The sequence below is a fragment of the Hakea prostrata genome, chromosome 7, assembly GCF_041222555.1.
Source record: "Hakea prostrata isolate BN-2017 chromosome 7, UWA_Hpros_2, whole genome shotgun sequence".
In the NCBI taxonomy this organism is placed as follows: domain Eukaryota; kingdom Viridiplantae; phylum Streptophyta; class Magnoliopsida; order Proteales; family Proteaceae; genus Hakea; species Hakea prostrata.
The window spans coordinates 41750786-41822874 of record NC_142606.1 but is presented as its reverse complement, the minus strand read 5'-3'; the positions used below and the strand labels follow the sequence as shown (position 1 = coordinate 41822874).

The following is a 72089-nucleotide window of genomic DNA, read 5'->3' as shown; positions in this document are numbered from 1 at the left end:
CGAGGAATGCCGTCCGCTTTACGTTTCTCAGCTCCCGAGGAAGGAGCTTTCTTCTTCAGACTCTTGTCGGGAGATGGCCGGTTGGAGGGGGCAATCGCCTTTGCAGCCGCAGGAACTTGTGCGGGGGCTTTTTTGAGTACTCCCGAAGGAGGTTTGCTGGAAGGCACAGGTTTCCGTCTCCTTGCCTCGTCCATGTTCCCGAGCGCCATTGCCAGAAGATCATCCTCAGAGATATTTTGGCTCACTGGAAAACAAAGAATACGTATCAGGTCAGCACAACATAGATGACACAAAAACAATAAAACAGAGACTTACTCGGGGAGAAACCCCATAGCTGAAGAACTGACTCGTACTCCATGGAGTACCCATGGACTGCGAGCTCGTCATCGTCAACCATGTTTATTATGTCAATATAGTTTTCCTCGTCGGGATGAAGGGCGACAGGAATATTCAGGCGGTCGATCTTCCCCTTGGGAACTTCTTGAAATTGAGTACGGAAGGGCTCGGGAGAAGGCGGTTTAAAGAAAAGGTAAAACTCCCGCCATTTCTTGGTGGTAGACGGGAGAGAGTCCTTTAAGATAAAGTTCCCTTGAGAAGGGGAAATTCTCTTGGATAGAAAAAACCAACCGCGTTGGCTGTGAGGATGAAGGGAGTAATAATGGTGGAATAAGCCGAAAGTCGGGAAGACCCCTAGTGACTTACAAAAGCCGACGAACCCGATCATAATCCTCCAATTGTTCGGGCTCAAATTAGAAGGGCTGAGCTTATAATGGTCAAGCACATCTAACAAAAGATCATGCAACGGGAGACGTAACCCCCCGATAAAGGCATCATAATACAAGGGATAGAATCCCTCAGGAGGACTGTTTACTCTTTGGCTATCGGTCGGGATAATAACCTGATATCCCTCGGGGAATACCAAAACTACCCAAAAATCTATCCAGATCCTCGGGAAACAGGGAGCAGAGATAGAATTCAGGTCCCGAAGAGTTCTGGACGAAATTAATGTGCCAGGGAGTTAAGGGTTCTGATCGAAGCATTTCTAAGGTTGCGGAGTCGAGTTTCTTACAATCAGGTTTACGGGGAATGGCCCCCCGGAAACCGCTAGGACGTTGAAAAGGTGGACGAGGAGGAGCTTTCGATCTAGATACCCGGGAGGTAGACGGGACATCCGTCCGAAGGAAAGCTTGGGAAGATACAGCAGGGGGATCTCGGGAAGTGGCCGTAGACTCAGGTCTTAGGGCACTCTGGGCAGAAGGAGTAGCAGAATCAGAAGCAGGGGCAGGGTTCGAATTTGAACTATGATTGGGACCCTCCCGAGAATCTACACTAGGAATGGCCTCTACTTCAGCCTCAACTTCGGCCTCTTCCTCGGCCTCCACCCCGGCCTCTACCTCCCCTTCTACTTCATCGGGTACGAGGGACGTAGTCAGGGCTTGCATCGCTTGTTTCTCTTTGTCCTTGCGGAACATCTCCTGGATCTCATTATAGAGTCGAAGATCATCGTCCTGGGTGGAGCAGCTGTTAGATTTGGATCTCTCCTCATCAGAAGATTGCTCATGAAGTTCTTTCAGACGATCCCCGGTCAGATTATACTTCTTTGTTTGATCGCTATCACCCTCACTAGTATTCCATTAGCCCGACGACGCCTATCATGGTAGACGGGAACGGGAACCTTATTCTGATACCTAAACCCTCTCAAGCTTACTTTTGGTTTCTTCGGGGCCTTATATCTCCTTGGGGCCATAAGAAAAGAAAACTTACTGATTAAAAGAAAGGCTTGAGGAACTTCAGAAGTCAGTCGGGAGCGTTGCTTAGTCGAGAGCAAAGAAAGCGGTAGGAAGAAAGCGAAGAGGAAGGCTCCTATTTATATTGCCGGAAGAGGCGTTACACTTCTTGATCAGACGGTTACGACTCTTGATGATCGACGGTTACAAAGTGGAGACGGTTCACCTCCCTCGAGGCTCTCATTATGAGCCTACGCCTAGCCACCTGACGTGTCAATCCCAGGTTGGGCAAAGTCCTGAGGATAGCCGTTACAAAAAACGGCTGATCACTTTAGTGCGCAGGCATTTAATGCGTCCATTAAAGGGTATTCCTGGAATATCCCGAGGAATGGGAACTCCAGGAATCTCCCGAAGCACAACTCACTCCAACCACCTAGCTATCCCGAACATCGCAAGCAACGATCGGGATAGGGGGCTTATGATACGGAAAGATGAGCACCAAACGGGTATAACCCGAATATTACACATTGTCATATTAGTCGAGTTACACCCGGTTCTAATAGGACGAAACATGATCGGGTCCGAACCGAATGGGGCTCCACATGCTAGTTAATCGGGAAGGATGCCGATCATCCATGACCAAAAGCGTAACGTACGCCACAGATATGGCAATCGTCCTTGTTATAGAAGGTCAACTCAATAGCTGATTGAAAGGGACTAACAACAAGGGAGCATGATCCAAGGAGAGACATCAGCCCTCGTCCAGCTGACTTAACATGTACATGAAAGGTAACACTCACACTATAAATGCACAGATCTACCCCTCTGGTAAGCAACCAATACACTTTGAGCATAATCTTGTGTAGCTTTTGCACGAGACCTCATTCGGTTCATCATCTAAGTTTGCCATCGGAGGCGGCTGCCCGGCACACAAGCCGGCCCGCATCTAACCTTTCTTGCAGGACTCATCATCCCGGATACGAGAGGAGGCTCAAGTCGGATCCGAAGCATAACTGATCCGCATCACAAAGTTTTAACAGTTTCATCAACATGCCTGAACCGAGTTCCTTCTGCCATGGCAGGTTGGACCAATGATAGAGGCTAGAGGGAAAAAAAAAAAGATTCCAGAAGATAGGGGATTTCAAATATAGAAGAACAAGCTAATCAGAGAAGAGGATTTGGATGAACTTTCTTTTCTATTCTTTATTTCTTTGTGTATAGCTATTTATAGCTAAAGTAAGTTGCTAGAAACAACTAAGACTCCAATCACTAATTGACACGTGGAACCGCATACACCCATTGACCAAACTTACAACTAACATCCCATTACACTTTATAATCCTTCAAAAGCACAAGTAGGCGAAAAACCCTAGAAGTTCATTGCACCACTTCCTCCGTTTGTGAGTCATCTTGCCCATAACATTTCTCCTCTTTCTTTTGAGCCCAATTTGGCTGCCCTCTCAGTGAATTTGAAGTTTTGGAATCGAACTTGTTTTGGTAAAATTAAGAACCTCAATTCCCAGCTATTTGCTCTTGCTTATATACTTGAGTTTTTTTGCAAACTTTTATGAAGGATGCAACCAAATTAATTGGATTTTTTTTATGCTGAAGAGTGTTTCTAGTTCCAAAAATCTTGGTCGAACTTTGTTTCGGATGGTGATCGTAATACTAAATTTTATCACTCCTCTGTTCGTCTTACATTGCAGAAAAGACAGATTGCAGATCTTTGGTACTATGAAGGTAGGCTCCTCACTATTCCTATGCTTATTGCAGCTGAATTTGCAAGTTCTTTAAATCATTATTTTCGCCCTCTTTTTTTGTGGATTCTCTTTTTAGCCATTGCATCTCTTCTGCCGATGCTAACCCTTTATTTTCTAGGCTCTCTTTGCTTGAAATACAAAATGTTGTTTCTCCATTGGAGCCTTCTTTGAGAAAGATATTTCTGCTCTTGTTTGGAGTTTCTTCGATTCTTCAACTCTTCCTCCCTTTCTTAACCACATTCTCTTGACCTTAATTCTCAAAACCCCTAATCCTAAAATTGTGGTGGACTGTCAATCTTTTAAGTATTTGTAATGTTTCATACAAGGTGGTGGTAGAAATCCTAGTTAGGACTTAGTCTCAAACCTTTTCTTTCTTCTTTTATTTCGCCTCTTCAAAGCGTGTTTGTTTCAGGCAAATTAATTCATGATAATGTGTGATTCCCCATGAAGTGTTTAACTTCCTTAGAAAGAAGAAATTTGGGGAAATTGGGTTTGTCGCCCTTAAACTTGACCTTTCAAAGGCCTATCATAGGGTTGAACGGGGGCTTTTAAACCATGTTTTTCACCTTCTTGGCTTCCCTCCCAAATGGTGTGCTTTGGTTTAAAACCTTAGCCTGTATCTTTTTTCTTCTTGCTATGAAAGTGTTATCAAGAACTTTAGGGGTGCATAGGGATCTTAATGCCTTTAAGGGAATTCGCATTGCTAGAGGAGCTTTGAAAATTCGCATTGCATTCATTTTCTGCCGTGCCTCTCTGGAGGATCTTTACTACCTAGGCTGTTCTTGAAATGTTTTCTAGTCTCTCAGTTCAAGAAATCAACTTTGAAAAAAGCGGGTTGTTCTTTAGTTCTAATGTTGCTGAGGATACTAGGAAGGCTTTAAGTGATAACATTGGAAGTGTCCTCTCCACTCAAGGTTGTAAGTACTTAGGTACATCTTTAATCTCTTCTAGATCCCTTTTAAAGATTTCAAATTCTTAGTTGATAAAGTAAATTCTAAACTTAAGTTGTGGAAAGCAAATTCTCTAAGCTATGCTGGCCGTAGAATTCTAGTATCTTCAGTTCTCTCTTCTATTCCCACTTCTATATGTCTTATCTTCGCTATTCTGAAATCATGTGCCATGAACTTGATTCCTTTTGTTCGAAATTTTGGAATGAAATATCTCCAAGCCTTTGAATTCTATTAGGATTTGTTGGGAAAAAAATCCTGCAATCCTATGCACCAAGGGGGGTTGGGATTTCGAAAGAATGAGGACCATTACAAAGACTTGTTATTGAAGCTCTCTTGGAGACTTTTAACTCAGCCTACTTCTATGTGGGCCAGAATCCTCAAATCGAAGTATTTCCCTAAGTCCTCCCTTTTTATCCAAAGATTTCTAAGAAGTCTGGCTCTCGTATTTGGAATGGAATCAGAGGCTCTATAAAACTATTAAAGGAGAAAGTAATCTATAATATTGGTTTGGGCCGGAAGCTATACTTCTTTGCCTTTGACATTTGGCTTACGTCTATACCTGGAATTTTCTCATCTAGCTATTTTCTATAACCATTTTCCCTTTACCTCTGCTGGAGAATTTCTCAATCACGATTACTGGATATTCCATCCTCAGTTATGAGTATCCTCCCCCTCCCCCCCTCATTTTGTATGTTTCTGCTATCACTGAAATTAAGGTGTCATTGACAGGAGATTCTTGGTTGTTTACTCCTTCAAAATCGGGGGCTCTTTCAACCAAAGTTGCTTATCTATCTATTTTTGCAGACTACCATCTCCAACCCCTACTAAGCTTAAAAAGTAGTGAAAGTTATTGTGGCATTTGAATATTCTGCTGGTTATATAAAAAAATTCTGGAGGTTACAAGACAATGGTCTTTATTTGAAGGATGAGATGACCTGTTGGTCTAGTTGCTCCCCCCCCCCCCCCCTTTCTCTTGTGCTTTATGTGGGTTAGAATCAGAAACTGATATGCACCTCTTCTTTTGGTGCTCTTGGACATCCCACAATTGGAAAGGAGGACATTTGGGGATAGATTTATGTTCCTATGTTGCTCCGAGCCTAATGGAGGTTTGCTTACCTTATTTTATCCCTTCAACATGATCCAAGTTTGAGATCTTGGGTTTTCTCTATCCTTATCATCTCTTGTTATTACATTTGGGACAGTTGTAACAAGCTGGCTTTTCAACATAAATCTGTTGACCCTAGGGAAGCCATTGAAATAGTAAACTACTGGCTATCTTGTTTGAAGTTATTTGAGACAGGGAATTTTAAATGGTGCTCCTTTGGAAATGCTTTCTTTCACCACATCTCCATTAATAAATCTAAGCTGGCCTTTAGATGATAACTAATGTCTTTGGATTGCAGGGTTATTCCTACTTCAAATAAAGGAATAGAAATGGACAACAAACAGGAGCAGGAGCAAAGCACCACCGCAGTGGCAGCAAGACCACACCATAAGAGGAAACCACTAACAAATTTAAAGGATTATGTTTAAAGGGGGGAAAAGGGTCAGTTAACGGTGGGAAGGGGTTTTGTAATCACGATAGAAGTGGGATGTAAGGGACTAATCGTAGGGTTAGCACTGGAAGCATTATAGGGTTTTGAAGTTAGCAGTATATAAGTTGTAAGTGCGAAATAATCAGTATGAATGAAGTATTTTCCTCTCAATTTTCTTCTTCCTTGGAAGCGCCACCCTCAAAGTTGGCTATCTTCTCTTTAAACCTTAACATTAGTACTTTCATTGAGAGAACTCCCCCTCCCCAATGGCTGAGAATACACTACACAACTCTGACAACTGGATGAAATAGTGAGGCTATTGAAAGAAGTGTCGAATGACCACAATGGACTTCTTGACTCTCTGCAAAACGTGGTCACCGAGCAACAAATGTTGTCAAGTAACAACAGAATCTCCAAAGGGTTGTGAGGGAATAGAAGAACTCCATCATAGAGCTGACACTTCGCTTCACGGCGATGGATGCGCGATTGGAACAGATGCAACACCTCCTCAATAATGTTGTGGATTCTCATCAAGTAACTGGCATTTCCAATGTGCAGCTCAGCACGCCAGTAGGCAGTATTGCGCACCTTCCCTCACCACTACAACCAAACCCCATCCAAACTCGAAAGCTTCACCTTGATTTTCCGTGATTTAACAGCGAAGACCCTATAGGGTGGCTCTTTAAGGCCAACCACAATGCCTCCTCATTTCTTCTGTCCACATGGACAGGCATACACTTCAGTGGTACCAGTGGATGCATAGGACATCAGTGTTCACTACTTGGCTAGAGTTCTCAAGGGCGTTGGCGGTGAGATTTGGCCCTACCGAGTTTCATGATCTCGAGGCAACATTGTCCGAGCTGACTCAATCCAATACGATGGCTGATTACCAAACAAGGTTCGAAAGGTTGGCAAACCAAGTCCACTTGCTACCTACCCGATTCATCATCAGTTGCTTTGTGTCAGGGTTGCGCTCGCACACCAAAAATGAGGTTGTGGCGTTTCGACCGACAACATTGATGGATGCAGTAAGTCTTGCTCGTCTCCAAGAAGGCAAAATCATTGAGAACCGATGATCCTTTAGACCATTCCTAGGTTGGAACATGCCTCTGTTAACGGCATCTCCCCGCATTTCACCACCAGTTTCATCGAGACCTTCCCTACTTTCACCACCTTCCCCCCCCCCCACCCAAAAAAATTCCGATCAAGCATCTAACACTGGCATAAATGCAACAAAGGTGTGATAAAGGGTTGAGCTGCAACTGTGACGAGAAATACAGCCCCGAGCATCTGTGTAAACAATACCAGCTCCTTTTATTGGAGTATGATGGGAACAATGAACCAGCCATTACTAAAGTTGATGTGGGAGCCAGTGAAAATGACTCAACTAAGATGCAGGCTGAGCGCAAGGAGAACAGTGCTGAAATAACCTATTTAGTGCTCATTGGGGAGCCATCTCCTACCACTCTAAAGTTTACTAGACACATTGCAAAGGTATCCATAGAGGTGTTGGTCGATGGAGGCCATACTCATAATTTCTTGCAAGGTCGTGTGGTGAAACACTTGGAGTACTGATTGAAGAGATGGCCAAAATGGCAGTCTTGGTGGGCAGCAGCAACCGCATCAGAAGTGAGGGAATGATTAGGGGGTTAATAGTATTCTTGCCGGTTGGAAAAATTACGATCGATGCATACGTCTTACCATTATTTGGGGCTGATATTGTGCTGGGGGTATAGAGGTTGGCAATCGTAGGACCTGTGGTGTTCAATGACTCCCAACCATCACTCACCTTCACAACAACCGGCGGGCAAGTTATGCTCAGAGGAGAAACAGGGCAAGATGTGGCACAACTCAACTTCAGTGAGATCTGATGAATGGCAGAAACATAATCAGGAGTTATGATGTTCCAACTAGAGTTTTTAAACGAACCAATGGGCCAAGATAAGATTGGAGATATGAATTTACAAGCACTATTAAAGGAATATGAGGATGTGCTTGAATTACCAAGTGGGTTTCTACCAAATAGGGCCTAAGATCACCATATTTGGATGCAAACCCAGGCCCAACCAATGAACGTCAGGCCATACAAATATCCTTACTATCAGAAGGCTGAGATTAAACGTGTGAAATCCCTAAAAATCCTAACCCGAACTCGGCATTTCTGGTTTGTGTACTAGGAGTTCAAGAAGAGGTCAACTCTTAACCATACGAGTTGAGCCCAAAAGTTCAAAAGTTGAACCTATGGACTTGGATGATAGAGAAAAAGACCCGGTCACTTTGCTTCACTTCACCAGGAGAGAGAAAATTACTCTTGAAGGCATTAAAGTGAGATTTTGGTATGCCCAGAAAGCTACGCAAGAGGACTTTGAATCTTAGGTAAAGTATACCATTGAGTAGGTAATTGTGTAAGGTAACTACCCTCCAAAGCCCATCGCAATCGGCCCTCGCATGAAGAAGATATGGGGGCGGTCGGATAGGGTCGGTTAGATAAGTTATTTGACCTGTCCCTACCCAGGAAAGGGCAAAATTGGTTTTTCACCTTCTAAAAGCTTTTTAACTTTCCCAATTCACCCAAATTCGGGATTTTTAGACTTGAAGGAGAGAGAACCAATGGGAGAGGAGAGAGAGGAGCAGAAGAAGCTTGGGGAAGAAGAGTTTGTGTATTTTGACGGTGTTGAATCGCGATTTGAAGGTTTAATCACGTAAAGAGGTAAGTCTGCTTCAATTCACCTAATTTTGGCCCAATTTCATGAGATATTTGATGGTTATTTTTGTTTAAACATGATATTGGGGGGGGGGGGCCTAGGTTGAGGGGAATATTTTCCGACTTTGTAGAAAGATTCGCACGGCTATTGTGCACGTCTATGTCGAACCTCGTGCGAAACCAAGCACTTTCAACCGAGTTGACTAGGTGAGCTGCCAGCCGACTTAATCGGGTCGATTGGGGATGAGTTGACCCGCCTTGTTGAACTAGAATTAATACCCAATCAACCCACATTTGATCTGTGTTCAAATTGAATCCCTATATGAATCTTATTTAGCGTATTTATTTGCTAGGTTAATTGAGTCTTGGGCATTTGTTAATTTTGTGAATTTGTGGACTTTACACATGAGTGCTCAATTAACAGTTATAACATTTCACATATTATGTAATTGCATTGTGTATCTAGACTGTGAATAATGTAGCATTGCATGATGATTGCCGCTACCTTATATAATCTCGATAATCCTGCTTGTTTTACTATATTTCCGACTAAACGATTACATGTGAATCATATGTGGTTATGTGATTGATTATTTTACTTGATTGATGCATGTGGATGAATGTGACTGTGAAATGGGGATTACCTATCTTGGTACTGCTAGCTCGGGTAATCAGGGGCTGTCGTATGGGACACTGTCCTCTGACGTCCCCAGCACTTTTCATAGTTGGTGTGCTTGTCTAGATGCATTGGTCAAGAATCCCGTGAATGCTACTACCCTTTCGGCAGGGGTATTGAAGCCGAGTGACCCATGATAAAAATGGATGGGGCTCTGTGTGCATAAAACAGACCCACGGTTATCATGTGGTGGTATAGAGACATGTGTTAGAATGGGACTCATCATGATCGCCCAACAAACAACTTGAGTGTCATGAGGGGACTTGAGCGGCAACCACCCTAGCATATTAGATGACTACAGCGCTACAGAATGGTAGACCAAAAGACAGTGGTTAGGCGGCGTGAGGAACACCATTCCTAGGTGAGAATGATACCTAACCAAAAGGGCACATAGGTATAAGGAAAGGTATCCGGATCAAATGTAGCACGAGACATAGTGACTTTGCATTGGGCTAGGATAATCCTTGACATGCACCAGCTCTCAAACCAATGGTGATGTGAGAGAGTGATGACCTAATCCCAACCATGTTTGGTGTGACAGAACCCAACTACCGCGGTGAACCTAACAGACGGGCTTAAGTGCCATGAGGAAGAGTGATGAGACTGCCCAAAGGAGGTTGGTGTGTTATCTTAAAGCATGTCTACTATAGAGACGACATACTAGAAGTTAGATTCATGTTTTCATGTTCATTCTTTTATTCATTGATCGTATATATTAATATGGGTGTGTGTGTATGATCTATACATGGTATGTGATACGTTAGGCTCACTGAGTTCTATGGAACTCATCCCCTGTGTATGTTTCCTTTTCTGTAAACTCTGTTGCAGGTTGTGACGATTCATATTACTTGGAGAGTCCACCGCCAGTAGAGTCCTATGTGGGACCGGCGAGCGAGGACACTGATGTGCATGATGGGATGTGTACTTGTGCAAATTGTGCTTATGGAGTCCAGCCATTATGAGACTTAGAGATTCTTTTACTTGGGTTGGCTTTAGTTTGTTTTCTCTTTTTCCGTTGTTAGAGTGTCGTTTGACTTTTAAACTTTTGTTGTAATAACTCATGTCAATCTTTTTCTTTTAACTCTGATTTTGGCTTTGACTTATCTTAAGGGTGACTGTAATAACCTCAAATTCACTTTCTTTTATATTCTTGCTCTTGGATTATGCTATATAATATTCTTGTTCTAGATTGGCTGCAAATCGAGATCCTGTGCAAAGTATCGCCCCCACGGTTATTCGGGAGTGTCCGGAACCGGCTGGGTGGGGTGTGACAAAACGTCTAGTGAAAGGCATGCTAGAATTTGGGGTGATACAGCCAAGTCCTAGTGCATCTCATCTCCCGTGTTACTAATTAAGAAGAAAGATGGAACATGGCGATTCTGTGTTGATTACCATGCATTGAATGCAGTGACAATCTAGGATACATTCCCAATCCCAAAGGTAGACAAGCTGCTCGATGAACTCCATGGGGACCAGATCTTTTCTAAACTGGATTTACGGTCCGATTACCACCAAATTTGGTTTAAGGAAGAGGACACACACAAGACCATTTTTTGGATGCACGATGAACATTATGAGTTTCTCATAATGCCCTTTGGGCTAACAAATGCCCTTCCACGTTTCAAGCAACAATGAATGATATTTCAGGCCTGAATTGAGGTATGTGCTGGTATATTTTTGATGATGTTAAGGGGCTTCCTCAGATTAACGGGTAATCACTTTTGATTTGTTCACTGGTATGCTCATGTTGCAGCACCTTTGATGGCACTATTAAAAAAGGGGAAGTTATATGTGGACGCCAGCAACTCAAAAAGCCTTTGAAAGCCTTCAGCAAACACTTAGTTTGGCACCGGTATTGGCATTTCCAGACTTCAACTGTCCTTTCACAGTGGAGATTGACGCGTCAGGAGAAGGAATAGGGGCAGTGTTATCTCAAGATCATCGTCACATCTCATTCTTCAACAAGAAGTTGCCACCGAAGATGATGCTAGCCTCAACATATGTTCATGAGATGTATGCGGTAACTCAAGCTATAAATCGGTGGTGACAATACCTCCTTGGGCAGCAATTCACCATTGTTACAAATCAGTGAAGCTTGTGTGAGCTCACCACACAAGTCATCCAGACCCCAAAGCAACAACACTGGCTCTCAAAACTCCTTGGTTTCACGTTCGACATCTTCTATAAACCCGAAAAGGAGAACTCTGCAGCTGATGCTCTATCCTGCCAACCACACCTAGTGGCATCCCTTTTTACATTCTCCATGCCGATGCTGAACATTTTTGGATGATCTAAAAGCAGAAATTGAAGTTGATACTGAACTCCACCAACTACGGGATGACTTGCTAGAGAAACCTATAGGGGTGGAGGGATATTTGAAAAAAATAGGGGTTGCTATTTTTCCACCATCGTCTGGTGATTCTTGAAACATCTCCCAGAGGTTGCAATTCTTGCAGGAGTGCCACACCTCTTCAATCTGTGGGCATGCAGGCTTTCTCAGAACCTACCGTCAGGTACAGTGAACCCATATTGGAAGGGGGTCTGTTCAGATGTGCGCAATTTCATGAGGGAATGCGCTATTTGCCAATAGATGAAATCCATCGTAGCTGTTCCTAGGGAGTCCTCCAGCCCCTGCCCATCCCAGAGAAAGTTTAGGAGGATGCTTCTGTAGATTTCATCACCTCCCTTCCCAACTCACAAGGGAAAACCACCATCTTAATGGTAGTTGACAGATTGACAAAGTATGCACATTTTTGTGCAATGGGCAGTAAAATATCACAAGAAAAAAAGTTTTTGAGATTTTTCTCCATGAAATTATTAGATTGCATGGCATACCCCATTCACTGGTGTCTGATCATGATCCACTGTTCATCAAGAATTTCTAGCAGGAATTATTTCATCTTCAGGAAAAAAATTTAGCCATGGGGAGCACCTACCACCAACAAACAGATGGCTAGACGGAAGCTTTAAACAAATGCGTGGAGCAATATCTCAGAAGTTATGTGGCGGATGAACCCAGCATATACTCTAAGTACCTTCCTCTTGATGAATTATGGTACAATACATACTTCCATAACACCATCGGAATGACACCATTTGAGGCATTGTGTGGGTGTGCACGACCCACCTTTGCACAGTAAATTCCCGTCTCTACAAAGAATGAAGTGGTAGATATAGAAGTGCAAACCAGAGCTTCCATGCTCCATACACTTCGCTCTAACTTTCTCAGTGCTCAAGAGAGGATGAAATACTTAGCAGACAAACATCAACTAGGTGTGAAATTTGCAAACGGGGACTTAGTATGGGTAGAGCTCTGACCTTATTGGCAAACCTTTGTGGCATTACTCGTTCATCAAAAACTAGGACGCAAATTCTTTGGGCCACTTTGAATTATAGCTCGCATCAGCAAGGTTGCCTACAAGCTAGACCTCCCAACCGAAGCTAGAATTCACCCAGTTTCCATGATTCATTGCTCAAGAAATTCGTGGGTGATACAACTAGTATTCTGTCGTTTCCCCCACCAATTTTGGCAGATACCACCTAGCTGGTCCCTTTGGATATTCTAAATCATTGTCACGTGCATCAAGGGAACCAGTCAGTGGACCAAGTTCTGGTGCAGTGGTCTGATTTGCCACTTGAAGACACCACTTGGGAGGACGTCTTTAAATCCGATAACTTGCTTGTGATCTGAGCCTTGAGGACAAGGTTTCGCCGGAATGGGGGGCAATGTTACGAAGAACGTACCTTCAGTTGTGTAGAGGATATGTGAGTGAGTGAGAGGGACATTCAGGGGACCACACCCAGGACCACGAATGCCACGATGGGCAACAAACAAGAGCAGGAGCAAAGCACCACCACAGTGGCAACAAGACCACACCATAAGAGGAAACCACAGGCAAATTTAAAGGATTATGTTTAAAGGGGAGAAAAGGATCAGTTAACGGTGGGAAGGGGTTTTGTGATCATGATAGGAGTGGGATGTAAGGGATTAATTGTAGGGTTAGCACTGGAAGCATTGTAGGGTTTTGAAGGGAGCAGTATATAAGTTGTAAGTGCGAAATAATCAGTATGAATGAAATATTTTCTTCTTCCTTGGAGGCGCCACCCTCGAAGCTGGCTATATTCTATTTAAACGTTAAAAGAGCTAGTGTTTTGTTAAAGGTAGGAAGAAGCAGCGGTTCTTCGGAACTACAAGCGGCAATGGCGGATGCTCTTCTTGCGGCTGATGAATTGGGTGTGTTTGAGAAGTTTTCTTTAGTCAAGATCATCACTAACCACAAGACTTTATGCGAGGCTTTACCATGTCCTTTTAGGCATTGGCCATATGACCTTCTTCTCTCTCTTTTTGGGTTTGTAAATAATGTGTTGGAAAATGACATGCCAGCATTTTGCCACATCGGCTTCCATTGATTTTGATGATAACAAACATGAAACTTTAATTCACCACAAACATGAATTAGAATTCACCATGGAAAAACATATAAATAACATGTATATAAATGAGTGTTTATTTGCAATTAATTATCATTCATATCTTCCAATCATTCATGTGTTTATCATCATCAAAAAGGGGGAGATTGTTGGGAAATGTCATGTCAGCATTTGCTACATCAGTCTCTATTGGTTTTGATGATAATAAGCATGAATTACTAATGGCTATATTGAGTTATGATGTTTTAGTTCAAGATTAGAATAAGTGGACCAACTCCAAGTCAAAGCCAAGATCATGCCAAGATAGACATGAAGATGGACATGAAGTCTAAGTCAAGATGACCATGCCAAGATGGACATGAAGACCGTTGCACAAAATCAAGTCAAAGATCAAGTCGAAGATCAAGACTTAGGCTGAATTAGGGCTTAGGACACTCTCGCATACACATTCATGTAAATGCATCAATTATATGTAATTTATATTACTAGAGTGACCTAGGACATGTTAGTGAGGTGTACAATGCTTAGGGTTGACCAAAAAGTCTAAAAACCCAAGCCATGTCCAAACCCCAACTTAATTCAGCAAAACAAGAGCTCAGACGGGTGATCGTATCGATTTGTGTTTCTCGGGAAATAGAAAGCCGGACGGCTGCCCTGTCTGGTCTTGACTTAGCCCGATAACGGCTAGTTTGCAACGGCTCTTTTTCGAGACGGATGACCGTCTGCCCAGACGGAATTCCGTTTGGTGTAAAAACAACCTATAATGGCTAGTTTAACGGCTCTTTTTGAGCGGCGGGCCGGGGGGGGCAAAAAGGTGGCAAAAAAGTGTCTTTTTTTTCTTTTTGGGGGGGGGGGGGGGTGGTCGTGGAGGTGTTTAAAAAATAATAAACTTTATTTTTTTGTTTGTATATAAACACGTACTCGTTCTCCCCCTGTGGTTTTTTTGTTTTACTGTTCTATGGGTGGGTGGGTTTTTTCTCTCTCTCTCGGGCGGGGGTAGGTCATTTAATTGCATTAGTATTATATCAAATCCTTTGTATATTTAATGAGACTAATTGGTTGTTTTATTTGGATATGGACAGATTATAGCATTTGGATATCAAATCTATAAAAAGAATGGTTAGAACCATATTGGCACATTTTTTAAATCAAATCAAAGAATCACACCCAAATTAAGATGGAAGATTTGATTATGTCCAAAGCTAAAGGTTTGATCTTGCCCAAATCAGAAGGATTTTCGTAAAAAGTCTTAATTCAACAAGCAAATATTTCGTTCTCTCTTGCGATCAGACATCTAAGGAAGAAGCTGAATTGGAAAGTGACTAAATTGGAAACCATTGCATTGGCAAAGATGAAGAAAGGAAACAACTGAATTGGGAAGAGTTGCATTGCCAAAGCGAACGATGGAAATAACAAATTTGGAAAGAATACGAGAATTGGCGGGAATCCTCTATAAGAAGGAACGCATTTTCAGAGATTGAAGAACACACACAAGCTACAACAAGAGGAAGCCATAGTTCTGAGGAAGAACGGCACAATGTTTTCTATTTTCATTTCTTTGTTTTTCTTTTCCATGTCTAGCTAATTCTAGCTTTCGATCAAGATTAATGGAAGTTTGATTTTCACCAATTGTGAGACTTTGGATTATCGGTTTTCTTTAATTCTCAGGTATTTATGTGTTTTCTATATTTATTATGTTATTGTATTAATCCTTAGACAAGAGGCCTTTTGTTTTATGATTAATACAATACTCAGTCAATTCTTATATAAGTAACAAATAGCATTCTCGAATGGGTAATCAATGCCCTGGAGAGTTTGCTATGAGAATGTATATCCTAGTTTAAATAAACAAGGCTTTTTCGGGTTTATTGACTAGGGATTGGGTCTTTTAATTTTTAATGCGATTAATAGACATAACTCAAAGGACAGATCCGAAGGTTATCGATAAAGTAGGGAAAGACTGGTTGTTAGAGGACTGATCCTCAATGACCATACCAATCTACCAATCTACCCGAAATTAAAGTTTTTATTTTTTAAGTCAATGATCAATTGAGAGAATCAATTCTGAAGTTGAATCTTGATCGAAAGTTTTTATTATTCTAATTTTCTTGTTAACTATTGCATTCGTTTATTTTTATTAATTTGTTGATTCAAAACTCCCCAATTTTTATCAAAGAATAAATCTTCACCAATCTTTGTGGATTCGACCTTACTCACTACTAATACAAATTTAGTTGAGAGAAGGATTATCTTTGGTGGATTCGACACCCATCAAATTTTGGCGCCGTTGCCGGGGATTGGTTGTTTTTTAGATTTATTCCTTTTGCTTTATTTTATTTTATTTTTATTTTTTTTCCTTAATCTCTTGGTTGTTTGTTTTATGCCTCGATCCACTCGTACAGGTGAACTTCAATTTGATCCTGAGATTGAGAAAATAGCCCGTAGATTGAGGAAGGAAACCAAACAACATTTTCAGGGAGTATCATCTTCTTCATCTTCTAGTATTGACTTAATTGGATTATTTGGGTTTGAAGAAGAAATCATGGATGCTAATAATATTAATGAGAGGACCTTAAAAGATTTAGCCATGCTAGATTTGAACCAACAACCATTATGTAATGAATATCCAAATATTGAGGTTGCTTTTGAATTAAAATCTGGTTTGATTCATTTACTCCCCACTTTCTGTGGTCTTGTAGGTGAAGATCCTCATAAACATCTCAAGGAGTTCCATGTGGTGTGCTCCACAATGAGGCCACATGGTGCAACTGATGAACAAATCAAGTTACGAGCTTTTCCATTTTCTTTATCTGAAAAAGCTAAAGATTGGTTATATTACTTACCTTCTGGTTCATAACCACCTGGATTGAGATGAAAAGGCAGTTTCTTGAAAAGTTTTTTCCTGCCTCGCGGGCTGCTACTATAAGGAAAGATATATCTGGGATCCGACAATATCATGGAGAAACTCTTCATGAGTATTGGGAAAGATTTAAGCAATTGTGTGCTAGTTGTCCCCAACATCAAATTTATGACCAACTTCTAATTCAATATTTTTATGAAGGGTTATCTAACATGGATAGGAATATGATTGATGCTGCTAGTGGAGGTGCATTGGTACATAAAATCCCTACTGAGGCAAGAAATTTAATTTCTAATATGGCTGCCAACACACAACAATTTGGGACTAGATGGGATGATCCACCAAGAAAAGTTAATGAGGTAAGTGTCTCTTCCATTGACCAACGTTTGGATAATCTAACTTCTCTTGTGGAAAAATTGGTTGTAGGAAATATCCAACAAGTGAAGGCTTGTGGTATTTGCTTCAAAACAAATCATGCCACAGATGCATGCCCAACACTTCAAGATGAGACTCATGAACATGCCAATATTGTTGGAGGATTCTCAGGTCCACCACAAAGAAGATATGATCCATACTCAAACACATACAATTCCGGATGGAAGGATCACCCAAATCTGAGTTATGGGTCTAGAGCTAACAATTTCCAACAACAATATCAACCTAGGCAGTCCGATCAACAATATCAACAAGCTCCTAAGCAAGGTAAGTCTCTTGAACAATGAGTTGAATCTCTTGCTCTTAATTCTCATCAATTCCAACAGGATACAAGAGCAAGTATTCAGAACTTGGAGAGTCAAATCAATCAACTCGCATCTTCAGTAAGTAAGCTTGAGAATCAAGGAAAATTGCCCTCACAAGCAATTATCAATCCAAAGCAAAATGTGAGTGCCATGACATTGAGAAGTGGCAAAGAGTTAGAAGAACCCATTGCTCATCATTCAAATTTAAGAGAGGAGACAAAAAAAGAAGTAACACCTCCTGTACAACATGTAAGCCCTAAGGTAACACCCCCTCCTTTTCCAACAAGACTTTCTCAATCAAAAAAACTTGAAGAGGAAAAAGAAATTATTGAGACATTTCGCAAAGTTGAGGTAAATATTCCTTTAATTGATGCTATCAAACAAATTCCTTGCTATGCGAAATTTCTTAAGGAATTATGTACTAATAAGAGAAAGTTGCAAGGCAATGAGAAAATAAGTGTGGGGGAGAATGTCTCAGTTGTGTTACAAAAGAAACTACCTTCAAAGTGCAAAGATCCAGGTATGTTTGTCATTCCTTGTAAAATAGATAATGTGAAAGTTGAGAAGGCTATGTGTGATTTGGGTGCTTCTATTAATGTTATGCCTTTATCAGTTTATAAATCTTTAAATGTTGGACCTTTGAAGAATACTGGCGTAATAATTCAATTGGCTAATAGATCAAATGTTTATCCTGAAGGAGTGTTAGAAGATGTTTTAGTTCAAGTAAATGGATTAGTTTTTCCTGCAGATTTTTATGTACTTGATATCGAAGAAGACTATTCTCCTAATTCAAGTTTGATTTTATTGGGGAGATCTTTCTTGAAAACTGTTAGAACTAAAATCGATGTGCATGATGGAACATTAACAATGGAGTTTGATGGCGAGATCATTAAATTTAATATCTATGCTTCCATGAGATATCCTAATGATGTATATGCTGTTTATGCTTTTGATGCCATTGACACTCTAGCTCAAAAAATATTTAATTTTTGTGATGAAGATAAGTTAAAAATTGCACTTAGTAATGGTTTAACTCTTGAAAAAGTGCAGCTTGCAAAAGAAGAGTTTGCAATAGAGGATGAATTGCAAAATACTATTTTTGAATTAGAGTCACTTAGACCTATGAGGGTTGATGTTCTTTTTGCTAATCTTCCTATTTCTAACACAAAACTTTTACCCTCTATTGTGCAGGCCCCCAAGTTGGAACTCAAAACATTGCCAGATCATTTAAAATATGCATTCTTTGGTGATAATAAAAGTCTCCCCATAATTATTTCAAGTAAGCTGAATGCATTAGAAGAAGAGAGATTGCTTAGAGTGCTTCGGGAATATAAGGAGGCTATGGGATGGACCATAGTGGACATAAAAGTTTTAAGTCCCTCAACATGTATGCACAAAATCCTGCTTGAAGAGAATTGTAAACCTTCTAGGCAACCTCAACGCCGTTTGAACCCACCTATGATGGAGGTAGTGAAAAAGGAAATTTTAAAACTCCTTGATGCAGGTATGATCTATCCAATCTCAGATAGCAAATGGGTAAGTCCAGTTCAGGTAGTTCCAAAGAAAACTGGCATCACTGTGATTCAAAATGAGAATGGTGAGTTGGTGCCCACTAGATACCAGAACGGATGGAGAGTTTGTATAGATTATCGTAAATTGAATGCATCAACTAGGAAGGATCATTTTCCTCTCCCATTTATTGATCAAATGCTTGAACGGTTAGCGGGAAAATCTCATTATTGTTGTTTGGATGGCTTTTCAGGTTTTCATCAAGTTCTGGTTGCACCAAAGGATCAAGAAAAAACCACATTTACATGTCCTTTTGGTACTTTTGCTTACCGACGGATGCCATTTGGACTTTGCAATGCGCCTGCTACATTCCAAAGATGTATGGTTAGTATTTTTTTACGAGTATGTTGAGAACATCATAGAAGTGTTTATGGATGATTTTACAGTCCATGGTGATTCTTTTGATGTATGTCTAACTAACCTAACAAAAGTGCTGCAGAGATGTATAGAAGCTAATCTTGTTTTGAATTATGAAAAATGTCACTTTATGGTAGATCAAGGACTTATTCTTGGACATATCGTTTCTGCAAAAGGTATAGAGGTTGATAAGTCAAAAATTGATATTATAAAATCATTGCCTTATCCTGTAACTGTACGGGAGATTCGTTCTTTTTTGGGGCATGCAGGATTTTATCGTCGCTTTATCAAGAACTTCTCCAAAATCACACAACCTTTGTGCGGGACTATTGCAAAAGGATGTAACATTTGACTTTGATAAAGCGTGCAAGGAAGCTTTTGACATTTTAAAAGACAAGTTGACTTCAGCCCCCATCATTAGATCACCAGATTGGAACCACCCTTTCGAAATCATGTGTGACGCAAGTAACTATGCAATAGGAGCTGTTCTTGGACAAAAATTTGGAAGAGAGTCTCACGTCATTTATTATGCTTCAAGAACTCTTGACAGTGCACAATGCAATTATTCAACAACGGAAAAAGAACTTTTAGCTATTGTATTTGCTTTAGAAAAATTCCGTTCTTATTTATTGGGTACTAAAATTGTTATTTACTCTGATCATGCAGCTCTGAAATATTTGTTTTCAAAGAAAGAAGCAAAACCGAGGCTGATCCGTTGGATACTCTTGTTACAAGAATTTGACTTGGAGATCCGTGACAAGAAAGGTGCAGAAAATTTAGTTGCCGACCACTTGAGTAGATTGATTTCAAGTGAAGCCTCATCTCCACTACAAGACAATTTCCCAGATGAGCATCTCTTTTTCCTTAATGAGGTTCCTTGGTATGCAGATATAGTTAACTATTTAGTTACTAAAACTCTACCTAAGGATTTATCTAGAGCTCAAAAAGATAAAATAAAAAGTGATGCCAAATATTATGTGTGGGACGATCCTTACCTTTGGAAGCATTGTTCGGATTTAATTATTCGCAGATGTGTCCATCAACAAGAAATATCATCCATCTTACAATTCTGTCATTCATATGCTTGTGGTGGACATTTTGGTCCAAAAAGAACGGCTCGAAAAGTTCTAGAATGTGGGTTATATTGGCCAAATTTGTTTCATGATGCATATAGGTTTTGTAAATCATGTGAGCGTTGTCAAAAAGCTGGGAACTTAGGACATAGAGATCAATTACCCCTTATCCCGATACTTATTTGTGAAATTTTTTATGTCTGGGGTATAGATTTCATGGGTCCTTTTCCTAATTCTTTTGGTAATTTTTATATAATTCTTGTTGTGGATTATGTCTCTAAATGGGTGGAGGCTAAAGCTACCCGAACTAATGATTCTAAAGTGGTTGTGGATTTTGTCAAGTCACAGATTTTTGTCAGATTTGGCACACCCAAGGCAATGATTAGTGATAGAGGCACTCATTTCTGCAATAAAGTGATTGAAGCATTGTTCCACAAGTATAATGTCACTCATCGTGTTTCCACTGCATACCATCCACAAACAAGTGGGCAAGCTGAGGTGTCAAACCGAGAAGTCAAGTCCATTCTTGAGAAAACGGTAAATCCAAATCGAAAAGATTGGAGTTTAAGACTTAATGATGCATTGTGGGCCTATCGGACAGCCTACAAAACACCTATAGGTATGTCTCCTTACCGTTTAGTGTTTGGGAAAGCTTGTCATCTTCCTGTCGAGATGGAGCATAGGGCATTTTGGGCTGTAAAACAATGCAATATGGAAATGGACAAAGTTGGAGAACAACGAAAGCTTCAGTTACAAGAGTTGGAAGAAATTCGCAATGAAGCCTATGAGAGTTCAAGGATTTACAAGGATAAAACAAAGGCTTTCCATGATCAGCAATTGCGAGGTAAGAATTTTACAATTGGTCAAAAAGTTTTGCTCTACCAATCTAGATTGAAATTGTTTCCAAGAAAACTGCGTTCTAGATGGTTAGGACCTTTTGTCGTTACTAATGTCTTCTCTCATGGTGCAGTTGAAATCCAAAGTTTTGAGACTAATAAAATTTTCAAGGTTAATGGTCATCGGTTAAAACCTTTTTATAAAGGTTTTCAAGTGCATAATGTTGAAATTGAGCTTTGTATTCCAGAATACAAGGAATGAAAATGCACCAGGTCTAGCCAAAGACGTTAAATGAAGGCGCTAATGGGAGGCAACCCAATTTTCTTTACTTTAATTATTTTCTTTTTTTTTTTATTTATTTTATTATTGATTTCATTAATTACTTGTTTTTTTTTTTTTTTTTTATTGTTAGATTCTTAATTTAATTAAAATAAATTTTCTCTTCTTTTTTAACAACTATTTTTTTTTTAACTCTCCGCCTTCCGCTTGATTGCTCAGCTTCAGTCCACTGTTCTATATATGAGGGGAGTATTCCTAGATTCTCTTATTTCTATGACAATGGGGACATTGTTAAATTTAAGTGTGGGGGAGGGGATCACATATTTATACTTTTTGTGGGTGAAAATTTCTGAAATTCTTTTTAATGATGTTTCATTTTCTATGAGTTCAATGGAATGCATGACCAATATTTACAGGTTGAATTCAATTTTGATGAATCATGATCAATTAAATTCTTTGAAATCACATGCTAATGAAAGATTGTTTTAATTTCTGATTTAGAGGAAAAGATGCTAAAGATTCATATACACAAACAATTTTTGTGAGATTTTGAGCCTAAGAGCATATATCATTAGTTTTGCTCTGATTTTCTTGATTGAGTAATAATCTTTTATGGTTGGATACTTCTAGAACTTGTTTAGTTTTGCATGCTGAAATCATATAATTGGATTAAATGCATACAAATGACAAGGGCACCTAGGATTTACCACTTTTTAGCTTTCTTTTGATAGTCTATCCTTGATTATTACCTCTAGGAGCCCACTTTGAGCCTTGACATTTTCTTTTGATAATATACCACTGTATGAACCTCATTAACCTTTTTTGTTCTTTTTATTCTATTGAACCCAAATCGAAGGATGGTTGAGTTACTGATATGAAATATCAATTAATAGTGAGAAGAAAAGGCAAGTACTGTCAAACTTAATGCATCTTTTACTTAAAGTGCATCCCAAAAAAAAAAAAAAAGAAAAAAAAAAATTGAAAAGACCAAAAAAAAAAAAAAAAGAAAAGAAAAGGAAAGAAGAAGAATCAGTTGTTTGGGAAATAATATCATTGAGAGAAATACTTTATTTTTTTTTCAGTGCATACTGTTTTGCCTTTTTGCTTTATGGCTTCTATAAGTTTTTGAGAACCTAGAAAATAGAAAAGAAAAAAAAAATGATTATGACATATTATTGCGATTCAACTCATTCCTTTGGTTTCATTTTATCCCAGTTTCCTTGTTTTCCATACCCTACCTAAAGCCTCATTACAACCTATTAAAGACCTTTGGATGTATGTGTTTAATTCAATGCTTAGTGGTGGAGGTGTGATTTCTTTACAAGCATATGGTAATTATCCTTCTGTGATTGATTTGAGTGACTTTGTTACCCTTGAACACTGAGTGTATAGAGTGAATCCAAATGAGAGGGTATTGGATCTTGATGCATCTTGAATCTGATGATTTATTGAAACTAGTTCATTCATGTTGATTGATGAAGTTTAGTTGAAATTGTTGAGTCTTAGCTAAAATTCAATATATTTTTGAAATCTTAGAAGAAAAGAATTTTTTAAAATAATGCTTGAGGACAAGCAATGGTTTAAGTGTGGGGGAATTTGATAGGTCATTTAATTGCATTAATATTATATCAAATCCTTTATATTTTAATGAGACTAATTGGTTGTTTTATTTGGATATGGACAGATTATAGCATTCAGATATCAAATCTATAAAAAGAATGGTTAGAACCATATTGGCACATTTTTTAAATCAAATCAAAGAATCACACCCAAATTAAGATGGAAGGTTTGATTATGTCCAAAGCTAGAGGTTTGATCTCGCCCAAATCAGAAGGATTTTCGTAAAAAGTCTTAATTCAGCAAGCAAATATTTCGTTCTCTCTTGCGATCAGACATCTAAGGAAGAAGCTGAATTAGAAAGGGACTAAATTGGAAACCATTGCATTGGCAAAGATGAAGAAAGGAAACAACTGAATTGGGAAGAATTGCATTGCCAAAGCGAACGATGGAAATAACAGATTTGGAAAGAATACAGAATTGGCAGGAATCCTCTATAAGAAGGAACGCATTTTCAGAGATTGAAGAACACACACAAGCTACAACAAGAGGAAGCCATAGTTCTGAGGAAGAACGGCACAATGTTTTCTATTTTCATTTCTTTGTTTTTCTTTTCCATGTCTAGCTAATTCTAGCTTTCGATCAAGATTAATGGAAGTTTGATTTTCACCAATTGTGAGACTTTGGATTATCAGTTTTCTTTAATTCTCAGGTATTTATGCGTTTTCTATATTTATTATGTTATTGTATTAATCCTTAGACAAGAGGCCTTTTGTTTTATGATTAATACAATACTCAGTCAATTCTTATATAAGTGACAAATAGCATTCTTGAATGGGTAATCAATGCCCTGGAGAGTTTGCTATAATAATGTATATATCCTAGTTTAAATAAACAAGGCTTTTCTGGGTTTATTGACTAGGGATTGGGTCTTTTAATTTTTAATGCGATTAATCGACATAACTCAAAGGACAGATCTGAAGGTTATGTTTATTAATTAGGGAATAACTCAAGGGACAGATCCGAAGGTTATTGAAAAAGTAGGGAAAGATTGGTTGTTAGAGGACTGATCCTCAATGACCATAACTAATCTACCCGAAATTAAAGTTTTTATTTTTTTAAGTCAATGATCAATGGAGAGAATCAATTCTGAAGTTGAATCTTGATCGAAAGTTTTTATTATTCTAATTTTCTTGTTAACTACTGCATTTGTTTATTTTTATTTAATTTGTTGATTCAAAACTCCCCAATTTTTATCAAAGAATAAATCTTGACCAATCTCTGTGGATTCGACCCTACTCACTACTAATACAAATTCAGTTGAGATAAGGATTATCTTTGGTGGATTCGACAACCATCACACCCCCCCCCCCCGGGGAGGAAAAACCCAGGGGGGAAAAAAGGAGGGGGAAGGCAAGATTGAATGGATTGGGAGGGGGGGGGGGCGCCCCCAACCCCATAAACAAAACCACACCCCACAAAACCAAAAAAAAAGAAAAAAAGCAAACCCCCTCTACTTTTACAACACCCCTTCCTTTTTTTTTTAAATTTTTAATTTTTTTTTTGGGTGTTAGAAATGGTCTTGGGTGCTCTTGCCTATGAACAAAGATTGCTTGGGTGCTCTTGCCCGTGAACAAAGATTGCTTGGGTGCTCTTGCCCGTAAACAAAGATTGTTAATGGGTGTTCTTGCCCTACTTGCTAAACAAAGATTATTGTAAGGGTTTGATCTCTACCCATTGTATTGAAAGAGAATCATTAGTGGAAATCTCTCTTGAGGCCAAGAGAGGAGTGGACGTAGACTTGTAAAGTCGAACGACTATAAATCTTGTGTTGTGATTGCTTGTCATTGTTTAAATTCATTTGAATTCTCAATTTACCTTGTATTTCTACACAAACCAAAAAATTGGGACAATCCACTAGTTGCAACCTAATCACCCCCCTCTAGGTTGCACCAACATAATGGTCTGAAAATAGCTCCTTCATTAGACACCAACTTTGTATACATTCAGGGTTTACTAATTTTGCTATGAAACAATGGATGTGTGTTTATATATATATAGTTTCTTGGTTTGGCAAATAAAAGAAATTGCAGAAAGGAACTAACTAAAAAAAAAAAAAAAAAAAAAAAGAGACAGGATATGAAATAAGACCTGAGATGGTTGGAGGGGGAAGACACCGAGGAGGCTCTTTATCCTCTCAAATAAATTGATAGAAATTCATTTCTTTCCAAAGTGAAGCGAAGAGCCACGCTGCACATAATCCAGGCAGACTTGCAACTAGAGAGAGCTCACTCGAGGCAAACAAGGGAATATAGTGGATCATTTCCCGGTCGGGGGTAGCACAAATTTCTCCCCAAGCTTCTTCACAACAAAATGGGGGTGGTACTCACATCTAAATAATAATAAATAAATTTCGTAGTGACCCTAGTGGGGTTCAACATAGACCCCACCGAGTTTTGTGGTGAAGAAGCATCAAGGGATGTGATTCGGACTCGAGAAGCTAGGGGTTCAGATTGAATCGATATGAAACACGTTAGGACGTTACCCTTCCATGATATGAAGGGGATTTTTGGAATTTTACAAGATAAAAAATGATGACTCTTAATGTAATATATTGACATAGTGTACTCTAGTGCAATTTAAGGTAATATTTTCAGGTGTTTATGTCAATTTAGCATACACTTGGGTTTTTTGTGCTTTTCATTATATATCTAAGGGTGTCTCTAAAATTTTCCTGTAGAAAATATTAAATATAGATACATTTAAAGGGGGCTCAACATCTGACTCAACCCAAAGACAAGTACACATAAGCGTACAAACATAATAAAAGAACAAAATTACGAAAGCAAATATAGGAAATTTCATTGTGGATATGGATTCATTTCTCTCTATTCTGGCTTTTGGTTTTGCTAGACCCTTTCCTCTGCTTGGACACCACAAGCCTAGAAATGAACTCAAAACATCTGTTTTTTTCTCCAAAATAACTCTCGTCCAACAACCAATCCAACTATAACACCGGCACAATATCCTGCCAAAGCAAACCTCCAATCGAACAAACATGTTTCATCATCATAATCATCATCATCATCTCCTTTTTGGATTGTCGATGCGGGAGGTAAAACTCCACACTTCTTTGTCAAAGGAAAACCACATAATCCTGCATTTCCCGCATAGGAAGCATTTGAAAAAGTGTTGAATTGGCTCCCTTGTGGAATAATTCCTATTAAGTTGTTGTAAGATAGATCCAAGACTTCAAGGAATGTCAAACTTACCAATTGCATTGGGATTTCTCCAGAGAGTTTGTTTTCGGAAAGGTCTAGTGACTCAAGACCACTTAGATTTCCCATCGTAAATGGAATTTGTCCTGTTAGGCTATTTCCCGGACAAGTTTAACACATTGAGTGCTTTCAAGTTTCCCAATGCATCCGGGATCTTTCCTACAAAGAAGTTGCTAGATAGATCAATGGCGGTGAAGGCAAGTTAAAATTCTCTCGCATGTTCAGCTCTGTTCCCTTCTCAGTAATCACAATTGTGTCTTGATAGTATGCAGAATTATTTGCACCATGGTAATACAAGTCATATAGATACCTGTTACACATCATTACCGTCCAATGAAGAATGTATTGCAATGGTAAATCTCCCGTAAAATTATTGAAAGAGAGATCAATGACATGAAGGCTTGGGAAGGGAGGAGAATGAGCTTGGACAGGTTGAGCAATGGAACCACCAAATTTGTTGGACCTTAGAACTAGAACCTGCAATTCAATGAGATTTTCCAACCAATGAGGAAAAGTACCACTCAACTGGTTGTCTAAAATATCCAATACTGTGAGTGACTTGCAGTTGCTTAATGACCTTGGAACGTCTCCTTGGAGATTGTTTTTATTGAGTTTCAGTGTATGCAGATTGCCGCCATCTTTGAAATCATGAGGAATGGGCCCATGTAATTGGTTCCTTTGCAAATTTAGCACACCCGAATTGCTATTGCTGAGGCATGTTGGAATGTTGCCACTCAATTGGTTGTTCGACAAATCCAAGACCTCAAGATTGCTACCCTTGCAGATTGAGGAAGGGATTTTCCAGTTAATTTGTTGTTTGAAATTGAGAAGAAATAGGTGGTTTCAAAGAAAAAGGAAGTGAGATTCCCTAAGATATGGGATACAACCTCCCTATCATACTCATCAAATGTTTGGGGAGAGCATGGAGAAGATGACTGACATTCTTGCATCATGTTTGAGTGAAGATCAAGTATTTCTAATGTATTGAAGGAGTGATCAGGTAATGGCAACTCCAGACCTGTGAACTTGTTGTTAGATAGGTTCAACTCTCTACAACTCTGTGGCCATATCCATTTGGGTATCTCACCACCAATTATGTTGGCTCCAATAAGTAGACTATTCAATTCCTTGAGATCCTTAAGGAACTTTGGGAACTTACTAATTCTATTATAGGAAAGGTCTAGAAGTTCTAGCTCCTGATTCTTGAGGAAATTTTCTGGGAATTTACTAATTCTATTATAGGAAAGGTCTAGAAGTTCTAGCTTCTGATTCCTGAGGAAATTTTCTGGGAATTTACTAATGTTGCAAGATCTCAAATGTATGGCCAAAGATTGAGCATTGAAAAAGTTGATGTCACCACTATGATTACTGCTTGGAAAACCATCATAAGAAAGATTTATATCTTGTCCTAGGTTGCCAAAATCATTGAATGAAAGGTCAAGGACTTCAATTGTTCCTTTGATCTTAGAAATCAAACTCATCAGGTCTTCTGCTCTCAAATGGTTGTCACTTAATAAAATTTGTGGCACTAGTAGATTAGAGAAAGGAGAGGAGATGTTGTAAATAGGAGGAGGCTCATTTACGATCTCATTGAATTGGTTAAAGGACAAGTCCAACCAACACATTGATGGGAGATAAAACAGAGAAAAATGGATGGGCCCTTGGAGCAAATTGTTGTTCAACAATAGTACCTCAAGATGGGTTAGATTACTAATTGATGGAGGGATTGGTCCTGATAAGTTACAATGATCAAGATATAAATCCTTCAAAAACTTGAGGTTCCCAATCGAACTTGGCAACCTCCCTTGGAATTTTGTCCATTCAACAGACAGATATTGAAGACTAGCGTTTATTTGAGGGAATTCAGGCAAGTGCCCAGAGAGAAGTGGATTAAAAGATAAGTCTATGTAACTCAACTTAGGTAGAAGAAAAACGCTACTTGGAAAGTCTCCATAGAACCCACAACCATGAAGATTAAGGACAGTGAGAGAAGTAAGGTTCATCCAAGAACTTGGTATCTTGGAAACGAGATTCTCATTGGACTCAAGATGTAGCTCCGTCAGTGAATGAATGCTCGAGATCGATGCATCCAAGGGACCTGTAAGTGAACAATCAGTCAATGACAACACATGAAGGTTAGGGAGTGCAGATAATAAGTGATGACACCAATCCCTATTTATTTGAGCCGACAAATTCACCTGATCAAGACGGAGTTCTCTTAACATGGCTAAGGTTTGGACAAACGCTCTCAAATTTGGGATTTCAAGTTGAAATTTATTCCAAGAAAGGTCAAGAGAAACCAACTTGGTGAGATTTGAGATTTCAGATGGGATTTGGCCCAGAAAGTAGTTAGCAGAAAGATCAAGGGAAACCAACTTGGTTAGATTTGAGATTTCAGATGGGATTTGGCCCAGAAAGTTATTTGAAGAAAGATCAAGAGAAACAAAATTGGTAAGATTTGAGATTTCAGATGGGAATTGTCCTGAAAAAGAGTTAGCTGAGAGGTTCAGATGCCGTAATCCAGAGAGTCTTACAAAGCCTGATGGTGCAAAGTGTTTAAAACTGTTCCTTGAGATGTCAAGCATTTGAAGTTGAAGGAGATTGAAGAGGGTACTATTGGAATGGATGGAACCATGGAGCGACGAATTGAAGAGAGCAAGGCCAACTACATGACCAGTAGTGCCATCGCAAGAGATGCCTTCCCAGAAGCAGCAATCAGTATTTAGCTTCCACGAGTTGAGAGATGTAGGATAGTTTATAGAGACATGGTAGTGCTTTTGCTTAAATTGCAACAAAGCAGAGTGCTCATCATGAAGACATAAATAAGAAGAAGGAGAAGGAGAAGGAGAAGAAAGGAAACAAGCCTGAAACAGCACTAGTAAGAAAAGCAGTTGCCAGCACATGCTTGCCTTATAAATTTCTTCAAAGGAACTAGAAAAGGTATAAGTTTTGTAAATGTTAGATGACTGATGCATGAAGGAGTTCTTCTTGCTGCTTATTTATAGACAAAACCATGCATGAGACAATGTCTAAGAAGGATCCTAATAGAAACGTTATTTACGGGCATGATAAAGTATTTTTTCCATGAAGAGGTCCCATGATGGTGAGTGCCTTACGGATCTTTGGGAGTGAAAGCCCCAGAAGTATTTTTTCTACAAATCAATGCCATCTACTCTGCTGTATAATTTCTTATAATGTTCCCCGAGGGGACCATTTGGAGCTTTCAAATTTGTTTTAATCACTATTGTCATTCCACCCAAATTGTCTCAACTCCAATGAAGCTGAGGGAATTCTACAGCTGAGTTATCCAAGCTGCCTCTCTTAATTCAATATCAGTTCAGTTTGGGATCAACCAAAAATGTTCCTGTAGGCGTGTATGAATTTTTGGAACAAATAAGCTAGACAAAAGACAAACTAATAATGGACGAAAGAGAGTGAAAAAGAGAAGAAAAGAAACTAATGCATCTAGTTGCTGCTAGCTAGCTTTCTTTCCTTGACCTTAACTGCATGATGGGTCTTATGGGGGTGAGGCTAAGAGTCAAATCTTGAAGATTATAAGATGTAAACTTAGCTTTAAGACTACCGAAAGAAAGAACTTAATTAACTTTAAGACTCCTTAGTGAGTGATGGGTTATCTAAGCAAATGCTTTAAGACTTGTTAGTGTGTTGCGGGTCATTTGGGCAAACGCTTTATGATTCCTTAGTCAGTGATGGGTCATCTTGGCAAAGACGCCTTTTTGGTAATGCAAACACTTTAAGACTTCTTTGGTATGAGAAAGTCATTATAGAGTTTGGAAAGATGCCTCTCCAGGTGGTTTAGAGTTTTCACATTTCCATATGCAATGGAACGGTGATTAATTGTCTTTTAAAATGGAAAATCGACTTTTCTTTTAAAAAGTGTGATAACAATGGATTTACTTATATTTTCTTGGATAAAGTTATATTTTCATCCGGGCCAAAGGTGGTATGTTAAAGCGATTAAAGATCCAACTTCCCTGGGGAGGTATTGGGTTCGCACCCATTCGGCGGCATTAATATAAAAAAGCTCCATTGAGGATGTAAATCGTGGTGCGTGCAAGCTGGCCCGGATCGATGAACCTCATATCAAAAAAAAAAAGTTATAAATTTCCCCAATCTTCTCCTAGTTTTTGGGGAGACAAAAACATAAGGGGCTATTTTGTTACATGAATCCATGCATTTGAAATGAAATAGAATTTTTATATTTATAGATTAGGATAATTACTGTTGCCCCTTTATAATTTGATTTTAGAGCAAATTGCACTGGCACCCCAAAATGGAGACTTTAAAGCACTGACACTCACTTTATATTTAAAAAACACAAACACCCCAATTCAATAAACACACTGGTCCATTCTATTAGTGAAACTGTTAACCCACTATTATTTTCTTTTAATTCTAAAAATACCCTTACTAAAAGCTGAGGAAAAAAAAATCCATCATTCTTCAACCGATCAAAGTTTGATTCTCGATGGTAGCGAGGAAGATGGAGGGTTTTGCTCTTGTAATGTTGCTGTGATTGAAGAACTTTGGGAGTATTCTTTTGATCTTTGATGTTGTAGGTTTGAAATCAAGAGCAACGTTTTAGTTTTTGTTGAGGCTTACCTCTAACATCATGAAGTCGAAGTTGCAGTACCATAAAGCAAGTATTCTTCTTGTTTTCAACATTATAAATGAGAAAAGTGAGCAGTTTCGGTTTTCTTGCTGATCAAAGGAGGAATGCTATGCTTTTGTTTCGAAGTTCCAAGATCAGGAAGTTTCAGGAAACGCTAAGTGGCAGGAATCCTCGTCAACAGAGAAAGAAAGGTTGTGCCCAAGAAAAGCAGTTCGAGCTTTTTGGTTTTAATTTGGTAATTGCGGTGCTAGTTTAAGGCTTCGGTTCTAAAATCAAATGGCGGTTTTTGCCCAGGGATGGTATTCACGAGGGAATCTTACGTAAAACATCTGGAAAAAGAGGGTCAAGAGCTTCTACTTCTTGTCTCTTTCTTCTGAATATTGGGTTGGAATTGAGGAAGAAATGGCCATGGCTATGGTACAGCACAGGGAGAGCAGCAGTGGTAGCATCAATAAACATCTCGATAACGAAAATATATCCGTTATATTGCCGACCAGGTTGAAGCTCTCGAACAAGTCTACTCCGAATGTCCCAAACCAAGTTCGATGTGACGGCAGCAGCTGATCCGCGAGTGCCCCATCCTTTCTAACATCGAACCCAAGCCAAAATCGGTTGAAGAATGAAGCCAGAATTTCTGATCGGTTGAAGAACGATTGATTTTTTTTCTCTCAGATTTTAGTAAGGGTATTTTTGGAATTAAAAGAAAATAATAGTGGGTTAACCGTTTCACTAACAGAATGGACTAGTGTTTTTATTGAATTGGGGTGTGTGTGTTTTTTAAACTTAAAGTGGGGTGTCAGTGCTTTAAAGCCTCCATTTTGGGGTGCCAATGCAATTTACTCTTGATTTTATTACTACTTTATCCCCTGTACTTTTTAAAATTACTATTCCAACCTTTAACTTTGTCAACAATTATTAATGCTCCCCTACCGTTAAGCTCCGTCAGTTTACTAATGATTTGTCATCTATATATTTTTTCAAAATCCCAAAAGTAACCCTGCAATTATCTTTTTACTTATTTGCTCTTTTTTCAAGTTATAATACTACCCTTAATAGGAAAAAATTAATTTTAATTTCACTTTTCTTTTTTAAAAAGAAACCACCAAATAAAGGAAAGTGGTTTTTTTTTTCTCTCTAAAAATAAATCACCAAATAAAGGAAAGATGTAATTAAATAGAAACTAAAATATTAAGAAATATCAAATTTAATTCAAAGCTGAAAATTGAAAATCACCTAATACATGCTGACCATTATGTATGTTACCAAATTTTCTATCAATTAGATCTTATATATTAATTTATTTGTAAAACTTCCATCATGGTGATTATGAAAAATTTAAGTGGAATGTAAAAGTTTCAACAATCATAAGTATGTGGTCCCATCAAATCCCAAACTAATTCTAAAATATAAGATTTTAAGGATATAATTGACATGCAATATAGTTTCTATAAATGAGGATAATGCCATATTTTTTACTTTTTAATTTTAAGGGCAAAATAGACATTTCATATTTGATGTTGACAGCCACTTAACACCTTTAGAAGTGAGGGGGGCAATAGTAATTTCACAAAGAAGGGGGTTTGATTAGTAATAAAATTAAAGTATAAGGGGCAATAGTAATTATCCCTTATAGATTTCATATCTGTAGATTTATGGTTCAAAAAATTAATTGTTTGGTTAGCCTCAAATCTATCGAAGTTCATAAAGTTCCGTCGAGTTACCCCGAGTGAATCTGTAAATTTCATTCCTTTTATACTTAATTATGGATTCCACCAAACACCCAAGAATTACTTAATTCACATTATTAGGCAAAAAAAAAAAAAAAGTGGGATTTCATGAATCCAATGATGTTTTACAACCAAACAGGTATAAATGTTTGATTCATAAATCCAGAAATTTCGAATCCTTGGATTCAAATATCCAAATAGGCCCTAAGAAAGAAGAATTATCAAAATTAAAATTAAGATGGTTAAACCCATGGTACATTGTGTCGGTGATATATCACCGACACAGGGCGATATATTGCTGTGTTGCTGGGGGGCGACACGACTCCCCCCAGCGCGACCCCCTTTTCCGTTGACAACAATATGTGAAGCATGAGTCATACTCAACATAATTGTATAATAAATTGTAAAGTTTAGTACACCTATTTACTAGTTGTATATTTGTGTTCTATTTACATATTTACATTAGTTTATATGAATTTTCCAAACTTCCAGTTTTGCCCGCATATAGCCGGACATGTGCTAATTATAAACTTTAGATTAGGTGATGTTTCAGGTCAAAATAACACTCCCAATGTGTTTATTGACCTCAAATTAAGCTACACGTCAAATTTCAGGTCAAAATGCTCCCAAATACCCTTCAAAACAGGGGGTTGATTTTTCATCTAACCCTTGCAATAAATCGGGCGACATGGAGTGACATGTCGCCCGTGTCGCCACAGTCCGACATGGAGCGACATGTCGGACCATGGTTAAACCTATGGGGATTAAGACGAATGAGGTAGACTAGTCATGGTGGTGACGTATTGGATAGGCCTACAAATTTGATGTGAACGGCCAAATCCACCTTGTCTTGCCTTGAGCTCAATTTAATGGATTAGGGTTGAAACTTAACATGCGTTAAGAGTTTGAAGCTGGGCTGCGTTAGGATTGAGGCCTCAAGCCAAAAGTGAAGCAGCCCAATCCTATATGTAATAAGTATAATGTATATTTTTAATTGTTAAGAGATTATAGGAGTACCATATCAAAATGTATTTTCTCAAATTACCTTCCATTCTTGATTCATCTCTGATAAAGTAATATATCAAAATGCTAGAACACACCATGGTAAAAAATTTCGTAAAATTTTGCAAAAACTTGCCAAAATTTCTGTTTTTCGAGTATGAAACAAAATTACCGGCAAAACCAAAAAATTGCTAGTTTCATTGAAATGGGAGAAATTTCTTAAATCTCAATGAAATTTCAACGAATTCTAAAATTTCTTTACAATTTCGGAATTTTAATAGTTTCACTCAATAGCAAAACCCCTAGTTTCGGCAAAATTTTGCACCTTGGAACACAACCTCTAAGAAGAAAGGGTGTAAAAAATTCAAAGTGCCAGAACCTAATTGTTCATAGATTGACTTGGGTGGAAAATGCACATCAGATTGGAACAGAACTAGAAGGAGATATTTGATGATCTTGAGTGAGAGAATAGAGATCCAGTCCCCATACTTCCTACTGTTTCAATCTTAAGATTAGTCACTCCTCGAGTGCTCTTCCTACTCAAGGCATCAGCCACTACATTTTCTTTACCCGGATGATACTGGATATCACAATAGTAGTAAGTTACGAGCTCCAACCACCAAAATTGTCTCATATACAACTCCTTCTGGGTGAAGAAGTATTTCAAACTCTTATGGTCGGTGAAAATGGCTATCTTCTCTCCATAAAGGTAGTGGCATCATATCTTCAAAGCAAAAACCACTATAGCCCACTCAAGATCATGAGTGGGATAGTTGTGTTCATAATCCTTGAGTTGCCATGATGTGTAGGCTACCACTTTCCCATGTTGCATTAACACACAACCGAGGCCGATCTTTGATGCATCTGTGTAAACCGTCAAGCCTCCAGAGTTATCGGATACAATCAAAACAGGTGCATTGGTCAATATCTTCTTTAACTCTTGGAAGTTCTTTTCACATGATTCACTCCACACGAACTTCACGCCTTTCTTCGTCAATCTTGTCATTGGGGCGGATAACCTAGAGAAATTTTCAATGAATCTCTTATAGTATCCGACAAGTCCCAAGAAACTTCTAATTTCGGTAACTGACTAGGGCTGATCCCAATCTACTACAGCCTTGACCTTATCTGGATCTACTTTAATTCTGTCCGCAGATACAACATGTCCCAAAAACACAACCTGTGGAAGCCAAAACTCACACTTGGAAAACTTTGCGTACAACTTCTTTTCTCTTAACCTTTGCAAAGCAAACCTTAAGTTTTCGACATGCTCTTTCTCATCCTTAGAATAAATCAAGATGTCATCAATAAAAACTATGATAAATTTATCTAAGACATCATGAAATATCCTATTCATCAAATCCATGAAAGCGGCTGGTGCATTAGTCAGACCGAACGGCATCACTTTGAATTCGTAATGACCATATTGAGTCCTAAAAGCCGTATTGCATATGTCACTGGCTTTCACCCTTAGCTGATGATATCTTGACCGCAAATCAATTTTAGAGAAAATTTAGGTTCCTTCAATTGATCAAACAAATCATCAATTCTCGGTAGAGGATATCTATTCTTGATTGTAAGCTTGTTCAACTCTCTGTAGTCGAAAGACATCCTCATACTTCTGTCCTTCTTCTTCACGAACAACACCAGAGCTCCCCACGGAGATACACTAGATTGAATGAAACCGCTCCCTAGTAACTCATTTAGCTGATCTTAAAGTTCTTTTAACTCCATTGGTGCCATCATGTACGGAGCTTTGGACACAAGTGCAGCTCTAGGTATCAGTTCGATGGCAAAATCCGACTCTCTTTCTGGGGGTATTCCGGTTAATTCATCAGGAAAAACATCCCTGAAGTTCTTCATTACTTCAATGTCTTCAATGGACTTCACCTCCTTTTCTTCCATAGAAGCACGAAGTTTAGCACCTCCAACTAGTTCTTTGACTTGAAGTGCTGCCCCTAGTGTAGGTGTACTAACCACTAGTTCATGACACAATTTGCTAGATGGTAAAGAAGTACGCCTCACAAATGCTGATGCAATGAAAGAATGTGAGGCTCCAGTGTCAAATAGTACAAATGCAGGAACTGAAGCAATAAGAAGAGTACATGTTACTACATCATGATTGATCTGGTCTATCTTAGTCCCAGTCACACTATACAACTTTCCCATCTGAGGTGGCTAAGGTGGCTTGGAAGAAGTATAAGGCTGACTTCCCTTCTGTGGGCTGAAGCGAGCCATATGTCCAGGTTTCTTGCAATAGTAGCATGTAAGCTCTCCCTGACCTCGAACTGCGGCTGGCTGAACTGCTGGTCTAGGGCTATTAACAGGAGGCGAATTTGCATAGCTAGGTCCTGATGGTGGAGCAGTACCCACTGGCTGCATAGGTGCACTGCTTTCCATAACCAAACCCTACTCCTCTTGGTGGAAATTGAGGACTGGGGTCAGGTGAAGGCCTAGTGAACCTTCCTTGATTTCTGCTCACATAAGGACTGGGTCACTTATTAGCTAGATTCCTCTGCAGCTGGTAGGTCTCTCTTTCACCTTCCTCAATCTTCTTCGTCGCTTGCACCACCTGAGCATAACTCACGATAGATTGTATTGCCATGTATGTTCTGATGGTTGGCCTCAAACTTTTCAAGAATTTCTTGGCTTTCTCCAAGTTAGTCCTCATAAAAACCGGAGCAAAGAAGAAGAGCTCCTTGAACTTTTGTTGATAATCGAGAACCGAGGGGTCCTTGCTGAAGCTCCATGAATTTAACTTCCTTTGAGTCTCTTACCGACACTGGGAAATAGTTTTGGCAGAACGCTTCCTTGAAAATCTCCCACGTGATCACTGGATGTTGTGCCACCAAGACAGGCTGGGTGGCGTTCCACCAAGCATCAACCTCATGTTGAAGCTTCTGTTTAGCGCACAGCGCACACTATCTTTTATTCTTCATCACACCTTAAGTGACAGAAGGCTTTCTCTATTTCCCTTAGCCACTTGTTCTGGAATAGGACGTCCTTTGTGATTCTAGTGAATGCTGGGACACGAAGCGTGAAGAACTACTCCATCAGTTTGTTGTGAGATACCAAACCGAAAGTCTCATCATTCCCTCCTTGAGCAGAGGTTCCAACACCAGGAGCTTAAGGTGCAGGCCTGTTTCCTATAGCCTCCACTCCTTGCATGAGCGCATTGATGTGAGTCTGTTGCTACTGCATCATGTTTGTCATTATGTTGAACACATCATGAGTTGTGGCCAACGGTGGAGCATGGGGTAGATTACCTCCTTGAGGAAGGGGTGTTTCTGTACGAGGTGGAGGAACACCACTTGCTCCTTCCCGACTAGAATCATTAGGAGAACCATCGCTATTTCCATTCCCGACCGATCGATTTCTCAAATTAACCATCTTGATAACACCACAAACTCATTAATTCCAAAATCACAACTCAAGACATCCAATCCATTATCAAACTTAATCAAACAATTGAGCTAAAAGAAAATATGAGAACCAATTGAAGCGCATGAAAGGATTCTATATATATATATATATATATATATATATATATATATATATATATATATATATATATATATATATATATATATATATATATATATATATATATATATATATATATATATATATATATATATATATGTACTACTATAATAAAAGCATGTACTCTACCTTTTTCGCAAATCTTTTTCTGTCCTTTTCTATCCCTATCATTGTTCTAAATACCAATAATGTTGTACTATTTGCTATTTCTTTACTTATTTTTACAAGGATAATTTAGACACTTTAGTCATTAATTATTATTAATTTATCATTAATTTTAATCCCTTTCTTAATTTCTCTCTCGATTTATCTCTCGACCTCTTTCAATCTCGCTCAAAGTCTGTCACTCTCTATATCCCTCTCCCTCTCAAACTCTCTCTGAATCTCTCTCTAAATCACCACTCTCTCTAAATCTCTCTACGACCTTTCTCAATCTCTCTCAAAGTCTGTTGCTTTCTATATCCCTCTCCTTCTCGAACTCTCTCTCTCTTTGAATCTCTCTCTAAATCCCTCTCGATCTCTCTGAATCTCTCTAAAAATTCTTTTCCCGTTCGTCTGATTTTTCTCTTTCATCTAATTTTTCCAAATTCCCTTATTGCAGAATTTACCTTTGCGAAGTTCCAGTTAAAGTAATAACTGAAGAGATATTCTACACCTTCCACTAAATCGAAGATAAGAGCTTCCTGAAGTAAACCCTTGCACAGTTCAAGTTCTTCTTTTGGTATATTATTGTTAACACATGTTCACAGAAAAGCAAGCTATAATGGGTGAGGTGGGTTGCCTTCTACTTCTCTCTTCCTCTCAATTTTGAAATTTGAATTTGATGTTCAGTTATATTCGAGGAATTTATTGGGTTTCTATGTATTTGTTCTCTCATTGCAGAAAGATAATCAGAAACCGAAAGATGGTGAGAAGCCTAACAATGGTGAGAAGAAGGAGATGGGGGAAGAAAGAAGATGGATCGATAATGGCGGTTTTGAAGGTCGACATGCATATTGCAAAGGATGTGCCAAGAAAATAAAGCGGGTTGTTAAGGGTTTTCAAGGTATTAATCCACTACCATTTGCAGTGTTCGTCTTCTACATTTTTTCAACAATTTGCTGAAATTCAACAATTTGCTGAAGAGTTTCTTATTAGCTCTTCGAATTTGTTACAGAACTCGAAATTTGGATTCTTTTGAATGTTTTCACTGATTTATTTACTTATGGATTCGCAAAACCGAGAATTAACATTATCTTATCTTCTAATACGGCATTAACATTATTTACTAACATTATCACTGATACGGTTAACATTATTTACTAACATTGTTACATTAATATTATTTGCTAAATTCTCCCATATATTCCTCTCTCCTCTCTCTTCCCCAAAGAGGAAAAACCCTGAATCCTCTGCGATTATTCCGACTCTCAGTGTCTCCTCCTTGCGAAATTCTGTAAAAGCCCCTCTTCACCGTCTCTCTCACTATCCGCTGTCGATTTTTTCTTCTTCAGGAAATTCTGTGTAAAAACCCCTTAACCTTCAAGGGAGAAGGAAGTCTATTGATCGAACAAGGATCACCGATGTGTGAGAACTAAACTGAAAGAGATGATGAACGGTTTCAGTGCTTGAAAGAATTGATCACTTCAGATTGCAGGGAAGGAAAGAGAGGTAGGAGGCCTTGAAGCAGCTCCAGAAAAGCTTGACTGAGCTTCATCAGATCTTTCTTGATATGGTTGAGAAACAAGGCTAACAGATAAACGACATAGAACAGAATGTAGCCCGTGCAGGTGACTTAGTCAAAAGTCGAATGAAGAAACTCATTGACACTTACAAGCTGAAGAGAAAGAGAAGATGGGTACACTTGGTCTGGGTTTTTCTGTTGATTATTGTTTTGGTGTGCTTCATTTATATCTCTCTGTTCTTAAGGAAACAACATTTTTACCTGTTTGCCGGTCTTTCATTTTAAGGCCTTTGTTTTTTTCTTTTTCTTTCCCCATTGCAGTGAGGGATTTCTTCCGTAGATACATCCAATAGATTGTCTCTCCTGGGTGATTTTTCTTTTTGGCTTTAAATGCTCACTGTGTTTCTATAGTTCCTTCCATCAACTGATCCAAATTTGTTTCATCATCAACTTTTCCTCTCTTTGAGTTTCAACCGAACTGGCCTTTGCTTTAAGTGCCTTCAACTTAAACCAAGCTTTCCTTCGCTAAGAGGAGACATCAAGAAACAGAAAAATCGCAGAAGATACAGGGTTCTTTTGAGGAGAGTGGAATTTATGGGTGGGTTTAGAATTGGGTGACCGTTGGATTATCTAATGCCACGTGGCACAATCTTAAGAGGGAATTACAGGGAATTGCAGGGAAAGGAATTAACAGACAATGTGAATTGGACCCCCAATATTGAGAACAATTTTTAAAGATAAAATAATAGGCATAAATGTCATTTTAAATTATCTTCTATTTCTATAAACGTGGGTTAAGAAAATTTTTGAAAAACAAAATCTTATTTGGTTTTCAAAAATTTAGTCCTAATTAAAAACTAACTTCTCAATCCTTATTTATTCTCTCCTCTCTTCTCTCTCATCTTTTCTTCTTAATTATTCTCTTCTCTTTCTATAAAAGTGGGTTAAGGAAATTTTAAAAAAAAAGAATCTTATTATGTATTCAAAATTTTATTCCTAATTAAAAACTAACTCCTCAATCCTTATTTTTTTTCTCTTATCTCCTTTCTCCTTCTTTTCTTCCTATTTAGTCTCTTCCCTTTCTATATGCGTGGGTTAAGAAAATTTGGAAAACAATATACTCTACAATTGTGTACTCTTTCTCAATTTATTTATCTTTTTCTTTTTCTCCTTTTTTTATTTTTTATTATTCTTTGTATATGATTTTATATTCTATGTTTCTTTATTTCTTCACTGCCCGTAGTTGGGATTGAGGATATACTCTATGATTTTATATTCAAGATTTATTGACGATGAGATTGGGATTGAGGATATAATCTTGAGATTCTAGCTCAGATTAAAACCATGGCTTTCGATAAGACTGGAACGATTACAAGAGGAGAATTTGTAGTTACAGATTTCAGAACTCTCTCATGATGTTGGCCTCAACACATTGATTTATTGGTACAGTCCAATCTCCTTCATTGCGACCAAAATAAGTTTCTTCTTTTTTCCACTCTTTATATAAAGCTATTGGATGTTTTGAACTTTGAAGGATTTCAAGCGTTGAGAGTAAATCAAGTCACCCAATGGCAGCTGCTCTTGTTGACTATGCAAGGTCTAATTCCATTCAACCAAAACCAAAAAAATGTCACAGAATTTGAAAATTTTCCAAGAGAAGGGATATTTGGAGAAATTGATGGGAAAATCATTCCCCTTGTGAACCAAAAAATTGCAAGGAGAGCTGGTAGTGAGATAGGTAAGAACATCGATCCACTATTGTTTTTAATTTTTAAAATTTCAAGCAAATCATATATGCACTCCTTAAGTTTACAAACTATAACATTTGTAACATTCAAATTTGCAAACTATTATGTTTGTAACATTCAAGTTGATTATAATATGGCCAGCTATGGAAATTTTCAGTTCCAGTAGGAGAATGTGATACCATTAATGGAGGGGCAACACAGTTGGATATATTTACTTACATTGATGAGAGCTATTGATGTTAGGATTGCTGGAAAGATCATAGTTGTGGCAGGGTATGGAGATGTCGGCAAGGGATATGCTTCCGCTCTCAAGCAGGCTGGTGCACGTGTCACTGTGACTGAGATTGACACCATCCGTTCCCTTCAAGCTTTGATGGAAGGCTTCAATGTCCTGACCCTTGAAGATGTGCTTTCAGAAGCTGACATCTTCGTTACCACTATACTGGGCACGGGGATATACTCTATGATTTTATATCAAGCTCTAGATATTTTATAAATCACGTGCCCAGTATTTGGGATTAACCTTATGTATAACCGCATAACTACTTGCCCAAATGCAGCTGAAAGTTATGATTACCTTGTTTCGTGGAATGCGTTTTATACTACTATTATAAAAGCATGTACTTTACATATATATATATATATATATATATATTATTTTCAAGGGGGCAGGGGGTTTTGAAATCAGAGGCCCCAAAAGAATTTTTTTTCTTCTTTTTCCTCTTTTATTTATTTTTTAATAAATACCAAGGGGGGTTGGGCCAGTCGCTTCTAGCAACCACCCACCCGACTAGTGGGTCTCTGGAATCAAAGACCCGCCAAAGAAGAAACTTTTTTTTTGGGAAATCCTTCCTGTGTGCGGCGCACACCTCTGCACTTCCTGCACGGGTGGTCGGCTACGCAACCCTGTGTTGCGCCCATGGCCATCTGCGCTGCGCGCATGTATGCTCCAAACAGCCCCAAAAACCCATTTTCTTCACTTTCTTCTCTTTTTCAACCTTCTCACCTCTCTCACCCTCTCTCTTGCCTTGGGGGTGAGTTCTACTACACTCCTAGGTTATAACTTGCCACGTGCAACACTCAAACGCAAGATCCGACAACAAATCATCCACGAACCAAAGGTAAGCTTTCTCTACATACTTCTCTCACTTTACATGTGGGATATCCCATTGATCTCACATAACCATTCAACGTGCAGCACCCTGAGGTATCACACATTGGGCACGAGCATCTCTTAACCCGAATCTTCAGTCACTTCGGAGTGGACTTGTCTAACACAAAAGAGTTGAGGGAAAATTTGGGAGATAACATTAGGAGGAAACTTATTTCTTAGATGGGAATTCGAGATGGGCCCAACTCTCTAGTTTTAACAAATTATGGTGAAGGAGGTCGACAACAGGAGCATGTGCCACCAGAGTGTCACATGGAGGGGGCTGAATCTTCTCGTAGTAGGAGGGCTCCACAGGTACCCACAATTGATCCTGCCATGTGGGAAACATTCTTGGCCGCAGTAGGAAGAGTAGCGCGGAAGCAGAATTTCATAAGTATGCAGATTATAGAGATTCACACTCAACAACAAGAGATGGTCCATCGAATGAGAGACATCCATGCCCGAGTCGAGCATTGGGAGAACATCATTCGTCAATACATGCCCCTGTCAGAGCGCTAGAGAGTTACATACTCCACTCAGTTTTATTTTATTTCGAATAATATTTTATTACACGTGTTTCTCCACACTCTTTCACTTGATATTGGGTTGTAATATTTTAAATCTAAGAATTTTGTCAGTTATGAACTTTGATATTTCATATACTTATTGTGCTTTATGCTTTAGTTGAATTAGCATATGTGACTTTGTGTTTCATACACTTATTGTATTTTATTCAAGTTGAATTCATTATGCAACTATTAAAATCAAATATTTCTTAAGTTCATGTTAAGCATATTATTCACCTCTATTTAGTAGTCATTTATGGATCGATGACTCAGATGCCCCTACTGTATCATATAAAGTTAGCACTTGTGTAAACCTAGGTTCTGATACCACCTTCTGTCACACCCCACCCAGCCGGATCCGATCATACCTGAATACCCTTGGGGGTGATACACCGCAATATCTAGGTTTAGTGACAAGTCCATACAATACATGATAAAGTAAAATTATCTGGATAGGAAAATAAATCAAGTTCAAGTATTTCATTATCAAGAATGAAAAGAAAGGATTACAATATTCAAAACTTCCTTTCAAAACTAAGGATTAGAGTTCTAAGAAAGAAATAATGTTTAAATTGCAGTGGAAAATCATTTAAGGAAACTCTAAAGAAAAGACTCTCCATAAGAGTAGTCCTGGCACAGACAAGAAGCGGCATGTGTCTCCACCTCTTCTCCAGTCTCGCCTTTCAGATAGCCACTTGACAAGGGATCCTCAACGAAAGAGGGGTCCTCATAACCTGTAGAAAAATCTAATGAAACAACAAAATAAATGAATGAGTTCATAGAACTCAGTGAGGTAACTAACATTCACATCATATATTCATCCACATTCCATGTCATAACTCATAAGACAATCATGTATTTAATAAAATAAATAAACATATGCATGGTGATGATATGAGGTTCCTAACTCTATAATATAGTCTCTAAAGTAGATACGCATTAAGTCATACACCAGTCTTCTTTAGGTGGTCTCATCAATCTTCCCTCACAGCACTCAAGCACGTCTGTTGGGTTCTCCACGGCTATTGGGTCAAGTCTCATCGAGCCATGGTTGGGGATTAAGTCACCACTCTCTCACATCACCACTGATATAAGATTTGGCGTGTGTCAGGGACAAACCTAAGCCTAGTGCAGGGTCATACCTTCTCGTACTATAATGGTCTGAATATCTCCCCTCATGCCTAGTGCTCTATTAGTTCAATACCTTCCCACCTATAAATGGAATCCTCAATGGGAGGCATCTATTGGACCCCATACCTTAACCCAATGCTCATCCACATATAATAGACAAGATGATCTCCATGTCCTTTTACGGGTTGGTTACCGGTCTTGAGCGTCCATGAGCCCTTATCTATTATATGCAACCCTACCTCTCTATGATGATAGTGAGCCTACTTGATACAGGACCCAGCCACTAACACGGGTTAACCGGCTTCAATACCCCTACCAAAAGGGTAGTAGTACTCATAGGGATTCCTAGCCCAACACTTCTAAACACCTATCAAATATGCAATTGGGTTGAATGGCTCCACAAAGGTTACTAAGGTAATGGGCAAACCCACAACCCTAGTGGAAAATATAAGGTAGAGAGAATAATAATATTCTCCCTCTCCCTTCACATACATTTACATTCCATTTCATAACAACAATAATAGATTTAAACATAAAGAGCAATATCAAAACAAATAGCTTCATCTTTCCTTCGCACAAAGTTACACACAAATACAGTAAGATAAATAGAAATTACAACAATTGATATATTTAGCAGAAGACATAAAATAACAACAATTAATTAAATATAACGTGGTTAGTTATTCCTCACCTTCCAACTAGATTCCTTTCTCCAAAGATCAGTAATTCCTTCCCACAAGAAGGTAGCAAAATAATAATTTAACCTAATCATGCAAGAGGGTTAACAAAATAAAAATTGGAGTTAGTTTTTGGGTTTAGAAAAACATCTCAAAGTATTCCCACAAAAACCCAAATAAAAAACTATTTTAACTGCCCTTTTTAACCTAAATCGGCTAAAGGTTATAATTTCGCCCTTGAATTGAAGTCGAAACGAAACAAAATTTTGGGGGAAGCTAATTGGAAGTAGAAAGATCATAAGGGTGCCTTCAATTTAATCCAATTCAATCTAGATTTAAAAGCCCCAAATTGGCTCCCCAAAATCACCCGTGGGCGACTCAGTGAGTCAAAATGCGACAACCTTAGCAAGGGATCTCATCATAATTATTATACTAGAAAGGAACATTAATACATGAAAACAAAGGCATCCAAAGAACCTAATATGCTTCCCTTTAAGATCTCTCAAAAGATGAGAAGAGAAAATACTCCCAAGATTGTGTCTAAGGGAAGGATTAAAGAAATCTCACCTTACTTAATATTTTTGCGAAGATTCGGATCACAAAATGCCTCAGAAAGATGGAAACCGCTCTTCTCCTTGGTTTCTCCTCTTCCCGCAGCCTCAAACTCGTTCTTGCAAAAAGAAATGAGGTTACGAATGAGTTAAAACATTAAATAGGGCTTAAAATTCTGAAATTTAATTTTTTCCCCTAATGAGAAAATGGAGTGGGGGTTTGGTTCACCCAACCGGCCCAATTTTCTGTCCATGGTTGGACCCCCAAACAGACTCTGAATTCAGTGACTTTTAGCTCGTTGAAAGGTCTTTTGAGGATCTTCGATTTGATACCTTACTCGCATCAATTGGATTCTCCATCGCCGATCTACGGACATGCCAAAATCGCCTTTTAACACCATCATGATTAATATTCTCTCTTCTTTTAAACTTCAAGAGGGTTATCAAATCATCACCAGGATCATCCACGATCATTTGGTCCTCTTCTGAACCTTCGGGCTCGACTCGGATGGTCCACAGCTATTGCCGGCTCGAGGCCCGGGTTCACGATCCTGAAACCAAGGGTTAACGAGTTAGAAATCTAGGGGATTTTACAGTGGTAGTGGACCGACTGACTAAATTAGCTTATTTTATTCCGATGAAGATCACCTATACTATGGACAAGTTTGCTAGGCTATATGCTAATATTGTGGTGAGACTGCATGGTGTACTGGTCAGCATTGTGTCAGATAGAGATCCGAGGTTCACCTCTCGTTTCTGGAATAGTTTGCAGAAAGCCCTAGGAACTCAATTGAATTTGAGTAATGCCCATCATCTGCAAACTGATAGACAATCGGAAAGGACTATACAAATTCTAAAAGATATGCTACGTGTGTATGTCATTGACATGAGTGGTAATTGGGATAACCACGTAGCGTTGGTGGAGTTTGCTTATAATAGTAGTTACCAGTCGATGATTGGAATGGCCCCGTTTAAAGCTTTATATGGAAGGACTTGTAGAACTCCTCTTTATTGGGATGAAGTTAGGGAAAGGCGTGTTATTGGCCTTGATCTTATTGAAACCACGGGTACTATGGTGGATATAATTAGAGAAAAGATCAAGGCTGCTTAGTCTGGACAGGAGTCTTATGCGGACAAAAGAAGGCCAAATCTGAAATTTCAAGTTGGTGAACGAGCATTCTTGAAGGTCTCGCCTATGAAGGGTGTTATGAGATTTAATATCAAAAGGAAGCGCAGCCGTAGATATATTGAACCCTTTGAGATTACTGAGAAGGTTGGACCAGTAGCTTACATGTTGGTTCTTCCTTCATCTCTAGCTGGTGTGCATAATGTATTCCATGTCTTCATGCTGAGACAATGCTTAACAAGCTCAGAATAGATGCTCCAGCATGAACCTGAAGGTTTGAGTGTGGACTTGATGTATGATGAAGAACCGGCAAAAATTTTGGACCGAAAGGATAAACAGTTGAGGAATTGGACCATACCTTTGGTGAAGATCAGATGGAAAAATCATTCGTTTGAGGAAGCATCTTGGGAAAAAGAAGATGAGATGCGGACCAGATACCCCCATCTTTTTGGACTTAGAGGTACGCTGTAATTTCAGGGACGAAATTTATTTTAAGTGGGGAGGAATGTAACAACCCCCGTAATTCTAACCTGGGAATCTGATTGCAGGTCCGATAACCCGAAGGTCAAACAGGAATAAGTTGTGCAATATCCGAATTGAAGTCCATGATCCATATCTTGAGTCCATGGATCTGGATTCTCTTGATGAAGAACCTACCTTACTAGGAAAGTGGATCACTAGTAGAAGTCAAGAGGTGTTTGAAGATGTTCAGATTAATGGTAAGGTCTCCCCCACATGTTGTATAGGGTTAGGTTGGAGTTGGTGATCAACCCCTTGAGCAAAGCACCCAAGTACTGAAAAGTACTGGGGGGCGGTTGCTTAAGGTGGTTGATTGGTCAGTCAACCGCCCCAAGTGAATGTGAGATTTTTACCCTAATTTGCCCCCAGTTCCATATATATAGAAAGCCCCGACCTTTTTACTCATTATTCTACTTAGGATTGCTACTATGGACGGTTGGGAGGTAGAGAAAACGTGTTGGTTGGTGTGAGAAGCATGGTTTGCAAAGTTGAACCAACCCTTCATCCATTTTGTGAATCTTGAAGAGGTAAGTGATCCCCACACTCTCCATTCTCTTTCCTCATCTTTTGGATTGGTGTGGATCTACTCCCCTTTAGTTGGTGGTGACTAAATTATATTGGTTTTATTTCCCATCAGTAATTTTGATTAGATCCTATCCGAAAACGGATCCTTGCATTTGAATAAAGGATGGATCTAATTAAAGGATATGAATTGAATATTGAATCTTTAGAATTTTGGGTTGTTGTTTCATACCTTTGTTATAGGCTTCTTAAGAATGAAATTCGAACTTAAATCATTCGGAAATTGGATTAAAATTGGACGATCGAAAGTTAGAATTTCAGACTTCGAGACTGTCTGTAACAGAGGCGGTCCTTATGGCGGTCACTTGACCCAACCGACCAGCCCAAGCGACCAGTTGGGTCACAGTAGCTCTGTGAAGTTGGTCCTTGCTCTGATTTGACTCATGTCTTCTATATATTTTGCAACTCTATGTTTAGGTGTTCTCTGAGTTTGCTGGAACTGTTTTGAGTGAAGTTATTTGCACTTTAGTAAGCTTTTTACATAATTACAGGTAATGACACACTTTCTTATTTATATATGATGATATGTCATATGATGAATCGTTTAATTCTTACATTATTCATTGATCATGTAACTTGCTGTAGTTGTATAAGTCATTGAATTATAGTTGAATGTGTGCTGTAAATGATGTTTTTATATACTTTATCAATTTGTGATATAGATTGGTTGATTATGTTATGATGGTTGATGATGTGATGTAATTGTGATGGAAGGGTATCCATTCGAGTATCCATTGCTTGGGATATCAGAGGGTTGTGTTATGGGACACATGCTCACTTATGCCCCTAGCATTATCATGACTGTTGGATGACATACCTAGGGAGTCTAGATTAGATGGCTAGGTACCCTTACATGCTACTACCCTTTCAGTAGGGGAATTGAAGCCGAATGACCCGTGATAGTAGTGATTTGACTCTATTTCATCCTACAGCGGTAACCAGTCTGTGCGGAGATTCAGTGGTCCACTATTGATCATGCTAGGGTTTGGGCTCAAGGACATCCAAGGAGCGGCCAGGGAGTCGTGAGGGGTCATGAGAGCATCCGCCCCAACAATATGTGGATGACCATACGACAGGGAATGGAGTCCAATAGCGGTAGCAAGTTCGTGAGGGTTTCATTCCTAGGTAAAGAAGGATACGAAAACAAGTTGGTTGGTGCCATAGGGAAAGTATCTAGACTTCATGCAGTATGTTACCGTAGGACCTTGCATTTAATTAGAAACCCCGACATGTGCCAGTACTCATGCAAATGGTAGTGGTAAGAGGGTGTTGACCTAAACCCCAGCCATGGTTGATTGACGAGGATTGAACCCCTTTACCCGGGATCCCAATAGAGGTAACTAGTCCGTGAGGGATCAGAGCGACTAGACTTACCCAGAGGAGGGCTGGTGTTATATCTTAAAGCATGTCAACTATCTAGAGACTTGCATAGTTAGATCTTAGTAGCATTGATATATTACATACCATTCATTACATATATGCTTACTTGGATTTATTGTCGATATGTATGTGAGATATGTTATCCTTACTGAGTTCATTAGAACTCATTCATTTCTTTGTATGTTATTATATATTGTACAGATGGTGTTCCTGAATAAGGAGAAGTTCTGTATGATTGGAACAACTCCTATGAAGAGATTGTGGTACCATCAGTAGAAGATGGAGACGTTTGCCACGGAGCCTCTTGCTAGTGCTTGGAGAGTGCTTATGGTACCCATTGATGGCAAGCGGGGACAGAATCTTCCGACGTTTTGGATTTTATTTATTATTTTTGTTTCCGCTGAATTGATCAATAACTTTTGAAACTTGAGACTATGATTTATTTTCTTTGACTCATTCTTGGAGTATTTTGGACTCTTGTAATTCTTTTCGATTAATTATTTGAACTTGTTCTTGCTCTTGATTTCTATTTCTTACATTTATTATTATTGATAGTAAGACCGTCTGACTGTGGATCTTGTGACGGATCGCACCCACGGGTTGTTGGGCGGAACCGATACCAGCGGGTGGGGTGTGACACATCCAGTTACTGTTGACTAGAATGACTGGCTCATCTATGGTTTTCTCCAACTAATTCATGCCATCTCAGCTAGAGCTTAACACCTTTACTATGTGAGAATTGTGTCTTGTGAAAACTACATGATGATAGTCTCACTAACCCCAGTCCATTAATTCATTGGTCATTTTTCAAAGAGGCCCTTTGTGACAACATTACTTGATTACCTACAGATAAGGCTGAAGAATTGAATGCATTCAATTGCTAACTTTGCTACTAGCAAAACATCAAAAAGACTTAAGTTGACTTTGACTATCATTTTCATTCTAGAACTGTGAGACTTGGACTAAGGGGATGGATAGATGAGCTAAAGAGTTGCTAGTTTCATTTATGAGTGTTTTTGAGTTCTTCATCTATTTAAGAGCTATTTTGTATCAATTTTCATTCTCATTTTTTTTATTATCATTTTTCATTCTTCTGATGTATTTGGATATTTTGGTATTCATTTCAAATCCTATTTTTGTTTAAAAGAATATAAAACACCCCATCCATAATATAATTTTTTTCTCTATTATGCATTCTAGATAAAAAAAAAAAAATAATATGGGTAATTTACATATGGACCCCCTGAGGTTTGATCTCTGTCATTTTTAGTCCAAAAAATTTGAGACTTTGCATATGCCTCCCCGTGCTACCAGAAAAAGTCAATTTGAGGACAAATTATCGTTTCTATGACCAATTTGCCCTTAATCTTTTTTTGGGGGCAAATTTCATTTAGACCCCCTGAGGTTTGGTTTATGTCATTTTTAGTCCAAAAGAACTAAGACTCTACATTTGCTTCCCTTGTACTATAGAAAATGTCAATTTAAGGACAATTTATCACTTTTATGACCAATTTGCCCTCTTTTTTTTTTTTTTAATTAAAATTTGTTACATATATGTCCTACCTGCAATGAAACTTGTGACTCCCCTTTTAGTCCAAAAATAGGATTTATATTATAGAAAAGTCTTAAAATTCAAATTAATTTTAAAATATGACCAAAATACCTTTATATGTTGAAATCATCCAAGTACCCCTTAGCTTAAACCTTATTTTTGAACTAAAAGGGGAGTCACGAGTTTAATGGTAGGTAGGATGTGTATGTAAAAAAATTAAATTAAAAAAAGAATAAGGGCAAATTGGTCATAAAAGTGATAGTTTATACTTAAATTGACATTTTCTATAGTATAGGGGAGGCAAATGCAAAGTCTCGATTTTTTTGGACTAAAAATGACATAAACCAAACCTCAAGAGGTCCAAATGAAATTTGCTCAAAAAAAAAAAAGAAAAAAGAATAAGGGCAAATTGGACATAGAAACGATAATTTGTCTTTAAATTGACTTTTTCTATAGCACAGGGGAGGCATATGCAAAGTCTCAATTTTTTTGTACTAAAAATGACATAAACCAAACCTTAAGGGGTCCATATGAAAATTACCCAAAATAATAATAATAATAAAAATAATAAAATTATTCTATTCATTTTTGTGTATGTCACTTAAAATCCAAATGCAAATTGAGGATATGATAATATGTATACATTCTTTTTATGGAAACTCTTTTATTTCTCCTATTTTTTTACTCTAAAAACCTAACAATCTGTTGTCAAATTTTAATATTATCTGTTATCAATTTTTTCATTTTGATATACCAAAATCATTCTATAATTTATTTTGGACAAAAGTTAACAGCCTATTTTTCATCCTTGATAAAAATGAATTCTTGTATTCGTTTCTTTTAAATAGACATAATATAGAATGAGAATTAATAGCAGAAAGGCCGTGAACCATATACATGGTTAGTTTTGTTGGATCCACTGATCCACCAGGATCTATATTATTTCTATAATAATTAAAGCATATTATGAATACAATCGCCGAAGCATAAATAAATAAATACCTCTAGTGTTTTGTTGTAGATCTGCCTTCTTAACTTTCCTTGAGTCTTCCGTAGCCTTTCACCCTTTTGGAATCCTTCGTTTGAGTGTTCGTGGAAACAATCTCAAACCCAAATATTGCGTGTGACGGCTACGGGGACCCAAGGAGTTATTTATAATATAAAACCCTAACCTTTAACCACTCCCACAATAGTAAAGGTCAGTAATACCCCTGAATGAATATGAGCCCAGATAAAGGGACTAGTGTTAGTTAAGCCCACAAAACCCAACAATCTCCCACTTGGGCTATACTAACACAAGTACCTTTACCTAAGTATTCGGCCATAATGCCCATAATCCTTCATCACTCAGAAAACCTGATTCAACCAACAAACAATTAATGTGAACGACAGTAGGAGATGCTCCTCAATATACGGAACACAACTATCTGCCATTACAGTCATTAACAACTCGCTGATATGAATCCTTGGGGTGCATACAAGAGGTAAAGAATGCAAAACCTTATGTGATCACAAAAGCATTCCCTTTTGTGGGTCCTTTCCTGATCAATGATCAGCCTACCTTGAATTACCTCATAGGTAGAATACTCAGATATTATAATTTGGCAAACTGCCATTGATCGATCTAACATTAATATCTGATTTTAGCAAAAACCCGCCCATTGGCATAACCGCCTGTGGCAAAACCGCCTGTGGCAAAATTGCTAACCAGGATTTAGGCTAAATACCGCCATAAATCAAAACCTAACCAGGATTTATGCTAAATACTGCCATAAATCTGAATCTTGGCTAAATACCGCCATTGTCATTAAAACCTTGGCTAAATACCGCCATTTTCATTAAAACCTTGGCTAAATACCGCCATTGTCATCAGAACATCAAATGTAGCAAATATAAATCTACATTATTTACTTTAATCATTAACACAAGATGAAAACGAAATAATCATCTGATTAATGAATAAACTTCATAGTGAAGTCAAAGAATGTTGAATAAAAACAAACAACAACTCCCACTAAATGAAAGTATCAAAATATTATAAGACATCCATATTGAAAACATGATTTTTAACAACTCCCACTGAAAGTGCCTTAGTAAGTGGAAGACATTTTGATGGTACTTTAAATGACATATATAACTTATCAAAGTCAATTTTAGGCATTCATTTAATAATAATGACAAAAAATATATATTACCACAGATTAAAATTACCATCATTGTGGTAAGAGTTACCGACTGTTACTACATTTCAACCTTTGGGTTGAGAATGCATTAGTCCCCTTACAATTTGCAACTACCGCGGGATATATGACTTTGAAAGTGCCAACACCTTTGGGTTAATGGTACTTCTAAGTCATCATATTCCTTTAAAAACATGTGCATAATCTTACTTTGATGAAGACACCTTTGGGTGAACACCATCAATCTACTGCAATAATTATATATACATTGGATCACAAAATACTATAATAAAATTATATTTTACCACTTTGGTGGGTTCCATATAATTCTATCATAATTTTATGTAATTCTATTTGCAGATAATTTATAATGGGATTCTTTCAATGAGAAAACAACTATGCACATCCAATGTAAATTGTTTCCATATTCTAGAAACTTTTATAAAGCAAAAATATTTTACAGAAATATTTCTTTGGCAAAAAATAAATATATTAATCCACATTAAAAATGAGTGCAACAATAATCCTTGAAAATCTCTTACCTTTGGGTAAATAAAATACCTTAAATTATTATTCACTCCCACTCGTGTGCATATACTATTATTATATAGATGATATCACATTAAGCAAATGTCACCAAACTTTGACTACTATAACAGACAATAGGAAAGTGGAGTGATGCCACTTTGGTGGATTACACTTCTCCTCTTATTATCTCCATAAAAATTTGTAGTCAAAAAGCAAAGATACGCACAATATATTAACACGTATACAACCTCATTTATCAATTATTGATAAAACTATAATTTTTCACCATTACCATAAATAGAAAACTAAAATAAATATTTAATTCAAATTATAAAACAATTGATCGGATTAATCAAACTAATTCAAGTTCTAATGCAATGGTACCTTAAAGAAAACGTGCATGCTCACCAAATTCTATTTTAATTTGTGGTGATATTTCATGGGTTGAAATTTGGTACTTTTAGCCAATCCAACCATTAAGTAGCCATGACACCTCTTTACCCCCTTTTGCCCTTTGATACTTGTTAGGGATAATGGATGCACAATTACGAACAGAGAAGAACACAAGTAAAGCACACAAGGGATTTAACGTGGTTCGGCAAAACCATGCCTACGTCCACCAGAGAGAAAATGAGTTTCACTATTTCCAGGAAACCTTACACCACTCTCACACACACAAAGTGCCACCCTTTGCTTGCCCCCCATCCTTATCCTCAGGATGTGTTTCCCAATCCCTTACAGGGATTGATTCCCCAATCTCTTACAGAGATAGATACCTATAGGTTATCCCACAGAGACTATTTATAGGAAAACCTAAAACCCTAATCCCAATGTAATTACAGTTTTACCCTAGTACTAGTAATTGACCCAAATCCTATTTCAATTACAAATACAACCAAAACCATAATTACATGGACCCACAGAATACAAGACACCCACACCCAACAATTACCTTGAAGAAAATCGTTGATGATGTCGCTCTACAATTACCAGTCTTTGTGTATCCACCACACCTTACCGCATGGCCCACATCCCCTCCAGGGATGCATTTGTTAAGCCGCATGCAAATTCCATAGCCCATCTAATACATGACCCAAGCATGTACCAAATATTCTTCCTTGTACTTCTAGCCACTTATTTGGTCATTCTGATGTTGGATAGACAGGCAACATGGTTCGGGCATACACTAAGTTTCATAATAAAAACCACTAATATTCTTTTACCATGTATTAGCTATGTGCACCAGTATTTCAACCAATAAATTTGTAAAATCATGCCATGCTAAACTGATCATACAAGGAAGCAACTAGTTCAGCAAATGGGATGGCTTTAACTGAAAAACATACTAGACTGTATCAATTCAAGATGAAAATCAACCCTTCAGTTGCAATGTTTCCGAACTTATGTACAAAGAGCATGGCTAACACTGGATGAAATAAGTCAATGAGAAAACATACAAAAAACAATGCATATCAGACATTGAAATGGATTCCATGTGCTCAGACTACATAAATAAATCAAATTGTCAAATATCATCCAGAAGAAGATGATGTATAATTAAAAGGAATCCAAATCAATTTGAGCAATCACAGTTCAAACAAGTGCACTTTGAGTCTGTCTAAGCCCATAATTTATTCCAAATTTCAGAAAGTGCAGGATATTATCAAATTCAATCCAAAAATACTAATTAATTTTATCTCCACTTTAAAGTCACAAAAACCACCAAATTACTCGAACAACCCAATACTATGGCCATGAAGTGATGTGGCTGGTTGAAAGAAAATAACCTGGAGAAAATGGAATATAAACAATGTGGGGTTTTGGGGGAAGCAAGACTAACTCCAAAGAAAAGACTTTTTTCAAATTTAAAATTCAAAAGTTCAGACTGTTTTGAGTAATAAAATAAAAAGTTTCCCAGCAAGACTAGAAGACACGTTTGAGGTGGTTTTCCACTTTTCCTCTTCATTGCATTTCTGGTGCACAGACCGGGCCCAGCAAGTCTAACTTATCAATTTCAGGTAGTAGGGAAGTTGATCGGAAAATGGCATGAGGGGCATGCTGATACAGACCGTAGAAGTCGTTCCTTCATGCAAACCAAGAACAACTTCTGATCCATGTGGAGTTAGATTGATTTGTTTCTCAGAAACCCAAATCGCTCCATTCCTATACCCCGTCATCACAATACCGTTCTTCTACTTTTCTATTAAAAACAACACAGGAACGAGCCCTGATAAAACGTCATTCATCCAAATCCCATCATGAACAATGACTAAACAGGAGAAGAAATAAATCTAAGACAACTTTTATGGTCGAAAACTTGACGACCCAAGTCAAATTTGCATGTACGTAAAGAGTAAGAAACAGAGCGGTTCCTATTTTAGCCTCTGAATTGGCCATATTTGATCAAATCGGTTATCACTTGGAAGTTGGTACTGCAACTTACCCAAAAATTATGCAAATTTCTAGACATAAAGCACATAGAACTGTACGGACTTTGAATGACGCATATGGATATTTATTAGCCACTCTAATGTTTTATCACAGTTCTAATTGTGGTACCCTGTAATGCTTTTTCTTTTTGTTTGCTGATCAACGTGGACCACCATAGACATAGAAAGGCAAGGAAAATGAAGGAGATGGGCAAGACTCTGGTGTAATCATTCTCTTTATAGATAAGTCTAACACAGAGGCCAGCGAATATTCTAAACATTTAGAAGAGACTGGAGTACTAGAAGCCCAATTAAAACTTCAGCTCAAAATTAAACAAATAACAGTTCAAGCGAAATATAACGTTTAAGATACAAACTCTCGATACGAAATTATCAATCCAAAATTTCGCAGGAAAAAAAAACACATCTTCTTACCAAAACCAAAACAAGAACTTTACGACTCTTTAGATCTCAAATCATGCATATTATTATATCCTCCCAGATCCTAATAACAAATTAAATCAACAGAAAATCTAGAATTTCAATAAAAACATGTATCTTCCAATAATAAATCAAATCAATAGACTTCCCACTAGATCCCAATAATAAATCCATCTAGATTTCAATTAAACCTTATATCCTCCCATTGGTTAGGATATCTGGTTTTCACCCAAGAGACTCGGGTTTAATAAAAATATGGATTCTCCCATTGGATCCAATTAAATCAAGAACACCCAGCTAATTACACAATAGAAGTCAAGAATTCATAATATTAAATTATTATAGAAAAATGGCTCTGATGCCAATTGTTGGATCCACTGATCCACCAGGATCTATATTATTTCTATAATAATTAAAGCATATTATGAATACAATCGCCGAAGCATAAATAAATAAATACCTCTAGTGTTTTGTTGTAGATCTGCCTTCTTAACTTTCCTTGAGTCTTCCGTAGCCTTTCACCCTTTTGGAATCCTTCGTTTGAGTGTTCGTGGAAACAATCTCAAACCCAAATATTGCGTGTGACGGCTACGGGGACCCAAGGAGTTATTTATAATATAAAACCCTAACCTTTAACCACTCCCACAATAGTAAAGGTCAGTAATACCCCTGAATGAATATGAGCCCAGATAAAGGGACTAGTGTTAGTTAAGCCCACAAAACCCAACAAGTTTCGCATCTTGGGATGAATCAACAGAGCCTAGAAGTACATATATATATATATATATATATATATGTAACAACAATAGACAACTTAGATGAATCAGTCTATAAATAATATATGGCTAACTTTCAGATGTGCCAATCTATAAGGAAAACTCGCATAGACTTGGTATTTGGAACCAGAAATTAGAATTAGAGAGAGACGATAGAAAGGTCAACAACATGATAGGTGGCTCTCAAAATCCCTTAACTGATAGATCCGGAATTGGTTTTATAATTTGAGGATATGAAGGTCAACTTCTATGCATGGTCTACAATCCTTTTCTTATAGTCCTAGAGAGTTTAATGTAGTGCTAGTGGACTATCTAACTTGGAGGGCCCTATCAAATGATTGTATGAAAGAATGGCTCCATTTCATTACATGGTTATATGGGACCTGCGTTCTCCCCCAGTCTCGTGCCCTTCAGCTTGATGAAATCCTTTTTACCAAATAGATCCTTGGCTAAGAATGAAAAATAGCGAATATAATTTCAAATTGTTGCTTTACTCCTACTACCACCAATAGAAAATAGTAAGGGAAAGCTTCTATCTCTCCCCTGTACTTGCTCTCTATTAACTCTTACTCCCTTCTCAAAAGTTTCACGTTTGATTTTCCCGAACTATGAATTATGACCTTTCCTTTTCCTTTGATTTTTCCACATGACGAAATTTCTTTATTTTTTTTTCCTTTAATTGAATAAAGCAATTTCTTTTTCTCCCTTTCTTTATTTAGGAATTGTTATAGGTGCTTAGGTGTACTTTTATCTTAATCATTTTTATTGTAAAATCTTTCTTATTTTTCCTTTCTCCTTTGCTAGATTCTTATAGAAAATGGAAGTGTATATGATCATGTTTAATGGATTATGATAGAAGACCGAAGAAGAAAAAGAGTAAACATGTACTTTTAGTGGATTAATAAAAATTTATCGCTAAACGGCCATTTGTATTAAAGGCAATTATTTATTTATTTATTTATTATAGTCATACAATAATACACAGGTTGAGAGGAACCTCAAAAACTCAATCCTGCAATAATAGTTGTCCCAAATACACCCAATCTCACAGGAACTTCAAGATTTAAACATTTGCTCACTCATTATTTAAAACGATATCAAAGACGTCTAGAGGCATGATATCCCAATCTAATTCACTCTTAATCATTGTTGACCAAAGTAAAAATAAACAATTCCGACAAAATAGGAAGAGAGAAAAAGTATACATACAAAAAAGTTACATATAATTACGTATTTAAAGGACGGAGAAAAGGAAAATAAGTAAATAAAGAAAAATAGATATAAAGAATTAAGAAGGTAAAAACAAAGAATTTGCTCATTTTAAAATATCATGGGAAAAGACAAAGTAAGAGTTTTTTTCTTGGGGAATGAGAAGTGAAACATATGAGAGGGGAACAAGAGTGAATATAGAGTATGGGGGAGAGAGAATTTTTTCCAAAAAATTAAAGATACATTTAAAGGGGGAATAATGTCTGACTCAGACCAAATATGAGTGTATTCAAACATAAAAACCTAACAGAACACAAACGGGATTTTTTTTTTTTTTTTTTTTTTTTTTTTTTTTGGTGCAGTAATGAATCTAATTTATCCAAGGTGTGATTGATTCATTTCCTTCTATTGTGGCATTTGATTTTCCTTCACCATTTTCTCAACTTGGATACCATAACCCTAGCAATGAACTGAGAACATCTGTTTTTTCTCTGAAGTAACTCTCGTCCAACAACCAATCCAATTATAACACCGGAGCAATATCCTGCCAATGCAAACCTCCAATCGAGAAAACATGTTTCATCATCATCATCTCCTTTTTGGACTGTTGATGTGGGAGGTAAAACTCCGCACTTCTTTGTCAAAGGGAAACCACATAATCCTACATTTCCTTTGTAGGAAGCATTCGAAAAAGTGTTGAATTGACTTCCTAGTGGAATAATTCCTGTTAAGTCGTTATAAGATAGATTCAAGACTTCAAGGAACGTCAAACTTGCTAATTGCACCGGGATTTCTCCAGAGAGTATGTTTCTTGCAAGATCCAATGACTCAAGTCCCCTTAGTTTTCCCATCGAAGATGGAATATGACCTGTTAGGCTATTTCCAGACAAATTGAGCACTTTCAATGCTTTTAAATTTCCCAATGCATCAGGAATCTTTCCTACAAAGAAGTTGTTGGATAGATCAATGGTGGTGAAGGTGGTTAAAATTTTCTGCACTTTCAAGTATATTCCCTTCTCAATAATTACAACTGTGTCTCGATAGTATCCAGAATTACTTGTAAAATAAGACAAATAGGACATATCCTCATCAGACATCATAGCCTTCCAGTGACAAGTGTATTGCAATGGTAAATATCCACTAAAATTATTAAAAGAGAGATCAACCACATGTAGGCTTGGGAAGGGATGAGAATGAGGTTGAACGGGTTGAGCAATTGGACTAGCAAATCTGTTAGACCTCAAAACAAGAACTTTCAACTCAACAAGATTTTCCAACCAATGAGGAAAGGTACCATTCAACTGGTTGTCTGAAATATCCAATAAGGTCAGTGACTTGCAGTTGCCTAGGGATCTTGGAACTCCTCCTTGAAAATTGTTTTTGCTGAGTTTGAGGGTATGCAGATTGCACTCATCTTTGAATAAATCAGGAATGGGTCCTTGTAATTTGTTTTCTTCCAAATTTAGCACCCACATATTGCTTTTGCCGAGGCATGTTGGAATGTTGCCGTTCAATTTGTTCTTGGACAAATCCAAGATATCAAAATTTCTTACTTTGCAGATTGAGGAAGGGATTTTTCCAGTTAATTTGTTGTCTGAAATTGAAAAGAGAGAGGCGGTTTTAGAGAGAAGGGAAGTAAGACTCCCTAAGATATGGGAAACAACCTCAGTATCATACTCATCAAATGTTTGGGGAGAGCATGGTGTAGATGATTGACATTCTTGTATCATGTTTGAATGAAGATCAAGTACTTCTAACATGTTGAAGGAGTGATTAGGTAATGGCAATTCCAGACCTGTGATCACGTTATTAGAAAGGTTCAAATTTCTCAAATTCTTTTTCCATATCCATTTGGGTATCTCACCACCAAGACTATTACCACCAATATGCAAAGCATTCACTTCCTTGATATCCTTAAGGAAATTTGGGAATTTTATAATTCTATTGTTAGAAAGGCTCAAACTATATAATTCCTTTTGATTCTTGAGGAAGTTTCTTGGGAATTCACTGATGTTACAAGAATCCAATCTCAAGTGAGAAATCTGAGGACTGACAAAATTGATGTCAACACTATGACTATTGTTGGGGTGACCATCATAGGAAAGATCTCTATCTTCTCCTAAGTAGCTAAAGTCATTGAGTGAAAGGTCAAGGTCATATATTGTACCTTTGATCTTTGAAATTGATCTCATCAGGTCTTCTCCTTTCAAATTGTTGCCACTCAGAAGAAGTTCTAGTAGGTAAGAAGAGGAGATGTTGTGAATAGGAGGAGGCTCATTTATGACTCCATCAAATTGGTTATTGGACAAGTCCAACGACAACATTGGCGGGAGAAAAAACAATGAAGAATGGATGTGCCCTTGGAGTAAGTTGTTGCCCAAATATAGTGACATAAGATTGGGAAACCTACCCTTGAAAAAGTAATCAGGAATTTGACCACTCAAACTGTTGTCTGAAAGACTCAACTTTGTAAGTTGGGTAAGATTAAAAATAAAAGGAGGGACTGGTCCAAATAAGTTACAACCATCGACAAATAATTCCTCCAAAAACAAGAGGTTCCCAATTGAACTTGGTAACATCCCTTGGCATTTTGTCAAGCCAATGGACAAAGAGTGAAGAGAGGTGTTCATTTGAGGGAATTCTGGCAAATGAACCAAGAGCAGAGGATTATCAAATAAGTCTATGCTACTCAACTTAGGTTGAAGAAAAACACTGCTTGGGAAAGCTCCGTAGAATCCACAACTGCGAAGGCTAAGGACAGTGAGAGAAGTGAGATTCATCAAAGAACTTGGTATTGTGGAAGCGAGATTCTCGTTGAAGTCAAGGTATAGCTCTGTCAAAGAGCGAAAGCTCGAGATCGATGCATTCAAGGGTCCTGTAAGTGAACAGTCACTCAGTGACAACATGTGAAGTTTAGGGAGTGCAGATGATAAGTGATGCCACCAATCCCTATTTATTTGAGCTGACAAATTCACCCCATCAAGATGAAGTTCTCTTAACATGGTTAAGGTTTGGACGAATGCTCTCAAATTAGGAATTTCAAGTTGAAATAAACGCTTGCTTTGAGAGAGGTCAAGTGAAACCAACTTATTTAAATTTGAGATTTCAGATGGGATTTGGCCCTGAAAACTATTCCAAGAAAGATCAAGAGAAACCAACTCAGTTAGGTTTGAGATTTCAGATGGGATCTGCCCTTCAAAGTTATTGTTAGAAAGATCAAGAGAAACCAACTTGGTAAGGTTTGAGATTTCAGATGGGATTTGGCCCTGAAATTCATTATCAGAAAGATCAAGAGAAACCAATCCTATGAGTAGTGATATTTTTGATGGAAATCTTCCTGAAAAAAGGTTACCTGAGAGGTTGAGATGCAATAATCCAGAGAGTCTTTCAAAGCCTGATGGTGCAAAGTGATCAAAATTGTTCCATGAGATGTCGAGCATTTGAAGGTGAAGGAGATTGAAGAGGGTACTATTGGAATTGATGGAACCGTGGAGCGACAAACTGGAGAGAACAAGGCCAACTACATGACCAGTAGTGCCATCGCAAGAGATGCCTTCCCAGAAGCAGCAATCAGTATTTGGCTTCCAGGAGTTGAGAGATGTAGGATAGTTTATAGAGACATGGTAGTGCTTTTGCTTAAATTGCAACAAAGCAGAGTGCTCATCATGAAGACATAAATAAGAAGAAGGAAAAGGAGAAGGAGAAGAAAGGAAACAAGCCTGAAACAGCACTAGTAAGAAAAGCAGTTGCCAGCACATGCTTGCCTTATAAATTTCTTCAAAGGAACTAGAAAAGGTATAAGTTTTGTAAATGTTAGATGACTGATGCATGAAGGAGTTCTTCTTGCTGCTTATTTATAGACAAAACCATGCATGAGACAATCTCTAAGAAGGATCCTAATAGAAACGTGATTTATGGGCATGATAAAGTATTTTCCACGAAGAGGTCCCATGATGGTGAGTGCCTCGCGGATTTTTAGGGGGTGAAAGCCCCAGAAGATTCCTTAAGAAAACAATTAATGTATGAACACATTAATGACCGCCGGATCATTCCAGAGTAAAGACTACTTGGAATGTTTTATCACTTCATGATTTTTTTTTTCTACAAATAGATGCCATCTACTCTGCTGTATAAGTCTTTATAAAGTTTGGAAGTTGTCTCTGCACAGCCCCCCGGGCTGCGGTCATTTGGAGCTTTCAAATTTCTTTTAATCACTATTATCATTCAACCCAAATTGTCCCAACTCCAATGAATCTGAGGTGAATTCTACAGCTGAGTTTTCTAAGCTGCCTCTCTTAATTCCATATCAGTTCAGTTTGGGATCAACCAAAAAATGTTCCTGTAGGCATGTATGAATTGGAGCAAATAAGACAAAAGACTAACTAATAATGGACGAAAGAGAGTGAAAAAGAGAAGAAAAGAAACTAGTGCATCTAGTTGCTGCTAGCTAGCTTTATTTCCTTCACCTTAACTGTGTGGGGTGAGGCTAGGAGTCAAATCTTGACGATTATAAAATGTCAACTTAGCTTTAAGACTACCAAAAGAAATAGCTTTAAGACTCCTTAGTGAGTGATGAGTCATCTAAGCAAATGCTTTAAGATTTCTTAGTGGGTGGCGGGTCATTTGGGCAAACGCTTTATGACCCTTAGTGATAGTCATGAAAACGCATTTTCTCCTTTTTGGGTAAAGCGAACGCGTTAAGACTTCTTTTTGGTATGAGAAAGTCATTATAGAGTTTGGAAGATGCCTCTCCTATTGGTTTAGAGTTTTCAAATTTCCATACACAGAGAAACGGGTTTTTTTTACTACTGAAAATGAAATGTTGTCCGTAAGAGTCAAACCCAAGACCTTTTCACTGAAAAGTATGGATCTTTACCACCAAACCAACCTTGCATTGGCAATCTTTGTTTTTGGTCCCTTACACTTTTGTGAAGGATGTCAAGGAAAACAAAGAGATAAAAACATTAGGAGCTATTTGGTTACGTGAATCCAAGAATTTGAAATGAAATGAAATTTTATATCTATGAATTTTAAATCTGTAGATTTCATAGTTCAAAAAATTAATTGTTTGGTTAACCTAAAATCTACCCAAGTTCGTAGAGTTCCATCAGCTTACTCCGCGTGAATCCATAAATTTAATCCATTTTATACTTAGTTGAAATCCATGAATTTCACCCAATACCCAAGAATGACTTAATTCACATTTTTAGGCAAAAAAGTAAAATCCCTAAATTTTATGAATTCAGAGATGTTTTACAACAAAATAGATATAAATCTATGATTCATGAATCTAGAGATTTCAAATCCCTAGATTCAACTAACCAAACAGGCCCTAAGAATGGGGAATTATCAAAATAAATATTAGAGCAAACTGCACATGCACATCAAAATGGAGGTCTTAAAGCATGACACCCTACTTTATGTTTAAAAAGCACAGAGACCCCAGTGCAATTTGCTCTAAAAATTAAGATGGTTAAACCTGTGGAGGAGTAAGACGGATGAGATAGAACTAGTCATGGTTAAATTTATGATAATATGGTGGTAATGTATTGGATAGGCCTGATCAGCACATTTATGTGTGAAATCTTAGGGCATAAAGCATGCATTTTATACACTTAGAGTGGAGTAACCTTGGGTTTTATGTTGTTTTTGCAGATTTTAGGACTTTTCAAGATTTAAGCAAATATTTGGAGTTTTGGGCTTGAATCATGCTATTTTACACGTCAAGAAATCCATTCAAATTCTCAAATGCAAAAATGGGCCTGGCATGATAGGCTAGAGATGTGTGATTATGGGCCAACTCCGAAATATTGAAGAGATAAAGAAGGCAAATCTGATCTACGGCTGAGATTTTAAATCATATCTACAGAGATATTATTGAGAGAGTCCAAATGGAAAAGAGTCCTTGCATACCTCAATATCTTATTTCCTATCTTGGATTTAATTAAAGAAAGAAAAAGAGGAAAAAGAATTATATTCAGAGAGAAAAAGAGGAAAAATCCCGTTTTTGAATGCCTCTGTCCAGTTTCGATCAAACCCTTTATCGAACGGTCATCCGATGTCCGATCGTGCTGATTTTTGGAGGAGAGCTTCACAACTACTTAAACCTCAAATCCAACGGTGGAATTATGCATCTGATCTCTCTAAGTTGGCGTGATTACTACGTCAAAACCCTAATTGGCTGAGTCAGATAGAAACCCTGAGTTTTATTCAAATTCAGCCGTGCTTCATATCTCATGTAAACTCTATAAAAGGAGATCATATTCCATCCAAGGAGAACATGTTCTAGAGCTTAGTAGAAGCATTCTTTCTTCTCTCTTTAGTTCATTAAGGTTTTCTCTAGTTTTCTTTGCTTGCATTAGTGAGATTTAAATTTCTAGATTCAATGTTTAAGTTTAATCTTTTTATATAATGCAATTCAAGTTCAAGCTTCAAGTTCAAGTTTCAATTTTTTTAGATTCGTTTTTCTCTGGGTCTAGCAATTGCAGATTTAGATCATTCTAGATCTAGATCTGGTTGTTAGGGTTGGTTGAGATTCGAATCGTTTGTTCAATTCGCAAGTAAGTAACTTTCTTTATTAATCTTCTCTCCTCCCTCCATTCCCGCTTCTATCTACCCCTCCATATTCTTAATTTAGGATTTACTTTCAGCATTATTTATTGTTCTCCCTTCCCCTGGATCCTTGATCAGAGATGCCTACAGTCGTGCCTCTCTTTGGTTAAGGCTTCATTTTCCTTTAATTGCTTTGTTTATTGCTTTGTTATTTACTTTGTGCCTATTCATTCATCATCTCGGACCACATAACCGGAGCAAGCCTATATTCGTGCCTCTGCTTCTGGTGACAGGTGGTGTTGCATCTGCATTTTAGCTATTTCCTTTTCTTTTTATTACTTTGTTATTGCTTTGTTATTTACTTTCTGTTATTTACTTTTTGCCTATTCATTCATTATCTCGGACCACATAACCGGAGCAAGCCTACAGTCGTGCCTCTGCTTTTGGTGACGAGTGGTGTTGCATCTGCATTTTAGCTATTTCCTTTTCCTTTTATTGCTTTGTTTATTTCTTTGTTAATTACTTTGTTATTGTTCGCATTTTTTTTCCTGTCTTTTATTTATGCATTGATTGTGTTTAATTTATTTTTCGTTTCAATTCGATTGCATTAGACATATAGATTATGATCGTTTAGTTTAGTTAATTAGTTAACAAAAAAATTGAATCATTCCACTCTCGCATTACTATTAAGAAGTTCAATTTTAAGTGGCATATCTCCCTGCGATCGACCCGTTAGCTACACGATACCGTGCGCTTGCGGTTGCTTTTAAAATTTCACAAACAAGGCCTACAAATTTGGTGTGAACGGCCAAATCCACCTTAGCCTGCCTTGAGCTCAAATGGGGACTAGGTTTGAGGGATTAGGGTTGAAAATTAACATGTGTTAGAGTTGAAGCTAGGCTGAGTTAAGATTGAGCCTCAAGCCAAAAGTGAAGCAGCCCAATCCTATATGTAATAAGTATAATGCATATTTTAATTGTCAAGAGATTATAGGAGTACCATATCAAAATGTATTTTCTCAAATTACCTTCCATTATTGATTCATCTCTTATATTAAAATGCTAGAACACACCATGGTAAGATTTCGCCAAATTTTGCAGAAACTTGCCAAAATTTCTGTGTTCTGACATAGTGAAACAAAATCATAAGCAAAATCGAAAAGTTGTAAGTTTCACTAAAATGTGGGGGGAATTTCCAAAATCACAATGACATTTCAGCCAACTCCAAAGTTTCGCAGCAATCTTCACCCTTTCTATAAAAAAATGTCTAAAATCTGAATAAAAAATTTTAAAATTTTGGCAAAATTTTGAGATTTTGATAGTTCCACTGGGTTGCAAAACCCCTAGTTTCAACAAAATTTTGCTCGTAGGAACACGGAGCTTTTTCATAGATTGACATGGGTGGGAAACGCATGTCAAATTGGAATAGAACTAGGAGATATTTGATGATCCTGAGTGCCCATACTTCCTACTGTTTCATGTTTTTGGAGCCTTAAAACTTATACCTTTCGATGAGAAAATCATGTAATTTCTGGCCATCAACACGCAAATCCATTTCAATTCAGCCCTGTTGGAAATGACTTTTATGTTTGCTGTTGTTGATCTATACGGCTCACATTTTGAAAGGAATCTAAAGTTCTTATTAGCGTATATAACGATCATGATCTTTTCAAAATATGATGACTATCTGATATTGTCTTGCACCCAAACAACAACAAGAAAAAAAACCCATCCGATATGGTCAGAGCTCGTTTATGAATTCGTAGTTTTGGGATTGCATCCCTCGTTGAAATTAGGAAGAACGGGTCCCCAAGATTTCCTGAGGCACGTTCAAATGTTGCCATTCAATTGTTCGATCGTTAGACAAATCCAAGACATCAACCTTGCTTCCCTTGCAGATTGGAAAGTAAATTGAAAAGAAAGTGGTGATTTCAGCGAGACAGGAAGTCGACTGCATGTTCGGGGAGAGCCCCGAAACTGATAAGTGGCACTCTTGTATCATGTTAAGAGTGAAGCTCTAATGTCATCATGTTGCAGGAGTGATTGGGTAATGGCAATTCCAGCCAGTGAACAAGTTAGTCAGAAAGGTTTAATCATACAAAAGTCTTCTGTCATATCCATAGGGTATTAGCTAGACTGCTAATTCTGTTACCACATATATCCAGATTACTCAATTTACTGGAACTACTAGTAGCATCAAGAAACAGAAGCGTGTGCAAAATCAAAACCATGCATTCATAACCAACCATCCCAGAAACCATTTAGCAAGCTTCAGCATGTTCTCTTCATAGGAAGCTTTATCTGGACAAATTAATAATCATCAAGCTGGCAGCATATTGAATTGGCTCTTATTAAGGTGTATGCCTTCATTTGAATCGAATGAAAGAGGAGGAAATCACTGATTATACAATTCCAAGGATGAGGTGCTGAAGAAAACAATCAGGACCATATAAATGCCAGATCATGTGGTGGATTATTCTACTGTGTTTTAATTTAGATGCAATCTGAAAGGACTCACAGATGAAAAATCCACGCATTATACATCCCAAAAGCAGTGGCTTGCCTGATACTAATTAAGTGGTGTGAATTGTGAACTAACCAAATGGTTTTGGAATAATGGAAGGTCCATTCAGTGTCCATCCATGAAATCAGAGTTCTCGATAAGTCAGTATCTGAGATGTTGTCTCTCCCTGCTCTGCAAAAACAATTGTCAATAGAGCTGTTTAAAAAACTAGTCGATTACATAGTTACATTTGAAACATTTCAAAAAGAAAGAATCTTGAAAATGAGAATAGATTTATATTTCATGATCATTGAATCAATGGATTTGATCATGTGCTTAGAAATAATTTTTGGATGTTTGATTTTATTTCGTGGAAGATTTTGATTTTTCCCGTATCAAGTGTCAAAGAGTGTCATAAAATAGTTATAATTTGGATCTGTGGTATATCATGGAAGGCATATTCATGTGGACTGCCTAATAACGGTGTTGACTAAGATAGCTTCAGGCCTAAAATGATGAACTAATATTTGATTGATAGTTAGTGTTGCTTTGAGCCTTACAGTATCATCATCATTGTTTTGCATTCAGTTGGGTGAAGATCATAGAATTGTTTTCCCTTTAGCACAGTTTTGATCATTTAACCCGTGTACAGGCCAAAAGTATATGGGATGACAATTGTATGGAAGAATTTGTTGTTTAGCACCTATGCTCTGTTTTTTGAACCAACTTGAAATGCAAGTGAGAGATCTAGCCATGAAGTGATGGGATTTAATCATGTAGAATAATTTAATGTAAAATTTAGAGTATGATTTGCCACGAAAGACAAGTTCATGCTTTCATATAATAAATAGTATGATAGCATGATATACCTTTTAATCTCATTCTAAAACCAGATTGCAGCCAAACTTAACATGGATTGACAATTGAGAGAAAATCATCTTCTATCTTGGAATACAAGGGTGCGTAATACCTTTACGCAAGACCCAAAAAAGAGTTTCAGGGTTTGAGCCCATATTCTTAGCTCTTTAAATTAATTTATGGGCCTTTATTTTCTTAAGTTAAGGCTTCTAATGTGTTTTGTTTAAATCGATATATATTTTTCATTAACTCCACTTAGGCCTTCTAATATCCACTAACTTAATTAGTTATAGACTTATAGTTTTGAACATTGATCCATATGCTGATTCTTGGGTTTGGCTTAACTTGTGGGCTTTATAGATAAATTGTTTTACTTTTGAGTGGGCCCATCAATGGAGAGTAATTTGCATTCCAATTGATAATAAGGGACTAAGACTCTTTTTCGTATCAATTCTCATTCTCTATTATGAGGTTTTTTCATTATTTTAAGCTGTTTGGCATTTATTGTCAGTTCTATTTTTATTTAAAATAATAGAAAAACTTTCAAAATCCATAATGAACTTTTTATCTATTATGAATTACGGTGAAAATTTCATTTTCTTCATTTATGCACAAGTTCACTTAAAATTTTATGACTAAGATGAGGGTAAAATAGTCAATACTCATTTTTTTATGAAAACCATACTTTTTCCCTCTTTTATCACTTGCTTACTATTATTTACTAACAATTTTTTATTTTGACACCAAACTTATTTTTCATTTCATAATTTATTTTCGATAAAATTTACCAAACCATTTATAATTTTTGACCAATAATAAATTCTTGAACTTATTTATTTTAAATAGGCATAATAGATAATGATAATTGATACCAAAAAGAGCCTAAAGGCATTTGATCATTTAATATTTTGTTATATAAACTTGAGGTTGCTGCAGGACCGGGCTGGGTGGAGTTTTTTAAAATTCAATCCCAGCTTATAATGTTTGTATTAAGTCTATTTCTGCCAATGACCCTGACTTAGGGCCAAAATTTCTTATCTTTGAATCCTAATGAGTCAAGCCATTTCAGTCCTTGGGCCTAACAAATTTGACATAAAAAAATCTCAGCTAATTGTAAATGAGATGCCCAATCAAACAATAAAACTTTTAAAATCCAAACCATTATTAAAAAAAAAAATTCCAAGGTAATATTGTTGTTCATGTGTTAGTTTTGATATAATAATATATCAACAAGATGCACAACGTAAACACAAATTTCCATGGTCTTTTCAGTTGTTAAATCTAAATCATTTGTGAAGAAACAATGGAACCTCTGAGCTATTGTCTTTGTTAAATCTGACATCAATAATATTTCAAGTTAAAAGCACAACAAAAAAAAAAAATTTCAAAATCTAACATGTCATTAAATTTGAGTAATCTAACATATGGAAATTATATGAAGCAATAAAACTACCAACCTGCTATTAAACTTGATATAAAAAATCAAGAAAAAAAAATCAATAGGGCAACTAGTCCCTATTGCACGAATTTCAAATTCAAGTTAGAAATTTGAGCATGGACAAAGTTGATGTCACCACCATGATTATTGTCGAGGAAATCATTTCTATCTTCTTCTAACTAGCCTGAGTCATTCAATGAAAAGTCAAGTATTTAATTAAATGTTTAATCTTTGAAAAGGATCTCATAAGGCCCTATCCTTTCAAGTGGTACTTAACATAGGATGAGATGCCGTGAACAGGAAGAAGCTCATTTACAACCGCCACTAAAAATAATTGGTTATTAGACAAATCCAACAATAGCCCTCTCTCTCTCTCTCTCTCTCTCTCTCTCTCTCTCTCTCTCTCTCTCTCTCTCTCTCTCTCTCTCTCTCTCTCTCTACAGAAAAAGCAATAATGAATGGATGGCCCCTTGGAATAAAAATTAAGTCATTCAAGAATAGTTCCTCAAAATGCGAATGAGGATATGGCGATAAGAAATTGTGGTCTAGATTAGTCACATAATTTCAGAGAATATGTTCAATGGAAGTTTATTTTAGCACACTTGTCGCTAAAATGCTTTTCTTGGACCTGATTGGCTTCTAATTTTGGCATTCGGTTGGAGGTAAAAGACTTTATATGTGGCATGATATATGAAGAATTTTTCAATCACAAACCATTCAATTAAGAGTTTCTTTTTTTTCATGCTGCCCACTTAAATTGGGCCAAAACTCTTGTTTGTCCACTTAAGTGGCAAAAATTGCATCCAGCCTACACTAGTCATTTTGAGAAGGGTAATTTTCATCTGGACCCCTGAGGTTTGGTTCATGTCATTTTTAGTCCAAAAAAATAGACACTTTGCATCTACCTCCCCTGAGGTATTCAATAAGATCAATTAAGGACAATTTGTGATTTTTATGACCAAAATACCCTCATACCCTCACATCTTTGCCCCTTTTTTTTCCTCTTCAACTCCGGCTACAATTGACTGGGCGAAGTGAAAAGCAGAGGTAAGCGTTGATCGTCTAGTTGTTTGATTGTTGTTTCCTCATGAACCAAACCCAACAGCAACTGCAACCTGCATCAGCAGCAACAGTACCACCACCCAATTTTCATCAATCATCTCAAGTTTCAACTCTCCCTCACCACCTGCAACACCCCTTTCAATCTTTGCTCTCAGTTTCGCTCTCTTCCATGGGCTAGCAAACTCAACCCCAATCCACATTTCAAACCCAAATTAATTCTCAATCCCAAGTCCAACCTCAACCCCAAACATGAAAATTAGTGTGGACAGAGGTAACATATCACAGAAGATGCTACAGTGATTTGTGATTTTCAGGTCAACCCCCAAATCAGAGCCTCGTTCGAAAACCTGGAATGGCGTTAACTTCAGAAACCCAAAGCTTACCCAAAGCAATCACCTATGCATTCTTCTTTTTCCTAAATTCTACTTTGGTCAACGAGAGATTTCCTCTGTGTGCGACCACCTTAGCTTCAATCTCTACTTCTCCCTGCACTTATAAATAACTGGGGATCCAAATTTTAAACAAGCCAACTGGGAATTGGGAAAGAAAGCTTAATGGGCAATTGAAACGGAAGAGGAGAAACCTCGATCTTTACAGTTGCGAAGTACGAAACGTCGAGATTGACGGACACTTGAAAGTCGCCTGTGTAAATTGTTATAGCTATCGCCCCCAATGCTCTCCTCTCAGGTGTTGACGAGGTGAACTAAAAAGTTGAGGAGTGTTACTGAAAGAGCAAAAACGGATGAAGAGGAAAAAAAGGTGTTGCAAATCGGATTCACTGTCGTCGGAGTTGAAGAATTAAAAAGGCATGGCGGCGACGAAGGACATGAGAGAGAAGCAGTTGCAGATGCTGTTGGGTTTGGTTCATGAGAAAACAGCAATCAAACAACTGACGATCAACGCTTACCTCTGCTTTTCACTTCGCCCCGGTCAATTGTAGCCGGAGTTGAAGAGGAAAAAAAGGCAGAGATGTGAGGGTATTTTGGTCATAAAAATAAAAAATTGTCCTTAATTGATGTTGTTGAATACCTTAGGGGAGGCAGATGCATAGTGTCTATTTTTCTAGACCAAAAATGACATGGACCAAACCTCAGGGGGTCCATATGAAAATTACCCTTTTGAGAAATTTGAAGTTATCCATTGTTATTTTTTTGTTAACTTTGAAATTTAAATAACCATTTTGTCCATGGGTGAAGGAAAATATAGTCTTTTTTTTTTTATTATTATTTTACAAAAGCCTCACTTAATTTTTTTAAATACAAAAAAAAAAAAAAAAAAACCAAATTTCCTGGGTTCACCGATTCACCTGAATTCGTATTCCATGTGATGTCTTCCCCTTCGCCCGCAAAGAGGGGATTTTGGTTGCTCTTCGCTTTTAATTTTACGATTGAAGATGATGTTCCAAATCTGAAGGGGAAAACACCGGTACAGCTTGGGAAGAAAGTGACTTTGATGTGTTAAAATGGGTGCCTAATAGATCAAAAAAATTCTGGCTATTGCTCTTCTCTTTCTTTTTTCTTTCCCTCAACATTAATAAAGATTAAGAGGAACCATTTCCTCTTTTGTTGCAGAGACCAAATGGGAGTTGTTATTGCCGAAGATGTGGCTCAGTTTTATAAAAGAGAAGCCACCTTAGGAAGGTGCTGCTCCGCTTTAGGCAACAGGATGAACCAGCAATGGTGGAAAGACTATTTGGTCAGTTTTATTCAACATTGAGGAAGGCTCTGGTAGCTGGTCGTGGTCACCCTCATCGTCTTTGCATTGTTGCTTGTAAATGGGGGTAGAAAGAATGTTGGATGTGATGAACCAATTTCTGGCTAGAAGAACTCAAAACCATCATCATTGCGTGAGTTCATTGTAGAGAAAAGGAAGAATTCAAAACCCTGATCGTCTTTAGCATCATTTTCTGAAATTAGGGGAGAAAGAGAATGTTGGCTGTGACAACCAATTTCAGGTTTAGGGTTTTTTCGATTTAGTGTTTGCTTTTTTCCAATAGGGGGAGGGGTGGTGGGTATTTTTCCAGCAGGGAATGGGGGTGGGTATTGTCACATCCACTTAGCCAGTATTCAATCCACCTGAATACCCGAGGGAGTGATCCACAGACGCAAGATTAGTTTCACATTAAATCACACACCACTCCACATAATAGCATAGTCATAAGCAAAAATCAATAAAAGAATCAAAATGTTTAAATTATATTGAGTATCAAGAATAATTAAAAGATCTCAAAC

General features: G+C 37.7%; 1 protein-coding gene and 1 pseudogene across 1 annotated transcript; both read right to left on the bottom strand.

Annotated features, from left to right (window-relative positions):
• Positions 1–25933: 25933 nt before the first annotated feature.
• LOC149011203 (receptor-like protein 6) lies at positions 25934–29309 on the bottom strand (annotated as a pseudogene).
• Positions 29310–57866: 28557 nt separating this feature from the next.
• On the bottom strand, positions 57867–61292 carry LOC149011202 (receptor-like protein 6). Its single transcript, XM_089162344.1, has one exon. It carries the CDS (start codon positions 61274–61276, stop codon positions 57875–57877), a length of 3402 nt encoding a protein of 1133 aa, XP_089018470.1. The 5' UTR covers positions 61277–61292; the 3' UTR covers positions 57867–57874.
• Positions 61293–72089: the final 10797 nt, after the last annotated feature.

Bases quoted from the DNA above. Each gene is read 5' to 3' on its own strand.
- LOC149011202 (XM_089162344.1), bottom strand. From the start codon at position 61,276: ATGCATCAGTCATCTAACATTTACAAAACTTATACCTTTTCTAGTTCC.